Source organism: Phalangium opilio, unplaced genomic scaffold (assembly GCF_054372755.1).
Source record: "Phalangium opilio isolate 3A_F unplaced genomic scaffold, DU_Popi_V2 ptg000093l_1, whole genome shotgun sequence".
Classification (NCBI taxonomy): Eukaryota; Metazoa; Arthropoda; class Arachnida; order Opiliones; family Phalangiidae; genus Phalangium; species Phalangium opilio.
The window spans coordinates 1,356,112-1,417,059 of NW_028324198.1; the positions used below are offsets into that span (position 1 = coordinate 1,356,112).

Sequence of the window (60,948 nt, forward strand, 5' to 3'; positions counted from 1 at the left end):
TCATTCCCTTTAAAGATCAATAAAAACACATTAAAAAGTTAAAGCTGCGAACTGTTTTAAAACTCTTTGAAAAATCTTATGGTAACGTTAATCAATTGCGCCCGAACGTATCGTTGGCTTTTAATCCATTGTCATCGATAGGGTTAACATGCACGCCGTGATCGGATAGGGTTACGAGAAAAATCTGGCCTCACAATGGCGAGGCTTACACCAAAGGTTTACGTAATTGCGGTTTCTCTTATCAATTATTGTTAACTGGCCACATTAGGAAACACTGGGGAAATTTGAAGCGATTTATGAAGTGAAGAGGGTTTGTTATAGATTGTAAGCATTTGACAAACTTACCGTTTGATTTTATTTGACGTTACCTAACTTAACCCGCAGAATTGATCCGAGAGCTCTAGCAAATCTTTCATGTTTCACCGACGGGTACGGGATACGTGATAATCTGCTACTTTGCTCGAGAGCGTCTGTTTAAAATTTTCGAAAGACCTTCATCTAACGCTTTAATTTCGCTAAAAGGCAAAACTTCAAACATTTGTACTAATGCATTTAGCATCGATTTCTTACGCCTATTGGTTATAAGCTAAGTGTTAAACGAAAACATTTCATATTTTAAGCGATTTTAATCAAGATAAATATTTAATTAAATTTAGGAGAAAAACAGTTTCGCGTGTTATAAATTTATGCCGGCTTCAGGCCACTCGTTTTCATTTCGGTAAATGATCCATTTTTCCAATTCGGGTTAAGTTTTCTCAAGACGAAAGTCATTTAGTATATTAAAAAGGCTAATACAACTTTTGGGAAAATAAACTATATTTTCAAAATATTTGAAGCGTATGAAATGCAAAGTACATTTATAATCTCTGTCTCTCTTGGAAATGCCAAGTAGATTAGAAGTTGATTATTAGAATTTTATTCTACAGGGCCGGTAGGCCCTTGTAGATATGACTTGATACCGTTTTGTAACGTTAAAGTAATATTCACCCGCTTTTGCTAATTTCCTATGGAGATTAACATGGGTTTTTCGTGATTTTTCCCCACCGATAACTTAAAAACTACAGCGAAACAATTAAGTATTCAGGGTGTGCTATCAGCCAGTTTGATCAAAACAATAAAGTCTAAGTATGTCTACTAGGCTTCGACACTAGTACAAAATCTAACAATTTATACACAAATGTCCCCAGATATAAGGTTGAAAGACGGTTTAGGTCCCCACTTGTAATCCTGAAATTAGCTCAAAACTTGAGTGTTAAGCTAGAAATAGGACTGATTACTTAAATTTCATTCTGATAATCAATATTTTAACTATAAAATTATAATATACATGAAATTTGAAAATGTGTGTTTAAAAGACCCCACTTGTCAGTTGAAATGACGGTGAAGGTCCCCACTTGTAAATTTGTCGAGTGTGAAAAATCAAATTGAAAAACTTGATGGAACCATATAGGCTTCGACACTAATTCAAAATCTAATAATTTATACACAAATGTCCCCAGATATAAGGTAGGAAGACGGTTCAGGTCCCCACTTGTAAACCTGAAATTAGCTCAAAACTTAAGTGTTAAGCTAGAAATAGGACTGATTACTTAAATTTCATTCTGATAATCAATATTTTAACTATAAAATTATAATATACATGAAATTAGAAAATGTGTGTTTAAAAGACCCCACTTGTCAGTTGAAATGACGGTGAAGGTCCCCACTTGTAAATTTGTCGAGTGTGAAAAATGAAATTGAAAAACTTGATGGAACCATATAGGCTTCGACACTAATTCAAAATCTAATAATTTATACACAAATGTCCCCAGATATAAGGTTGGAAGACGGTTTAGGTCCCCACTTGTAAACCTGAAATCAGCTCAAAACTTAAGTGTTAAGCCTTTAAAAGGTCCGATTACCTAAATTTCATTCTGATAATCAATATTTAAACTATAAAATTAAAATATACATGAAATTAGAAAATGTGTGTTTAAAAGACCCCACTTGTCTGTTGAAATGACGGTGAAGGTCCCCACTTGTAAACCTGAAATTAGCTCAAAACTTAAGTGTTAAGCTAGAAATAGGACTGATTACTTAAATTTCATTCTGATAATCAATATTTTAACTATAAAATTATAATATAAATGAAATTTGAAAATGTGTGTTTAAAAGACCCCATTTGTCAGTTGAAATGACGGTGAAGGTCCCCACTTGTAAATTTATCGAGTGTGAAAAATGAAATTGAAAAACTTGATGGAACCATATAGGCTTCGACACTAATTCAAAATCTAATAATTTATACACAAATGTCCCCAGATATAAGGTAGGAAGACGGTTTAGGTCCCCACTTGTAAACCTGAAATTAGCTCAAAACCTAAGTGTTAAGCTAGAAATAGGACTGATTACTTAAATTTCATTCTGATAGTCAATATTTTAACTATAAAATTATAATATACATGAAATTTGAAAATGTGTGTTTAAAAGACCCCACTTGTCAGTTGAAATGACGGTGAAGGTCCCCACTTGTAAATTTATCGAGTGTGAAAAATGAAATTGAAAAACTTGATGGAACCATATAGGCTTCGACACTAGTACAAAATCTAATAATTTATACACAAATGTCCCCAGATATAAGGTAGGAAGACGGTTTAGGTCCCCACTTGTAAACCTGAAATTAGCTCAAAACTTAAGTGTTAAGCCTTTAAAAGGTCTTATTACCTAAATTTCATTATAATAATCAATATTAAAACTATAAAATTAAAATATACCTGAAATTAGAAAATGTGTGTTTTAAAGACCCCACTTGTATGTTGAAATGACTGTGAAGGTCCCCACTTGTAAATTTATCGAGTGTGAAAAATGAAATTGAAATACTTGATTGAACCATATAGGCTTTGACACTAATTCAAAATCTAATAATTTATACAAAAATGTCCCCAGATATAAGGTTGGAAGACGGTTTAGGTCCCCACTTGTAAACCTGAAATCAGCTCAAAACTTAAGTGTTAAGCCTTTAAAAGGTCCGATTACCTAAATTTCATTATAATAATCAATATTTAAAATATAAAATTAAAATAATGATTACAATTTTCCTTAATTTAGTAGGAATAAGATTTATTACGCTTGTCAGTTATCGATGTAAAAAATAATCTACGAGAAGGCTTCGAAAATATCGTTGAAATCTTTCAGATTCCTGAAGATAATCAGTTTATGTAATATGGAAAGCTCTTGGAAAAAAACAATCTTGGCAAAACATGCAAATCCAAGACTGCCTGCAGATATTAGCATTGAATCTTAAGCTTGACATATGCAACCGTTAAAGTTATTCTTTAACGCCACCAAGAATTATTCATATGTTTTATTTATTTGTTGTTTGCTACATAAAGTCAGAGTTTACCGCCTTGTACTAGAAATGGTTATAATTTTCACAGTAATTGTATATAAGAGTAATAAATGCATATATATATATATATAAAAAAATACAGTTGGTTATAGTTATCACAGTTAAATATATATAAAATTAATAATTCATCGGTGGTAATAAAGTGCAATCTGATGTTAAGGTATTGGTTTTCTTTAGGTAGAAATAAAATTGTTTGATTCATTTAAACAGACAAATATAACTACTTGAATATAAGCATTATTTGGTATGTTGAACATAAAAGAATACTTATTTGAACCTTTAAAACATTTTGGTAAGTAAAATAAGGGTCTAGTTCGTCAAATTTGAGGAAATTTAAATTAAATATGAAGAATATTTGAAGTGGAAATGCTATAGTTTTCAATCTTCATTTAAAGCAACGGAGAGAGAAAAGTCTTAAGTATATGCTATAATTAAAGGATAAAGATTATGAATGTAATTATTATGTTCTTTAAACTGTTAAAAATAAGGTAAATCAGCTTCAGTTACAGGTGATCCATCCTCAGTTCAAATAGTTTCCAGTAAAATGTTTTAATAATGGCGTTGTTTTAGGTTGCGGTGTTGCTTTTAAGAAAGTCAATTTTCCATTTAGGGGAGAAACAATTAGTGGACCCTCATTAACACTATCCTGAAGCACCGAAATATCAGGGCAATTAAGAGAAAAAAGTATGTCCGAGTTAAGGTCAGTTTTTGCCCCAAGTCAAAAAAAATGATGAAACGTTAGTTAATTTAATATCTAAAATATTTTGCTGAATTCCAAACCGAGAATTCTTGAGATACCGCTCAAACTCTGAGTATAGTTGCTAAACATAGATTTTACTCGGGGGAAAGAGATACAAGAAATCCGAGCTGTGCTTATTAATTAGTTAGCTCATTAAAATTAAAACTAATTGGCATTTTCACTACTTGAAAATGAAAATAGATAATTTGGAAATAATTATAATAAATTAGTATGCATCGGAAAGAAATTTATCTATTGAAAAATTAATTGGGTTTTGTTTTGGCTAATTAGCCGATTGGATTTTCAATTAATCTCTTTCGACGATTTTAAGTAAAAAAATCGAGTTTTATCTACACGAGAGAGAATGCATCCCACTACTAGTACAGGAAAAATAGGTTTTAACCCGCAACAAATTGAAACAAAGCTGAAAATTTCAGATCTTATAGATTTTTGGGCGCTCTTTAACGTGGTGTGGTCTCCCACACTCTCCCATTGGAGGAATTTCCGCCATATTGGAAAATGGCGGACAAAATCGATAAAACGTTTAATAACTCCGGTTCTACTTAACCGATTAACACGTAATTAGGCTTCAATTGTAGATCACTTTCAAACACATAATTCATCTCCTAAGATATTTTGCCCTACAACTAACCGAAAGTTCACAATCTGACCCTGAAGATTAGCCTCATATAAAAAATGGGGATTTAAAGCATTTATGCCATTTTATGGTTTCTATTTTCAGAATACGTTTCAAAAATTAAACATACAGTTCCTATTACTGACAAATTTTGCTTCTTTTCTTACAAGAGCTATAATGTATAGTACGGGAGAGGGTAAAACTGCCTTTGTACCATCATAAAACTTAATGTTTTAATATATACCATTGTTCGCCCACACTTGCCAATACGGCTAAAGTTGAGTTAAAGCGTGTGAAACAAAGTTGACAAAACCAAGTGTATACTTTAAATGAAGATCATGGAATTGAGCTTTTGAATTAGCTTCTCTTCCACCAACAAGTGCGGCAGCAAAGCAGCATTCAAATAGAGTTTATCACCAAGTTCAAACGTGGCTTGGAAGCAGCCTAAATGCTAGAGAATGGGGTTGGAGACAGGTAGGATCTGAACTCAAACCAATCGTTACCACTCTACAACCTGCTCCAGCTGAGCTACTGCAGATGATCCCTCGTAAATGCAAGGAAGTCTGTGACTTGAAATGTGAATGCGGTAAAACTGGTCCAGTCTGTTCTTCAATTTGTAGACAATGCAAGGGAGTATCTTGTTCAAATAAACATAGAGATTTTGAGGCTCAACCTCAAGTAGAGGACTATGATTAAACTTAAGCTTAACCAATATTGATAAATATACTAATATACAAGTTGGTAAACCAAAATAAACCTCTCCGATACGAGACGCAATTAAGAGGTTATTCTTAAATAATTAAGAAAATATAATTGATATTAATTAATTTAATCGTCAGAAGTTTGCCGTAATTCTACTGAAGTCGTTTTAAGAAACTTAATTCCTAAAATAATATTAAACATAGCTATTGTTGACGTTTGAATTCTAGCGTAGGCCTCTTTAACAATTTTTGGAAATTTAGGGTATATAAGGCGATTGATTCACAATAAATGATAAGAAATCCGCAATTGCATGAACATTTGGTTGAATCCCTGCAATTGGGAGGCTAGACGTTTCTCGTTACCCTAGCCGATTGCCACGCACTTCTTGATCCTAACGTTGGGAGTAAAAGCCAAAAATTATACTGCGAACACGTTAGTTCCGATTTGCCAACTGCGAACGCGGTGACCGACACACAAAGACAGACAACCCCCCCCCCCCATTCATGTCCAGTATAATACCTCTCCGTGACGTTATCGTCACTTAAAGAGGTAAAAATATAATGGGAATAATATATTTTAGGTTTAAAACCCGCTTTGCTATTATTTCGCTTGAGACTGTTTCGAAATACTCAAAAATTAGATTTGCCTTACCTTCCGGGCAGGATTGTGAACTTCCGGTTAGTTGTAGGACAACATATTTTATAGGATGAATTATGTGTTTGAAAGTAATCTACAATTGAAGCCTAATAACTTGTTAATCGGGTTAGTAGAACCAGAGTTATTAAACTTTTTCTCGATTTTGGAAATGTATTCTGAATATAGAATCCATAAAATGCTTCAAATTCCCATTTTTATATGAGGCTAATCTTCAGAGTCAGATTGTGAACTTCCGGTTAGTTGTAGGGCAAAATATTTTAAGAGATGAATTATGTGGTCGAAGGTGATCTACAATTGAAGCCTAATTACGTGTTAATCGGTTAAGTAGAACCGGAGTTATTAAACGTTTTCTCGATTTTGTCAGCCATTTTCCAATATGGCGGAAATTCCTCCAATGGGAGAGTGTGGGAGACCACACCACGTTAAAGAGCGCCCAAAAATCTATAAGATCTTAAATTTCCAGCTTTGTTTCAATTTGTTGCGGGTTCCCTCTATTTTTGGGCTAAAATGACTGTACTATACCAGTAGTGAGGGGGGAACTAAATTGTTATCCCGTCCAATGTTTCCTTTCTTTCTCTCACAGTGAAGTCTATGACTCTTTCGTGAATCGTAACTCCCATATTTCGATGTTTCCATGATTTTCCCTTCTTGAATTAATAGTAGTGGACCGGCTAGTGCCCATAGATTTACAAATCCGGAGTCCGATTTAGGAGCAGTGGCAAGAAAAATTCTGAAATGAAACAAAATTTAGCATGACGGAAGTTTCGAAGCTTGGCTCACTTCTCGAGAATAATACATTTTAGGCTTCCATACCCCTTTATCGAAAACATTAAATGCATTACCAAAGGCGGAATAGGAAGTCTATGGGCACTTTTAAGGCGTTATTTGTTACTTGCAGTTTTTTTGACCTTAATTATACAGGTAAATAATTAGAAATTTGAAATTGTAATTTATTACTTGAAAAATAGATGACTAATTTATCATTGAATTTAACTATTTTATGTCTAATTGCTAATTAATTAGTTCAAAACCATTTTTCTAATTGCTATTTATAATTATTTAGTTGCCAGTTAATTAGCACAGCTCAGCAAGAAATTAACATATTAAAGGTATTCATGTTTTTTTTGAGATTTTGAAAGATACAAACAATTTTCACTAGCGCGATTATTCTAAAAATCTTCCTACTATTGAAGCTTTTCATTATTACAGGCTAATAAGAGAAACCTTAATTAATTCTGTGATGCTAGAACATATCAATTTAAGACTAGAGATTTTAAAGAAGCTAAATACGAATGATATTGCAAAAAACTTCGAGAAGAATTGGTTCGGCATTGTATTTTATTAACGTTGTTTTACTTATTTATAACAAATTTCTTTACAACGGTGTTTTCATTCCCAAATTTATCGACATTTCAAAATAAAAAATGGCTTGAAAAGAAAATTATTTGTAACCACTAAATATTTTGCTTTAAAATTGCCTTAGTTCCTTTAATTTACCTCCCTTGTAATTTGAACAATTACTTAAAAAGAAGCCTATTAAATATTTAACCCACAGTTTCTAAATACGATTGAAACAAAGTGTTTCTACCCTTTTTGTCTATTCATACATCTAGATTTTCCAGAGTGAAAATATAGTAGAAAATAAAGGTAGGATCCTCAATTATTCATAATAGATAAATCGCGCCGGCATTTATTACAATACTTTTAAATCCTACGACTCATACCGTTCGAAGATCTCTGTTTGAACTTTCCATCTGTAGGCACTGATTGCGATTGAGTCTCAAGTAATTAATTATGGCTTTAAAAACTATTTAAACGCTTCAATTTTCCTAATTTATTATGAATACGAATTATTACTAATTAATATTTTCAATCCACCATAAGGTCATAAGATATGTTCCATAAGTTTGTCACTGGTTACTGAGAGCTTGTGTTGAAGTGACGTTGACAAAGGCTTAACACAGACTAAATAGAAAGATGGACTGGAAAACCGAGTGTACTCAATTCTAGCGTCCATCTCGATAGCTCTCAGTAAGTCTCTAGCATAAGTTTCATACTTACGGAAAATAACTTATTAACTTATGATCCACCTTATTCCCTATCGCCAGAAAATAGGCTTATCTTGTGATTCGTGGAGGAGAGGCACGGGAAGAAATTCGTCTGTCGGCTGCTACTGTAACATACCACAGACGAATTTCTTAATTTTCTTCCAGTTAATCCCCTCCAAGAATCCCGAGATAGCCCCAACTTAAGACGATTGGGATTAAGGTGGATTAGCTGTCATAACCGAGACAAAATAACTTCCCCACTGTTTTCATCTAAAAGTAATTAATCTAACCTTGATATCTCACAAATGTCTGCGGTAATTCAAATTACGCTTGGAACCAGTTTCCATTTAAACGACACTTTAATTAGGATTATTTTAAATTTGTGTAATTAGTCCAAAATTAACATGTTGTGAAGGAATTGCAAAATAAATGCGAACAAACCAGAAGCCTTCCAGAAGCTATATCAAACCCATAATAGGGACTTGGCAGTACTACATCATGCAACGTCAGTCTACCTTCAGTAGTGCTAAAAAACCTACCAGGAGGAGGGGCTTATATAGCTTTCATTCTGTTAAAAAACATACCATAATGGCGCTGGGGGCGGAGTTAAGCCCGAATTGACAAGTTCCTATTCTTCCAATTAGTTGCAACAATTAATTCTCCTTTTCAACAGAGATTAACGCCGATAACGATGAAGACACTTGTACGCGACTCTTAAGTCACATAACACAAGCCTGCAGTGTACCACATGACCACGTCCACGTTTTTAGTTATTCGTAAACCTTCGGTATAGTAACCCATAATGTACCCAAAGAGAAACGAAGAGTGAAATTTTCTTGTCCACTTTTAAAAATATATTTAGCCCAAGTCCCAAAGGCCCCACGTCAAGTGATGCTATCTGTCTCTGTTATCCGATCTATTTTATCCCTTTCATGCATTATCATTATATATAAATCCGCCTACAATTCGTCACGTAGATTTTCTTGTCAGAAGTAAATGAACTTAAAGCTACAACTCTATGTTAAATTTAATTTTAATTTCAACAAGCCGTTAATATAATTTTAAACATATTTAGCCTTATCAAACACAATTAGAAACTCTCCCAGATAATAATAAATACATTTCAACCATAAGATTTCTGGAAATTAGAGCCGAAATTCAAAAATAAAGTTTTCGCGCCATGGTAATCTACTTCTGTCTCCTTTTTACCAGTCTTTGAACAACACTCCTACCCCGAACCCGATTTTCATCTGTTTCTTTCATGTACATGTAAAGAACCAACAGTAGTTGGCAGAACAAAACAGAAGGTGTATAATTCTCCCCTACATTCTCTGCACTGTCATAATGGATGGCAACCAGACGAGATTCTCCTCTCCTCTCGTTTTGTTGTGAAATCATAAACGCGCGAGGAAATTTTTTTCTCGCTATAGGATAGGCGACTCCGAGGGGTCGGTCATTCACGAAATCCAACTTAAGAAATAAGAAATCAATAACAAAATCAGAAATCCGGAATGAAATCAAACTTATTTCGCTGATTTCGAAATTTTACAAAAATCCGAAATCAGTAACGAAATAACGAAATCAGAAAATCAGTAAAGAAAAAACAAAATAAAAAAATCTTTAAAAAAATCACAAAATCAGTAAAGACATCGCGAAATTCATTAAAACAATCACAAAATCCAAGAAAAAATCTCAGAATCCAACGAAATCAACAGAAAAATCTGAAAATACGAGGAAATCACAGGAAATACCTCAAAATCCGTGGAAATATAATCCGACGAAATCCGTGGGAATTTATCGAATCTTGAAATGAATCAAAATCCGACGAAATCAAACGATACACGAAGAAATCAAATTGGATTTCGAAATCCCCTACATTTTATCCAAAATATCCAACCCCTCGCTCTACTCCTTACCTCCGACGGCAGCTGACGCGATATATACACTGTTCCAGCTTCGGTGGTCAGTTCGAGCAATGCTAGGTCTCTATGGGAGGTAGGTTTTTGCGTACTGCCAACAGAAGAAAGCAATACTGATATTTAGGATTTTAAAACGCGATATTCTGTATAATGAAACAAAATATTTGTTCGTCGTTACATAGAGACCTATTTTTGCTTGTGCTGAAAGCCACTGCTGATAACCAATACTGGAACAAAGTATATAAGTCTATAAATCCACAGGAAAAAAACAACAAAATAAATCCTCCTCTCACAAAGACTTTAATAACTCACTCTAATACAAGAAACTTTTTCTGTTATAGTTAAAATATTGATTATTAGAATGAAATTTAAGTAATCAGTCCTATTTCTAGCTTAACACTTAAGTTTTGAGCTAATTTCAGGTTTACAAGTGGGGACCTAAACCGTCTTCCTACCTTATATCTGGGGACATTTGTGTATAAACTATTAGATTTTGAATTAGTTTCAAAGCCTATATGATTCCATCAAGTATTTCATTTTTCACACTCGATAAATTTACAAGTGGGGACCTTCACAGTCATTTCAACAGACAAGTGGGGTCTTTTAAACACACATTTTCTAATTTCATGTATATTTTAATTTTATAGTTTAAATATATATTATTATAATGAAACTTAGGTAATCGGACCTTTTAAAGGCTTAACACGTAAGTTTTGAGCTGATTTCAGGTTTACAAGTGGGGACCTAAACAGTCTTCCAACCTTATATCTGGGGACATTTGTGTACAAATTATTAGATTTTGTACTAATGTCGAAGCCTATATGGTTCCACCAGGTATTTCAATTTCATTTTTCACACTCGATAAATTTACAAGTGGGGACCTTCACAGTCATTTCAACTGACAAGTGGGGTCTTTTAAACACACATTTTCAAATTTCATGTATATTATAACTTTATAGTTAAAATATTGATTATCAGAATGAAATTTAAGTAATCAGTCCTATTTCTAGCTTAACACTCAAGTTTTGAGCTAATTTCAGGATTACAAGTGGGGACCTAAACCGTCTTTCAACCTTATATCTGGGGACATTTGTGTATAAATTGTTAGATTTTGTACTAGTGTCGAAGCCTATATGGTTCCATCAGGTATTTCAATTTCATTTTTCACACTCGATAAATTTACAAGTGGGGACCTTCACCGTCATTTCAACAGACAAGTGGGGTCTTTTAAACACACATTTTCTAATTTCAGGTATATTTTAATTTTATAGTTTTAATATTGATTATTATAATGAAATTTAGGTAATAAGACCTTTTAAAGGCTTAACACTTAAGTTTTGAGCTGATTTCAGGTTTACAAGTGGGGATCTAAACAGTCTTCCAACCTTATATCTGGGGACATTTGTGTATAAATTATTATGTTTTAAATTAGTGTCAAAGCCTATATGGTTCAATCAAGTATTTCAATTTCATTTTTCACACTCGATAAATTTACAAGTGGGGACCTTCACCGTCATTTCAACATACAAGTGGGGTCTTTTAAACACACATTTTCTAATTTCAGGTATATTTTAATTTTATAGTTTTAATATTGATTATTATAATGAAATTTAGGTAATAAGACCTTTTAAAGGCTTAACACTTAAGTATTCAGCTGATTTCAGGTTTACAAGTGGGGACCTAAACAGTCTTCCAACCTTATATCTGGAGACGTTTGTGTATAAATTATTATGTTTTATATTAGTGTCAAAGCCTATATCGTTCAATCAAGTATTTCAATTTCATTTTTCACACTCGATAAATTTACAAGTGGGGACCTTCACCGTCATTTCAACAGACAAGTGGGGTCTTTTAAACACACATTTTCTAATTTCATGTATATTTTAATTTTATAGTTTAAATATTGATTATTATAATGAAATTTAGGTAATCGGACCTTTTAAAGGCTTAACACTTAAGTTTTGAGCTGATTTCAGGTTTACAAGTGGGGACCTAAACAGTCTTCCAACCTTATATCTGGGGACATTTGTGTATAAATTATTATGTTTTAAATTAGTGTCAAAGCCTATATGGTTCAATCAAGTATTTCAATTTCATTTTTCACACTCGATAAATTTACAAGTGGGGACCTTCACCGTCATTTCAACAGACAAGTGGGGTCTTTTAAACACACATTTTCTAATTTCATGTATATTTTAATTTTATAGTTTAAATATTGATTATTATAATGAAATTTAGGTAATCGGACCTTTTAAAGGCTTAACACTTAAGTTTTGAGCTGATTTCAGGTTTACAAGTGGGGACCTAAACAGTCTTCCAACCTTATATCTGGGGACATTTGTGTATAAATTATTATGTTTTATATTAGTGTCAAAGCCTATATGGTTCAATCAAGCATTTCAATTTCATTTTTCACACTCGATAAATTTACAAGTGGGGACCTTCACAGTCATTTCAACATACAAGTGGGGTCTTTAAAACACACATTTTCTAATTTCAGGTATATTTTAATTTTATAGTTTTAATATTGATTATTATAATGAAATTTAGGTAATAAGACCTTTTAAAGGCTTAACACTTAAGTTTTGAGCTAATTTCAGGTTTACAAGTGGGGACCTAAACCGTCTTCCTACCTTATATCTGGGGACATTTGTGTATAAATTATTAGATTTTGTACTAGTGTCGAAGCCTATATGGTTCCATCAGGTATTTCAATTTCATTTTTCACACTCGATAAATTTACAAGTGGGGACCTTCACCGTCATTTCAACAGACAAGTGGGGTCTTTTAAACACACATTTTCTAATTTCAGGTATATTTTAATTTTATAGTTTTAATATTGATTATTATAATGAAATTTAGGTAATAAGACCTTTTAAAGGCTTAACACTTAAGTTTTCAGCTGATTTCAGGTTTACAAGTGGGGACCTAAACAGTCTTCCAACCTTATATCTGGGGACATTTGTGTATAAATTATTAGGTTTTAAATTAGTGTCAAAGCCTATATGGTTCAATCAAGTATTTCAATTTCATTTTTCACACTCGATAAATTTACAAGTGGGGACCTTCACCGTCATTTCAACAGACAAGTGGGGTCTTTTAAACACACATTTTCTAATTTCATGTATATTTTAATTTTATAGTTTAAATATTGATTATTATAATGAAATTTAAGTAATCAGTCCTATTTCTAGCTTAACACTTAAGTTTTGAGCTAATTTCAGGTTTGCAAGTGGGGACCTAAACCGTCTTCCTACCTTATATCTGGGGACATTTGTGTATAAGTTATTAGATTTTGAATTAGTGTCAAAGCCTATATGGTTCCATCAAGTATTTCAATTTCATTTTTCACACTCGATAAATTTACAAGTGGGGACCTTCACCGTCATTTCAACAGACAAGTGGGGTCTTTTAAACACACATTTTCTAATTTCATGTATATTTTAATATTAGAGTTTAAATATTGATTATTATAATGAAATTTAGGTAATCGGACCTTTGAAAGGCTTAACACTTAAGTTTTGAGCTAATTTCAGGTTTACAAGTGGGGACCTAAACCGTCTTCCTACCTTATATCTGGGGACATTTGTGTATAAATTAAGAGATTTTGAATTAGTTTCAAAGCCTATATGATTCCATCAAGTATTTCATTTTTCACACCCGATACATTTACAAGTGGGGACCTTCACTGTCATTTCAACTGACAAGTGGGGTCTTTTAAACACACATTTTCAAATTTCATGTATATTATAATTTTATAGTTAAAATATTGATTATCAGAATGAAATTTATGTAATCAGTCCTATTTCTAGCTTAACTTTTAAGTTTTGAGCCAATTTCAGGTTTACAAGTGGGGACCTAAACCATCTTCCTACCATATATCTGGGGACATTTGTGTATAAATTTTTAGATTTTGAATTATTGTCAAAGCCTATATGGTTACATCAAGTATTTCAAGATAATTTTTCACACTCGATAAATTTACAAGTGGGGACCTTGGCTGTCATTTCAACAGACAAGTGGGGTCTTTTATACACACATTTTCTAAATACATGTATATTATACTTTTGTAATTAAAATGTAGATTATTATGATGAAATTTTAGAAATAGGATTTTTACGGTTCCTTCAAATATTTGAAGATATTTTTTTAAACTAGATAATTTTACAAGTGGGGACCTTCGCTGTCATTTCAACGGACAAGTGGGGTCGTTAATATACATGTTTTCAAAATTCATTTTAATTCACTTTTTTTAATTAAAATATTGATAATTATGATGAAAATTACATTATATGTAACGTTAGTCCCATTTTAAAATGTGGGGGACTTGGCCATCTTTTTAATGTACATCTGGGGACATACAGTTTTTTAAATCGAGTTAATGTTTTAAACGAAGTTAATTTAATGACGCCTAAAGAATTAGGAAAAGTAGTTTTCGTACGTCAAGTGTAATTAAATTATGAAAAAATCACCGTTCGGTCTGTGAGATACAAGATTTTATATTGTTATCGCTGAATAATGTATATTTTGTATTTCTAAAGTAGCGACATCTATCTGTGCTTATTTTAATGAAAACCCATTTTTGAGCCCCCACATGTACGCCGAAGAGACCATATGGTCCTCATTTCGTACAACTGGGTACCCGGGTGTGTGAAAACCTCTGGCGACATCTCTCGGATATGTGTTAATTTCCATGGTCCCCACTTGTAATGTGAAAAGACCAAGTACCTTACAAGTGGGGACTTTTTTAAAAAAATTAATTTGGGCTCTAATTAGTCTAATTATATCCTTTATCTAATTACTTACATGTGAGGACTTTAAAATGTCCCCACATGTAAGTCGGGTCCCCACTATGTGGGTGAAAAGATTGTCAGAATCCCCACATGTCAATCGTATACAGACGCCAACACACCCCCACACACACACACACACACACCCCTAGCCGAGCCGACTTTGTTATTCTTTGTGTCTAAGTTGACAAACAAGATTATATTAATATTTAATTAATATTATACATTTTCTTTGATAGTTATTCAGCTTATTGAGCGTTTCATCGTTTTAAAAATAACTATTGAACATTCTTGAGGGACTAGACTAATACTAATGTTTCGCCTTACTCACATATGTAGTATATAAAGGTTTCAAATCTTAGCTATGGATCAGAACAGCGCAATTGCGTGGACTTTTGTGGAAGCCCCACCGTTGGGAGGCTAGAAGTTTCTCGTAACCCTAGCCGATCGCCGCGTATGTCTTAACCTTAACGAAGATGATGGAGATAGATGCCAGAATGTAACACATTTAATATGTATTGGATTGCTAACTAATTTTACACTCAATTGCAATTAAATTATCAATGAGTTCGTGATTACCACCTATAAGTTAAAGGGAACATTAAAAGTTAAGTAAAATGGAGCAATTATGTTCGTGCCCTTGATTTAAGTGGAAAACATATGGTGGATAATAGAAAAATTCGATTTCATTTCGTCACTTATAAAATTTCTTACGTCTAACCAAAGGGGTTGAAGATCATTTCGGTAATGACCACGGCTACTGTTCCGGACAACAGCGTGAGAATTAAGTAGAAAGGAGCACTAACGCTACCCAGGTCCAAATCAGCAGCGCTTTTCATCGGTCTCTTCCAAGTAACCTCTCCAAATAAATGATGCACCTCGAGATCCAGATAGTCCAACGCTTGCGTTTCGAATAATGGTTCCAAGCTGTAATAGAACATTCCTCAAGCTCATTAATGATTTTATTATATAATTCATACCGACATCAGTTGGGCGAGCTCGTGCACGATGGGGCTGCTTTTCATCCAAGAGGTGTTGTACATGACATGTAAGTAGTCGAAGGCAAGTTCTTGTTGCGAAAAATAAAGTCCTCCGTTGCTCAGAAAGAATTCTTTATTTTCATAATCTGATAGCAAAAATTGTCCCAAGAACCAAATAAGAAAAGTGTCTCTCGAGATAAGAGCTTTTTCTCCAGAAAGTAGAGGAATGTATCCATCGAGAGATAGATATTCCACAGGGTTGGTGAAAATATTGTCCATGTCGAGTTTGTCTAGCCACCCCTTAACAATTGGGTCTTGCGCTGCCTACATATACGCAAAAATGGTCTTTGTAGAATATCATAACTTAACACGGAAATGCTTATCTACCAATATTTTCAGATAGTCGAGAGTTCCAGATTCTTCGAACATTGTAGGTGGAATTCCCGATTTGATCAAGTCCGAGAGAGTATCGATGCAATTGTAACTTTCCGTCGTGAACTCCGTACTCAAGAAACAACCCAAGAAAAACAGAATGAAAGTCACTCCGATTAGCCACGACGAAGCGAGCAGACGACAAGTAATGTGTGGCAAAATGAAGGGAATTGCTATGGAATGTTATTGTGTTTGATTGAAACGCTATCCACTTTTCGTAAGGGGAACATAATCTGTGCATCGTTCAATTCTCCATACGGAGCGGTTTTGTGCTACAATCTCACATATTGAGGAATTCTTTTTAAATAAAAGTCATCACTTACGTTCGGCGCACAAAAGCGATGCGTTGTCCCAGACATTTTCTATGGTTTCTTGCGCGATTTTCTTGATAACTTTCTTGGTAGTCATTGACTTGTACTTGTTGGTTACGATGGAGTGAATGGCGAGCAAAAGCGACAGAAGCACCAATGTAAATCCAATAAAAATCACCACCTAATTAAGCGAATAATGTAAGTATTTAAATGAATTGGATTGTTATTCAGCCATGTGTACATTCTTGTCCATATTTAAGAAGGACAAGGACGTGGACAAGACTCTTTTCGGGGCGGCTGACACTATAATAATCCTGGCAGTTTCGAACACCGGAGACGGAGTGAAATTTTCTTGTCGGCCATAGAAAATCGACAGTGGAAAGGGAATCATGATAATATTTGATTTCTTAAACCAGAGTTAAGAAGCATCATTAAAACCTTGTTTACTTTCGGTCTGATTTCTTTCCGTTTCACTTACATTGAAAGCATCAGGCTCATCGTATATTGTGGTAATGTCCGAAAAGTCAACTTTATGCTCATCGAAAGAGACCCTATAATAAATTATCGACAGTATAGAGTATACTGATATATAAAAATAAGTCCATAAGTTAGCTAATATTCCATTATGAGACGTGGTTAACAATAGAAAGTATACAAGAGACTATTTTGTTAATTGCGCGATTAATAGTTTTTGACTGCGATTTAAAAAGTAGTTGAAATCCGACTTGATTTCTCGAATTTCTAACGTACAAACGCTTCTCGATTAATAGTTTAAATTTCCAAATTAATCGTGTCGAACAAGGCAAAGAATTTATTGACATTCTCGAACATTCGCGCACTCATTTGACCGAACGTGCGAGCGAGGACTATCGCGCAATACTATCTCGTTCGGCCCAATTTTTAATTCAAACCAGTATACTTAATGTTGTAGGATCGTTTTAGATATTCTGCTACGAATTTGTAAGTTGACCCCGCACGCTCTAAATCCGACGATTCCTGACAAGAAATAAACGTTTATTTCCATCAGAAAAAGCCATTCTCCGAGTCTCGATACCAATGTTGACATGAACTCACCGTAACTGTCGTCACGTTTATTCCAGTTTCCTGGGCGTACCTATGAAGAAAAGTTATTTTTGTAATCCCCACATCATCACGATCTGAAAATGCAGAAGATTACCTGTATTTAAAATATCGGTTATTTCCAAGAAATTTGAATGGGTTCAATGCCATTTTGGGTTCTACGTTAATACTTGCAAGAATTCAATGTGAAACTTTCGAAGTCATTAAAGAGTTGCTGATTATTTTACAATTATTAACAAATAAATACTATTAAAAAACAGGAGTGTTTAATAGTAGTAAAATAGAAAATAAGTGGAGGTAATAGCTCAGACCGAGGGGTTGGTCATTCACGAAATCCCGCAAGCAGCTCGCGAAATCCAACTTACGAAATCTGAAATCAGTAACAAAATCAGAAATCCGGAAGGAAATCAAAAACATTTTTCTTGCTCATTTCGAAAAATTCAAAAGCAATAAATAAATCACGAAATCCTTTAAACAATTCAAAAAATAAAAAGTAAAATGTAATTTTTGAAAAATTTCTATCCACATCCCAAAAAATTTTGTTTTTAGTAAGTAGGATAGGAATAAGTCCTTCACGTCAGTGACGCCCAGTTTACGCCTGACACTGAGTTGACACCTGACACCAAGATGGCGTCCTCAAAATTGACGTCAGATTTTTGGCGGGGGAAAAACCCGTCACCTCTTGGCACCATGTTGACTTTGTGACTTGCGTGGAAATTTGTAGGGAAAATGCCATGACGTGGATAGGGTAATACAAGAAGAAGTACATGGTTGGTAGGGACGTCATGTTGAAGGGAGTGCATTGTCAACTTAGCGCTATATTTTTTTGGACGACATGGTCGGTAGGGAAATTTAAAGAGGGAGGGAGAATATGTGTTAGGACTTTGTCAACGTGAAAGATTCTCTTATCAGTTCAAACACAAGAAGATAATCTAACATCAAGGTCATATCTCGGATTTTTACCGTAGCCTTTAGTTCTGAAAGTTGTGACGATGAGCTCGGCCAGGACCGAGAAAGAACTTTTGAAGCAGCGCTCCACAGCGGTGGAGAATGAAGTAACATAGGTGGGGCTAATTTTAGCCTGAGAATGGAGGGTTCATCCACGTTGACGGTTTTTACTATTTTACGGCGACGTTGTATTGTGTGGCGTGCTAATATTTTTTAAAGACGGTATTTAATTAAATATAATGGATAAATTCGTAGCCTTATCTCTAACGAGATTAAAGATAAAGCAAAATTCGTAATTTATATTAAAAAACTTTAAAGGAAGGGTGAAGTGGAAAATCAAGTGATTTTTTATCAATTCATCTTCTAATTATAAGACCAGTCTGCATAGTGAAACATTCATGAAACACTTCTGAATGATTTTAAAATTCAAATTAGTTTCAGATATTAAGGATAATTTCAAATTAGGACCTCTTACCAATCGCGTAACGCACTGTCTTTCTGTTAAAAAAATTCTCGTGGCACGCTCCATGCCGAATGAAAGTTAGCTGTAGATTTGAAAAAATTTGCGGGCAATGTGACAATCGTGGTGCGAGACATTGAGAGAATTTTGTCAACAAAAAGGCAGGGCGTTACGCGACTGGTCGGAGGTCCTTATTTCAAATTATCCTTAAAATCTGAAGCAAATTTGAATTTTAAAATCATTCAGAAGTGTTTCCTGAATGTTTTACTATGCAGACTGGCCTTATAATTAGAAGATGAATCAGCAAAAAATCACTTAAGTTTCCACTTCACCCTCCCTTTAAGAAATGAAAAGTTTTGACCGAGTAGCTCATCACGTGCGGAACAAACCTGCTTTCAAAAATATTGAATTTTCATCTCATTAAGGGAGGGGGGGGGTTGAATTCTTTCTATGGAGAATCAATTTTCAGTTTACGGACAAGGACTGCTACGCGGGTATAAGATAAGGGCGCCATGTTGATTTTGTCAACCTGGAGCAATATGGTTGAAAAATGCACCGGTCAATTTAAAATTAACCTTCAATTTGCTTAATTTCTTCTTCAGCAGCTATTAATCTAGTTAATTTTTCCGTCATCTGCGAAATTTTTATTTCATCTAGTTGATTTTCCCGTCATATGCTAAATTTGTAAATCATCTACTTAATTGTTCCTTCATCTGCTGAATTTTCCCATCATCTGCTTAGTTTTTCCCATAATCTGCTTAGTTTTTCCCATCATCTGCTTAGTTTTTCCCATCATCTGCTTAGTTTTTCCCATCATCTGCTTAGTTTTTCCCATCATCTGCTTAGTTTTTCCCATCATCTGCTTAGTTTTTGTTATTTTTCTTAGAGTTTTCTTATTTAGGTTCGAACTGTTGTAACTAGTGCTGAAAATTTTCATATTATTATTCCAACCTTCCTTATTATTCTTCAAAATTTCCTCATTTCCGTTCAAACATTTCTTAAATCTGTTCAATATTTACTTAATTCTGCTCAAATTTTTCTTAATTCTGTTCAAAGATTTCTTTTTTCAGTTCAGACATTTCTTATTTCAGTTCAAATATTTTTTATTTCAGTTCAAACTTTTCTTATTTCAGTTCAAAAAATTTCCTATTTCAGTTCAAAAAATTTCCTATTTCAGTTCAAACATTTCTTATTTCAGTTATTTTTTCTTATTTCAGTTCTAACATTTCTTTTTTTGTTTAAACAATTGTAATTTCGCTTCAAGCATTCCTTATTTCTGTTCAAACATTTCTTTTTTTGTTTAAACAATTGTAATTTCGCTTCAAGCATTCCTTATTTCTGTTCAAACATTCAATATCTCTGAGCAAACTTTCACTATTGCTGTTCAAATTTTCACTAGTTCTGTTCAAATGTTTACTAGTTCTGTTCAAACTTCCCCATTTCTGTTCAAACTTCCCCATTTCTGTTCACTTTTTCCCTAATTCTGTTGAAGCTTTCCCTAATTCTGTTGAAGCTTTCCCTATTTCTGATCAAACTTTCGCCATTTCTGTTCAATTCTTCTCTATACCTTTCAGACATTTCTGTTGACACCTTTGTTATTTCTGCTGAAACCTTTTTCAACCAATGTTCAAACTTTTCTTATTTTTGTTGAAAATTTTTTATTTTTCTAAGCTTTTCAGGTTTTTGTTCAAATTTTCATAATTTCTGTTCAAACTTTTCTATTTCGGTACAAACATTTCTCTTTTATGTTAAAAATTTTATTATTTCTGATTGAACCTCTTGGAACTCCTCCAATACAGCAAAAATATTCTACTAATATGTTGCCTGTTTCTTACCCTTATCACATGTTTTTTAGGTTCTGTATATATATATCAAATCTTAACTATGGAAAAGGACATTCGGTCTGATAGAGTTCTAAAAATAAAGTTGTTTTATTGTTTATCTCTTAAGTTTCTCTTCAAGAGCCGTTATAATAGTGGTGAGAGAGGTGGGATGTCGCATTAGGCGTCAACTGGGCGTCACTGACGTGAAAGACTCATTACTATCTTACTTTATTATATAAAGAAGCTAAGTTTAAAAAGGTTTTTGGGAGAAAGCCTAGTGTTGAAAAGAACTAGGAACGTTTGCCGAAAAACAAGGGTACGAGGAACCACAGCCGAATGCTTTTCCACCATCCCTCTCGCTTCAACCTAAGACCATTAATCACAGATGGACTTGAATGATAAACTAAAACCCCTATTTTAAACTTCAGGCAAGTGTTAGTATTTAGTAAAACGCTATGATTCGTGATTTAAGTTAGTGCCTAGAAAGAAATTGTAAGGGCGCTGTTTAGAGCTGTATTGTATTACTGTCAAGGGCAGCCAACGTTCTTTATTTGATGACGCCAATTAATTGTTCATAAATATAGCCCTTAAAGTTAAGGATAAAGTGAAATAAATGTAACAAACCTATAATCCGTAATATTTTGAGTTGAAAGAATGTTTTGCACTATTATTTAAGCACAGCTATGGCATCAAGTAATTCTTGACTCGTTCCTTGGAATTAACTCGCAGTTTTGGTGTAACGCGTCATTGCAAGCGCTTGAATCATTCCTGCTCTTAACGAATCAATCCTGCTTTCCAAACTCTAATGCTGTGCTTTAAACGAAGCGCGGAAAATGTTTTAGCGAAATCACGAGTCTAATTTAGACATTAAAGTTAAATTGGTTTATATTACTATTATTAAACGACGCTTTAAACAAGTAAATTTTATTTCTGAAAGTTTTATTAATCCGAGATTGGATAGAGGTGGACATAAAGAGGATCCGCTGCCAACGTGAATATTCACCCTTTCTAAGATTGAATTCAGTTAGAAGCAGGCCCGCATTACACGCCATTTAAATGATATTACGGTTGGATGACTTTTGAACAAAGTTTGTTAAAGACTTCGGGTAATTATACTCGTAATGAGAATAGTATAGAGTTTAACATAACGCTTCAAACCTTCGTTAAAATTTAATTTGAACTTTGAGGAAATTCGATATCTGAAAGCAAGACTTTCTTCGCTCGAGCTTTTCTATTTATGGTATTGTCAAAGCTTCCCGACGTTAAGTGTTAGGCCAAAGTTTCAGAGCACTTTTTAAAGGTAGGTGCGGGAGGGCAGTGCTATCCAACTTAATTATCGACATGATGAGTGGACTTTCGTGCGCGTATCTATAAAAAGAAAAGGTTATTGTTCAAATCGATCACATAATTACGATTTAAAACGCAAAAATTGCCTGTATTTAATATATCGATAACTTCCCATTAGTTAAATTTCATTTTGGGTGCCACGATATATAAGCCTTTACCTGCCTTTCTTCATTTGTTTTTATGGGGTGGGGTGGGGTGTTCGACGTCATACTAGAGGAGTGAAGATGCAAGACAAACACCTACCTCTTTTCACTTATGATTCAACCTCGCTAACGCTAGACAAGATGTTAGAATGCAGTCAGTTGTGGAGAGTTAAGGCCTTTTAACGGGAACGAGGGGCTTATAAAATTTCTGAATCAAAAGTGACCGCGTTTGATGGTATGTGTCAATCGAGAGTCAAAATAGATTCTAATCCAATTTTTAATATTCAACATAATATTCAATCTTGTTCATAAATTTTCACAAACTTTTATAGGGGTTAAAAAAAATTAAACAAAAATTAAGCTTATATCTAAGGGAGGTTTGCACTTTATAACCTCTTTTGAATGTCTCCTTTTAAGTTTCAAATTTAAATTTTAGGGGTGTTTAGGTTAAAATTGCGCAGTAATGCACTAAAATAATAATGTTCAAAAATAGAAAGTTAAGATTTTAAAAAATGAATCAATCCGTCAACCATAATCCAAGTTCTTTAACCATAGTTTCAAGCCAGTTTATCAATAGTTTCAAGTTTTTTAATTTCTTACGCCAAGTAGCTCCTCTTCCAGATTCATCTTAGGGGGTCAGGATCTTTTTTCTTCTTCTCAATTTAAGGGTTTTAATTCAGGATCTTTTTTCTTCTTTCTCGATTTAAGGGTTAATTATTTTCTTTTCTCGCGATTTAATAATAATTCGAGAACTCGCGCTCCTTCTCTTCTTCTAGGGGTAAAAATTAAATGTCTCCGAGTTTCTTTTACGAAAAATTAAGGATTCAAATTGACGAAAAATAAAGGTATCAAAATGAATAAAATAAAATCTCCGATATAAAATAATACTCCGGACTTCTAAGGGTTTCTTAAGGGTGAGCCGACAGGGTTTCGTTAAGGGGTTCAGATATCGACTGAGGGTGGGACAGAAGGGACTTCGTATATATATAACGTCTAGTTTCTTGCGAGGATTTCTGGGATAATGACGTTTGTTGATTGACTTCGGTTTGGCGAATAGTGGACCATATTTATGACGTAGCCGGGCGTATTCATGTTGTCAGCGAATAGGCAAAACTTTTTGTTTTGGGACCAAATACGGATTGGTCAGTTTAAGGGTTAAAAAAAATTGTTCTAGAAGTTTCTCGGGCCAGGTACGAGGATAGTGACTCAAGGTCTTGTTGCTTGGTGGTCTAAATAAGCGTAGTATTTCTCTGGTTTCTTGGAAATAGTTTTCGAAGCTAGGTGTTTCATTTTGCACTGTGGATACTGTGGTATAGGATAGTTCTAGAAAGTTCGCTGTCAATTTTGATTTCCTCTTTCATTGTAGTTATTTTTGGAAACCGTGAATTTCTTTTCAGTTTGTTTTAAAGGGGTAATATCAGGTTTATAGGGGTAATTTAAGGTATTTCGTTGTTAATTTAAAGATTATTTGTAAATTTAATTCGATTTTTGTGTTAAGATGGTTATAGTATGAACACGGTATCTACCGTGAGAAAGTTCCGTAATTTGGACTAAAATCCGAGATAATAATATGGGATGAAAACATAAAATACTGCGAGACTTCTCGATTTTATAAAATATTACACTAAGATTCTTAATATTCGTAAGGATTCGCGAAATACTTCGAATATTATCATTATACTCTTCATATTCTCAGTATATTGTTCGTATTACATGTTTTACACTTAATACACCATACTTTGCAATATTTCAATATTACGAATATACTGCACATTACTTTTCGGTATTTTTTTCATACTGCAAATATTACGAAACCAAATGTACACTTACTTCACGTAGTGGTTACCCCCTAGCCCTTATTTGTTTACTGTTTTTATAGGTTATGTGCAGTTGCGCTTGATATAAATTTGATAATTTTAAAGTTAGCGGCAGGGAACAAGATATGGTAGTCAATGCAGTATCTTTCTTTTTAAATTATATTCAACTGCCTTTATAAAATTGATTGGAGTATAAGAGTTTTGCTAATTAATGGTGGAAAACACTTAGGGAAGTTAATTAGAAAGTTAATTAGAAAGTTAATTAGAAAAGGTTATTTTTACTTTTTTGGCTGAGCCACTGGCTTGATCGTCAGAAATCTTCGATATAGTTTCATCACTTGTCCCAGTGTCTTTTTCTACGTACTGCTGAATTTTTCTAATTTGAATAGGGTTCAAAATTGATTTGTCGATATCATCTTGGTTGATAAGGTGAAATTCAACTCCTAGCGCTAATATACAATCGAGTACCTTGGCTAGACTAGTTTGATTTTTTGACAGTTGTGGAAATGCGAGTAACAAATGCTTTTCAATGAGAGTCATAGTTTCCTCTTCACCCGTTTCCATAGCTTCATTACTGGCCATCTGTAAATAAATTTATACTTCCTATACAAGTTTTAAAACTGTTAAATGTTCTAATTATCCTTTTTACATTGACTCTAATAGAAATTAAATAGTTTTCATTAAAAAAGACGTAAATTACACATTTAATGCATTTATTAAAATATTAAAACCGTTAAGAACGTTAGACGACTTGTTTTGCCATACTGCATTCAGAGGCATACTTAAAATCTATGTTATTTTAATTTAAATTGTTTCTTTATACACAAGTACCTAACCCTTATGATATTATTATTAAATATTATTGTAATTCCACAATACTTCATAAATGTCTGTCTTACATTTTACAACGAGACATCTCTAAGACTGTGATGTACTCGGTGCTTTAATAAGACGTGTTCTTTCCCATTAAATCGGTACCCTCGTAAATGGTAGAAGTCATTAGCATCTTTAATCGGTAATATGGTCGATTCATTCAGTTCAGACAATTCATAAACGAAGAGAGTGAGATTTAACACTGACGAGAATTTCCGCATTAGGAAAAATATCTCATTGTTCTTTACTATTAAAGTCTCAAGTTTCCCGAAATCAATGCCATTTTCGGTACTGCGAATGACAATGAAATGGCCTACTTCGTACTCTGTCCCCAAATAAGAGAGCTTGGGGATAGATATTCTGTTTATTTCATTTAGATGAAACCTTCCCGCTGCTTCTTTAACACACTCATCGTCGAAATATTTTCTTGAAAATTTTTGTACCCCCGTGAAAATTAAAATCCAAATTTGGGCCAAAATATGATCCGCTTGATAAATAGGCTTGGAGTTTTTGGTGCTTGACTGCGAGAGATTTCGTTGGATATTCTTTGTTTGCCTAGCGAATTTTTTAAAAATACCGTTTTTGCTTTCGAATCTTAGAGTGAAAACCCTTATTAACGGACCAAATTGCAATATTGACTCTGGATAATGTGCAAAGACGTAATGATGTTTAGGTTTAAGTCCACAGTTAGGAAAATACTCTAATAAGTCTGATTTGTATTGGTCTAGCAGCCCAATTAGAATAGATACATCGTCTTTCGATATTTTTGGGCCACAAATGAATTCAACAATTAACTTCAATTGTAAATAAAGAGACCACACTGGATCGGATGCATCTTTAACATAATCCCGGAAAATCATGGAAAGCATCCTAAGCATGCACCAATTTTGAGAGGCATTTCCTGTTAGCTTTGTAGATGTATCTATTTGGGGGCACGGCTTGCTCTTAGCGTCACTTCCAAGGTATTTAAAGTGGGTAATTAGAAAATTTAGGTGTGGTAATGTAATCCATTTTTTAACTTTAATCAAGTTATTTAGAAAAAGACGTAGATCGTAAGCCACGATTCCCTCAAAGAGGTCATGGGCTAAACAGGGTGGTAATCCGGGATTACAAACGTGAATGACTTTCAAAATATGAAATGGGGAATTGAATTTAATTCCTCTTACAGAGTCATTCTCACCCGTGTTTAACTCTAGTACAGCAGATTGGTAATTTTCAACAGATCTTTTTGGGGCTTCAACATCATTTTCAATATCTACATGGTCAATTTCACAAAAACGACAGATTTTCCCATTGGCAAACGCGAGTTGGAAACCCCCTACTTCGTGAGAACCAAGATTATCCCCTACTAGGCAGAAAAGCTTGACATTTGCAAGTTTTCCGTTAGACAACTCGATTCCATTTGTTTCGAGATCTTTAAGATCATCCACCAGCTTACTAAAGAATTTCGTCACACCCTTTTTTTTCATGTCCGATTCCTTGCAAAGAGATATTAATTGAATATGGTCGATATTGGACCTCTTTTCTGGGGGAAGATTTAAGAACGTATAATACACCCCAATTAGTTTATTTTTGGTTTTTGCTGAGCCAAGTGGATTAACTATCTGAAACCCATCTTGAAACACTATTAAGTAGATTGTATTTAATTCCGAAGACCCAAAAATATCGCTATAAACTTTACCATCTGTTACGTCTTTTAGAACATAATTGGAGCCCTTTTCGTAAGTGGGCTTTGGAAATTGAAGAGTTTTTGCTACTTCGGGGTTAGATATGAATGTTTTAAGCGAAGATTTAATAGGGACATAGTGGTAAAATAGTTTTTTCCCTTCGTGGTACCCAAGTGAAACGCTAACTGGAGATACAAAGTTCAGATGTGATTCGTTAAATGCGTCACGGCGATATGCAGTTTTAAAATTGTAGTCATTTGTTGTTTTTAGTAAATCGCTTTCTTTTACTGCTCTCAAAATTTCCGAAACAACGTTTTCGTCAAGTGCCAAATCATTAAGTTTAACTCTTAATTTTTTTTCATTGTAATCATTTTCAATATCTCTTAAAAATTGAAACTCTTCGATTATGGTCTGTATGGTTGATACCGGAATTAGCCTTTTCGTTTCAAGTTTTAAATAAAAAAGCCCTAAATTTCTAGCAAAGTGGGTTTCAGGATCAGTACAGTCGGTTTCTTCATTATAATTTATTTTTGAAACATTATTATCACTGTTGTCGAAATTAAACTCAGTGGAGTTTTGGGCAATTTTTTCCGGGGAAGATAAAGATCTTTTTGTGAGATCACGCTTTTCGGGGGGTTCTATTTCCCCTTTGTGATATCGTGATATATGTGCCGTAAAGGAAGATATTATTGTGAAGTATTTTAGTTCTTTGCATTTGTAAGGACAGGCCACGCCAATGCCTTGCATTATGTGAGATTTGAGATGTCTCATTAGACCCTTAAAATTCATAAAACCTTCACTGCAATCCCCAACATAACACTGGATAGAATGCGCTAAATTTGTGCCAGGTATATTTCTTGTGTCGTTTTCAACGTGTGGTCTTTTTCTATGCTGTCTTTGACAATGGCTTTTTAGAGAGTTATAATTTGAAAATGTTTGCTCGCATGAATCAAAGCCGCAAGGATATTGAACATTGGGCACATTCTGGTGGAGTTTGTAATGTTTCATGTAATTTTCGATTGTCTCGAAAGATGAAAAGCAAACAGCGCAGTTTCTCGTGGGCTTCATTTTATCAGAAACCTTTTAAAACTGGGCGGTGGGAGGGGTGGAAGTCTATAGAAAATAAGAGATGTAAAATTTCTATCTAAATATTTTGCTATGGTTGAAGTATACTACTTATAGATTTATCAGTTATAAATATGATACTTTAAAATCCGAGGGGCCAGTCACTTAGAGTAATCGGTGTACACACTGTACCTGTGACTGGTGATTACGCGTAATCTTTAAAATCCCTGCATTTCACAGTGCTAAAATTATTACGAGTAATCCGAAATTGGTGTACAGGGAATCCGAGAGTGATTAGCCCCTCGACGAAATCTAATGTGAAAGAAATAGGTACGTTGCACTAGTTGTAAATTCCCATATAGGCATGGAGAAGAAGCGCGAGGGGCTAATCACTCTCAAATTACCTGTACACCGATTACGGATTACGCGTAATTATTTTAGCACTGTTAAGGGCGGGACGTTTAAAGATTACGAGTAATCGATTTAGTACAGTCAAAGGTACATGCTTCTACACCGATTACGCTGAGTGACTGGCCCCTCGGAGAAGCGTCAAACAACAAGATTCAGTCGAAGCTTTCACAAAGCGAAAAAGCTAGAATAGATAGTTTTCACACATGGAGGATTCATACCATTTACACCAGGAAGCCGGGCTATCTGGAGGACAAAAGCAGACGGGTTTTTGTCCGCCAGATAGCCCGGCCTCCTGGTGTAAATGGTATGAATCCTCCATGTGTGAAAACTATCTATAATTAATCTATTTGGTAATGATTTCGATGGATGGAGAACTTGGTTCTACACTATACTAGGATCCGTCCTTGAAAGGGTAAAAATTATGATGTAAAAATCCCAACTTATTTTTGCCCGAGAGAAAGGCTCGCCTTTTCAGGTAGAGGCAGCGTGAATAGGTGGGTTTCCAAATTCTTCAATCTTCAGTGAAGTATTGAGATAGGCTAAAAGGGGTTAAGAAGACGGGTTTAATGCTAAAACATCTCGCGAGTTGGTCCCAAGGAGCGGTTCTATGGAAATTTTACATTGCTATTGTACAGCCACCTGCAGGGAAATTTTGGCGATCTATTTGTCTTCTTTGCACCTGCGAGTTCAGCTCTTACGTAGTGAATTTGGAAACCCACATATAGCGCCAAAGAATATAAATATAAAGAATTCGTGACGTCACTTTGGGCATGGTGAATTATCCTCCAGGTGTCGAGAGGAACATAATAATTTCGTACCCCCGTTTTCTACCCCTTCCCGCTAGATTAGAGTTATGTTAGCATAGGCGACCTCTTCCTCTCCCTGCTTTTGTAGGAACAGAGAGGAGAGAAAGAGGGAGAGAGAATCAGTATAGGCAGCCGTGATCCATGCGTGGTGAAAACGGGGGTAAATCTAGGGAACACCGCGGTGCCTATGCGCTGCTTTCTTGCCCACAGTTGAGGTAGGGGATGACAGAGATAAGACGAGGAGGTCAATGCCCCATGCGAAAAGGACTAAAACTAAACGACGAAATGTACCGAAAATTGTTTTTACTACCCCCCCCCCCTATTTCCCGTTTTTCAGCGGATTTTATAAAGCTCTGGTAGGAATTCCATTCCATAACTTTGTTTTCTGTGAAGATAGCTATTTTGGGTGAATGAATGGAACTGGTTCTCCCGAGGGGCCAGTCACTCAGCGTAATTCGTAATTGGTGTACAAAGAATCTGAGAGTGATTAGACCTTCGGGTTCTCCCTCCATCTATGTATTCACATTAATATTAAGGATTTTTAACTTTTTTCTCAATAATTATAATTCCCTTACTTTTACTACTTTCCGTTTTTTATGAATTTACTAGAGCAGCTATGAATAATTGCATTTTTTTCGGGAAAAATAAGTTTAGGGAACATACATAACGAGCTAGAGTTAAGCCTAAAGTTTCTATTAATTTTCGTTTCCCTGTTCAAACAACGTACGCAGCACAAAAGTGAACCTTTATGGACCATTTACCTAAAGCGTTTAACCATGAGAGCCTAAATGTTGAAAGAATCATGCACTCTTACAAATGATTACAAAAATCAAACTTACACTTAATGTTTCACCTCCAAATGTGCAGACGTTCCACACTTCCTATTTCAATGTCAAAACTTCGCAAGTCCAATTAAATCGAGCGTAATCGGTAATCACGATTTAAAAAACCAAAAAATTGCGGCCTCCCGATAACCGCGATTGCAAAAAAAAAGTAAACTGATCGAATTCGAGTGACCGTACTGACGAGTGACGAAGGAACTCAATAGAGGTTAGGCCCCAGGTAGAAGTTTTGAAGCAGGAACGTTTAGGGGGCGCGGGAGAGAGGGAGAGGCTGCCTAATGCAAACAAAGAAGTTAAAAGCAAGCAATGGAAACTTTCCATTCCTTACATTTAAATTCTTTGGCGCTATTCACGCTGCCTCTCCCTGACGAAAGCGAAACTCTCTATTTCAAAAATATGTTGGGAATTTTTGCAAATTCAGTAAATTTGATAATAAAACGACTATGAATCTACTTAAAACATTACGATAGACTTACCACTTTAGTTCAGTTAGTAACGTTCAACAGTTGTAATGCTGGAACCTCAATTTATAGTGATTAGTGACGTCTTACATAATAACCGTTCTCGAACTCATCAGTTTCTACATGCATTTCGAATGAGCAGTTAAACATCTAAAATATTAAATCTTGTTTTATATCAGCGTAAAAGACAATAATTTGTAAACTATCGTTACCATCCTTAGTTTAAAATATTTAATATATACATATAGTTTTACCGTAACTTTATTATTATTATGATAACGTTGATATTCGATACTAAATAGTATCGTACTTAGTATTGAAGCACAACAAATCTTTTTAGTACTAAGATCCGAGGGGATATCCACTCTCATATTCCCTGTACACAGCCCTTCTTCCTCCATGCTGTACACCGATTACGGATTACGCGTAATCATTTTAGAACTCTCAAAGGCAGGGCCTTTAAAGTTTACGCGTAATCAATTTAGTACAATCAAGGGTACAAGCGTGTACAACAATTACGCTGAGTGACTGGCCCCTCGCTAAGATCTTTAAAAATACGAAAATTTAAAGCTCGTTTTCTCTAAAGTAAATTTAAACAAAGGTAACGAAACAATATATTATAGGGATAAAAGACGGCAACCTTATCCCCCGTTAAAGCAAAGCTAACAGAACCAAACCTAAACTATATAGCGTAACAAAATCTAACACACCATGAGTACTATGTGGGTCAGGTTGCCTTCTCATCCCCTAATATATGTACCTAATACACCAATATAAAAAGGATGATCTCACATATCTTTTGTCATCAAAGTTTTTAGTTTCGTCAATTCTTAAATCTTCCAAGAATGTAGTGTAAGTACTATCTTTAATTTTATCCCCTTTTTTGTCCAAGCGCAGTAGTAAAACATAACCGCCCAAATTCATAATTTAAAAGTAGATGAAACGGTAAACATACCTAACAAATACGGGCACACGTTATATAATACGACCTGAAAAAACTTGTTCATTAGGTCACGTTACTCGAAAGGGAATTTGACAAGGGGCTAATCACTCTCAAATTACACCGATTACGGATTTTTGACAGTGCAAGCCAACGCGGTAACAACTCTATTGCGTCAGGTTGCACTTGGAAACAATAGGCGATTTTAAAAATGACGTTTCATAGATGCGCGCGCAGAAATTAGGGAGGGAAAAATGCCTTCCATCTCTGCTTTTTCTCCCGGCTACATATTTTGTATAGGGGACTTTTTGAAAAGGCCTATTAAGGGAAAGAGTTTTATTCTGAAACGAATAAAATAACTGCTAAATGTTTTCTTGTGCGACTGTATTGTCACGTTGACGGTATGGTTAGATGTTTATTTCACAGCTAATGCTGTTTAGAAATAAAACAACTATGTGTGGTTCATTTTACATTTTCCTGCTGTTAAACACCACAAAATGTATATTACTGTTTTTTTACGGTAGTAAATTAAAATAACGGCAAATTACGCTGTATTTTTACAGCATGGGCTGTAAACTAATAAAAAACAGCAAACTATTGTAAATTCTACAGTGTTGAGCTGTTTATCATAATTACGGCAACTTTCTGTATAAAAAATTGTGAACGTACGGTTAGATTTACAGTTAGTTTTGAGTGTGTACCTTAAATTCTTCACTCAAACGAGTAACTCCGCACGGCTAAAGAAAGCTCCTCCAACCTAGACAGAAAACTACGGAAACGGACAAACGGTCGTTTTCAAAATCTCTTACGTCACGACGTGACGTAAAAGCTGTAGTTAATCGCGCCTCTAGCGGTAGAGACTGGCGAAATAAAAATCCACTTTTGGAATTTTTTTGGGACGGCGAACGGCATTGGATTTAATATAGGAGGCGGTGCTCTGAGAGAGCGGTTGTTAATGTTGTACATTAAAACTGTCAAGTGTACGGATCAGTTGGGTTAATCCCTTTTCTATTAATAAAATTTTAGAAGACTTGTTCCTTGTATTTTTGGATTCAAAACGTAAGTTGTCTTTAATTCTTTTTATGGCCCTCGGGAGAATCTCCCTTCGTTAGATTATTCTATAGAGGGTTACATAAATGGCGCCCGAAAAGGGACTCGATAAGACTAGGCCTTAGTCAGTCCCGTAAGAAAAATCTGTTTATCATCGTTGGTATATCCGCCCTCCCACGTGACGGTAAGCCTTGACTTCCACGTTGGGAAATAATTAAAGATAATTAATTTAATCTTCATTAATCATAATTAAATTAAATAATAAATTAAAAATAAAATTATCTTTGTATTTAATTTATTGAATTAAGATAACTTCCTTGTTTATTTTGTATAAACTTAACTGGTTTATCATTTTTGATTATTGTAAAACTTAACTTAAATAAATAATGGCCTACTCGGATAATAAACAACAATGGAGATCACCTCGAACATCTGAGAATGAGGAGGATTCTACATTACAGATAAGGGAAGACCATTCAAAGGAACATCTATTTGCCTCTGCGGGGGATGACGGCGACACGCTAGCACCGCCTGAGATTGAAGATCCGTTGGAGGATTTTAACCAGATTCTTCGCTTTGAAGAAGAGAAGGAAGAAGAAGATTCTGATACGAGAAAGGGGACTGCAGCCTCTTCAGTATTGGGATTTTGTCCCTTTCAACTATTCGCTCATAAGAGCATTCCCGCTCCCCAGGTAAGTTCAACTCCCTGAAATTTCCCTCCTCAAACTGGGATTGATACCCTTGTTCTCCCAAATCAGCGTCAAAAAACGTTAGGCCTAAAGTTAGTTTTACAAACACCTTACCTAATCCTAGAGTTAAAACAACCGGAACTCAAATGTCTCCGTCTCGACAAGTCCCTCAATTTGGACCAGACACTACTGACGAGGAATTAAGATCCTTTATATACCTTTACTCCAAACTTTGGCAGATAATTCTACCACACAGGCTAACAGAAACAGATGATCCTTTGGAGGATTTTAACCAGATTCTTCGCTTTGAAGAAGAGAAGGAAGAAGAAGATTCTGATACGAGAAAGAGGACTGCAGCCTCTTCAGTTTCGGGATTTTCTCCCTATCAATTATTCCCGCATAAGAGCATTCCTTCCCCTAAGGGAAGCTCTACTCCCTCAAATTTCCCTCCTCAAACTGGGATTGATTCCCTTGTTCCTCCTAAATCAAAATCCAAAAGTGATAAGCCTAAAGTTAGTTTTACAACCACATTACCTAATCCTAAAGTTAAAACAACCGGAACTCAAATGTCTCCGTCTCGAAGAATCCCTCAATTAGGACCAGATACTACTGATGAGGAATTAAGATCCTTTATGTTACCCTTACTCTAAACCTTGGCTGATAATTCAACCACACAGGCTAACGCCGTAGCTCAGAATGTAGCAATAAATAAAGCTATAGCTACTAGCTTGGATAAGTTAGTGAGGGATCTACCCTCCTAAATAAATAGAAGTACTATTCCTCAGACGGAAAAAGTCCCTATTGAACCGCCAGAAAGGTTAGCCTTTATGGGATCTTCGAGTGATAATGCCTCAGAGTTCTTAGCCGCTTTGAGGAATATGCTAAATTCCACAAGCTATCAAATGAAGATAGGTTAGCTGCATTGCCTCTCCTTTTACGAGGGCATGCTTTGTATTGGTACAGGGATTTAATCCGTCAGTATGACGATATTTGTAATTCAAACCCTGCCCATCCTCATTTAGCTTGGAAGACATTTAAAAGACATTTTAAGGCTCAGTTTAGAGACTCTGAAGCTGATTCTAAGCTTAAGATGGAGATTTCCCAAAGGAGTCAGAAAGATAAGGAGTCGGTAGAGGATTTCTTCGGGGATGTAATGAAGTTAAATTTAGGGATGACCCATCCTCTTTCCGAAATGGAGTTAGTTCCTATAATTAAAAGCAATTTGAAAGATGAACTTAGAACTCCCCTCCTTTTCTTACAATTTACTACAATGGAACAATTAAGAAATTCCTGTAAAACAATTGAAAAGGATATTGAAGTTAGGAAAAAGAATGCCGAAAAAAGGAAAAAGAGGAGATCACCCCCTAAACCTAAGGTTACAGCCGAGTCCTCTTGCCCAGATAATAAGGGCTCCGCCCATAGTCAGTGTTCCCCCGGGCATTGTCAAAGCCCTTGTAATCCTCCTATTTCTCCTAAATGGGAATATCCCCTACAACCTTGGCGATCCGGTAGCAGACGAAGTGGGTGTTGGCGATCCGGTGGCCGGCGTGGTGGGTGCTGGCGATCCGGTGAATTGTGAATTGCGTTCTGACTATCCGGTGGCAGGCGAAAAGGGTGCTGGCTATCCGATGACAGGCGAAATAGGTGCTGGCGAATGGATGCTGGCGACCCGGTGGCAGGGGAAATGGGTGCTGGCGATCCGGTGAATTGTGAAGTGCGTGCTGACTATCCGGTGGCAGAAGTGGGTGCTGACTATCCGTTGGCAGAAGTGGGTGCTGGCGATCCGATTGCAGGCGAAATGGATGCTGGCGATCCGGTGGCAGGCGAAATGGATGCTGGCGATCCGGTTGCAGGCGAAATGGATGCTGACGATCCGGTTGCAGGCGAATTGTTTTGATTATAATCTGCACCGTATTTGGAATACACAACAGAGTGGAAATTTCGAAAAATTATCCAGGATTAACATTAAGTAATTTAGCATCCTGGATAAGGAACAGGGAAGAGCCTACTTTTTTTTGGTGTAAGATAAATTTAAGGATTTCGGGAATTGGGAAGCGGGGGATTTTTTATGCGATTTGGACTAGGTAAAATGTTTTTGTTTTATATCAGTTATGTTATTTATTAATATTGTTTTGTTTTAAAGGTTTTTTTTTGTAAAATTATATCAGGGAAGTATAAAATGCCTATATTTTATGTTGGCAGGGTAAGTTTTATACATATATATTGTAACATGGCTGCCAGATTCCTGGAGTTTCTACTCCTTGGATCTGGCAAGGGTGTTATGCCTTCATGTTACATGCTCCTCCTCCTATCCTAATCTCTGTGATTTTTCTGTTAAAGCAGTCACTAGTTAGCTCTCGGACAGAGCGGTTGTTTTTACCTCTCCGAGTGACGTATGTCACGGAGAGGTATTACACCGGCCGTGTCTGTCTGTCAGACCCCACGTGACCGCGTTCGCAGTTTACAAACCGGAGCAAACAAATACCCGATTTCCGGAACACGTTCGCGGTTCACGGAAATTTGGCTATTCATCTACCAACACCAGTTTTTACTAACTGGCTTCTAAGGACCACAATCTGCTAGTCTTTGTCCATCCCACATGGACACTAGTCTGTACTTGCTAGCTTCCAAGCACAACCATCTTCTGTTCTACGTCAATTTCACCTTGACACCAGCTTCTATGCACCACCATCTTCTGTTCTTTGTCAATTTCACCTTGACACCAGCTTCTATGCACCACCATCTTCTGTTCTTTGTCAATTCCACATTGACACCAGCTTCTATGCACCACCATCATCTGTTCTTCGTCAATTCCACATTGACACCAGCTTCTATGCACCACCATCTTCAGGTCCATTCTGGCTTCTTTTCCTTCGTCATCGTTTGGTTTTAAGATATACGGGGCGATCGGCTAGGGTTACGAGAAACGTCTAGCCTCCCAATGGCAGGGCTTCCACCATCGGTTCACGCGAATGCGTTTTTATCTATTATTGGTTTCAAGATATACGCGGCGATCGGCTAGGGTTACGAGAAACGTCTAGCCTCCCAATGGCAGGGCTTCCACCATCGGTTCACGCGAATGCGTTTTTATCTATTATTATAATGGAAACGAATCTTATATATACCCCAAAATTTGAAAAAAGCGGGCAAGAGGGGTACCCTTCACTTTAAACGTCAATATTAGCAAAGTTTCGAAAGATTATAGGAACAACTTTATTTTAAACGATTTAACTATTTTTTAAAGTTATTTACTGGCGATTAAAATAATTAAAAATAATTATATTTATTTTAATATTAAAGATAAACCCAAGTACCGAAGTCGTTAAATCATTGCCTCCTATATCTATCAAGGCCCGTGCATTGCGTTATATTTCCTACATTGCCTCCTGTATTTATCAAGGCCCAGGCATTGTGATATATTTCCTTCATTGCCTCCTATATCCAACAAGGCCCGTGCGTTGTGATATATTTCCTTCATTGCCTCCTATATCTATCGAGGCCCGTGCATTGCGATATATTTTTGAGAACAACAACCAAAATGGGAAGCTCCTCTCAGAACCATAATAATTTGTTTTCTCTGTTATGTGAAATGAAAATATGGATAATATTTTCGGCAATTCGATTTGAATGGCTCTTTCTGATGTATCATTCTCTCAGCACTGTTCATAATGGACAGGAACGTAGAGATTCGAGACACTAGGAATTACGATGGTGTTTCAAATCCTCTGTAATGAGGGCTTAAAGGCTTGGAGTGAGTCGAAAGATAAATACACATCCTATTTTTTAGTTGTACCATGCGTAATACAATGTTGCCAGGCGTTTATTGAAGGATGCTTGGGTACTAGTACAGACTGTTACGTGTACCAAGTTTCCTAGCATCCAACAATAAATAGGATTCATAAAAGCCAGTGTTACGCGCATGTCATGGGTCAAGTCGTTAAATATATCGACGCAGTTAAATAGCTGATGGCATTATTTTATCCACTTTCTCATTGCGTTTTGAGAGGAAGTTCAACTTTGGCACGGACGACAGATGGCGCTCTTAACCTTTCACCCCCAAAAATCGCTGTTGTGTGCTCGTTTTCCCCTTCCGCGTTTTTTCGTTATAAACTTAACTGTTAAGATAAAATTTCATATTTCCTAAGACAGATAAGCTTCTACTCCTTTCATCTTACTCCCAGTTAGATTTAACCTTGTTAAAACATAATCAGATGAATTTGACTTACAATGTCGTAAAATCCTGTGCATACAGTTACCTAGGAGTTATAGAGACATTTTTCACGATGCCTAGAGATGATTTACTTAAGCGAAATTGTTTTACGTTCGAATAAAAATAACGCTTCCAGTTGTGGGTTTATAGTACTCCTTGTTTGTGTAAGATTAGTGAAGCTGTAGAGCGTAATCATGGTAAACGCTTAAAAATATATATTTTCAATAAAAACACCGCTTCCACTAGTGGATTTATACTCCTTGTGTTTGTGTAAGATTGGTGTAGGTGTAGAGAGTAATCATTATATACGCTTAAAAATATATTTTCAAAAATGAAGAATATAGAACATTTATTTTGTATCAAAAAATATTTTGTTGCTAAGATTGCTTTAGAAAAATCCAAACGGCTAGGTATTGGTAAAAAAGACATGTGTAAGCTATTTGTAAATGAGATAATGTTTTAAATGTTTTAAATGAGGCTAAAACTTCCACTATTGTGTCTAAAAAGTGTTGGCAATGTATATTTTTTAAATATGACGGAATTGCGGTTGATATGATAGCGCCCTATTTGCGAAAAAAAACCTTTTTTTAAACAGTTGAATCACTCTTTGATAGAATTTCAAGAGAATAAGTTAAGCGTTAAATTTGCTCGATTAATTTTGTTCGGAAAATAATATATTTAAGCGCTACGTATTACTGAAGGAGATTGATTTTTCCAATCTTTGTGAGTATTTAACTGTTTAATAATTATTTTGGTTAAGTGGGAGCCAAGCTTATGTGTGATTGGGTTGTGGCTTCCATGTTTTGGGGACATTTGCTTTTTGTGTGGCGAGATATGATTCAGCTTTGATATGGACAAATGTTACAAATCATACTGGTAGACTAAGAATACGGTTGAGGTATAGCGAGAGAGTAGAGTTTCCACAGCAATTGAGAGATATTGAAAAGGCTTGAACAATTGACTTTTTTAAAATTGAATTCCTGCACTTGCAAAGAATTAAAAAAAGCGATAGATGCATATATTTAGGTTGTTTAAGGGGTAGTGATAGTCATCTCCACTCGGAGAGGTAATATTTTGGCTTTCCCAACTTGTTTGTTATAGAAACTGTCAAGTGTACAGTCTAGTTGGGTTTATCCCTTTTTCTTTATATTAATAAAGTATTAGAAGACTCTTCTTCTATTTTTCGATTATTTAAGTAAGTTGTCTTTATGGCCCTCGGGAGATTCTCCCTTAGTTAATTTCTATGGAGGGTTACATAAAATGGCGCCCGAACAGGGACTCGACTAGATAAGACTAGGCCTTAAGCATCGGTCAGTCCCGTAAAAAACAGTTTATCATTGCCGGTATATCCGCCCCCCTTGTGGTGTTAAGCCTTGGCTTCCACGTTGGACAATGATTAGATTAAATCTTAATTAATCATAATTAATTTAAATGATAAATTAAAAATAAAATTATCTTTGTAATTAATATACTGAATTTTGATAACTTACATGATTATTTGTATAAACTTACTGAATTTAGATAACTTACATGATTATTTGTATAAACATAATTTATTTGAATATTTTGACCATTGTAAACTTAACTAAATTAAATAAATAATGGCCTACTCGGACAATAACACATGGAGGCCGTCTCGAACATCTGAGGATGAGGAGGATGATTCTATTTTACGAAAAGGGGAAGATAAATCAAGGGAAGATCTGTTTGCCTCTGCGGGGGACGATGGCGACACGCTAGCACCGCCAGAAACAGATGATCCTTTGGAGGATTTTAACCAGATTCTTCGCTTTGAAGAAGAGAAGGAAGAAGAAGATTTTGATACGAGAAAGAGGACTGCAGCCTCTTCAGTTTCGGGATTTTCTCCCTATCAATTATTCCCGCATAAGAGCATTCCTGCCCCTAAGGGAAGCTCTACTCCCTCAAATTTCCCTCCTCAAACTGGGATTGATTCCCTTGTTCCTCCTAAATCAGAATCCAAAAGTGATAAGCCTAAAGTTAGTTTTACAACCACATTACCTAATCCTAAAGTTAAAACAACCGGAACTCAAATGTCTCCGTCTCGAAGAATCCCTCAATTAGGACCAGATACTACTGATGAGGAATTAAGATCCTTTATGTTACCCTTACTCCAAACCTTGGCTGATAATTCAACCACACAGGCTAACGCCGTAGCTCAGAATGTAGCAATAAATAAAGCTATAGCTACTAGCTTGGATAAGTTAGTGAGGGATCTACCCTCCTAAATAAATAGAAGTACTATTCCTCAGACGGAAAAAGTCCCTATCGAACCGCCAGAAAGGTTAGCCTTTATGGGATCTTCGAGTGATAATGCCTCAGAGTTCTTAGCCGCTTTGAGGAATATGCTAAATTCCACAAGCTATCAAATGAAGATAGGTTAGCTGCATTGCCTCTCCTTTTACGAGGGCATGCTTTGTATTGGTACAGGGATTTAATCCGTCAGTATGACGATATTTGTAATTCAAACCCTGCCCATCCTCATTTAGCTTGGAAGACATTTAAAAGACATTTTAAGGCTCAGTTGAAGTTAGGAAAAAGAATGCCGAAAAAAGGGAAAAGAGGAGATCACCCCCTAAACCTAAGGTTACAGCCGAGTCCTCTTGCCCAGATAATAAGGGCTCCGCCCATAGTCAGTGTTCCCCCGGGCATTGTCAAAGCCCTTGTAATCCTCCTACTTCTCCTAAATGGAAATATCCCTTACAACCTAGAGCCAAAGCTAAGGCTAACAACTCCAATAGAGGTCAAAGATCTTATAATAGATATAATAACCAGAGATCTAAGTCCCCTGGTCGTCAATTGGCCTTGTCCTACCCCTCTACACGTACTATCACATGTTATAATTGCCGAAAACTAGGTCATCTTGCACCCGACTGTCAAAAAAAAAAAAGATTAGCAAGTCGGGGGAAGCCCAGACGGGAGAGGTCCCTCGTGGTCCCTCTCCCGGTGCCCAATAAATTCCCCTACCAAAAAGCTTGTCGCGTTTCCCTTGAGGATTGAATCCGTCAGGAAAGGTTCAGTTTATAAAAGGGTTACCATTCCCGTTACTTTTGAACACGCGACAGTTCACGCTAAGTTAGATAGTGGGGCCGATGCCTCTTTTGTCAGTTTAGATCAGTGGCAAAAATTTGTAAATATAGAAATGCTTCAGAATTACCTGAAGATGAACAATTAGATTGTGTAGTTTGGGGCGACGGCCGCTATACTTTTACAAAAGGTTCTCACGAACTAGAGTTTACTCTTAAGTCAAACGAAAGTGAGAAACAATTTAAATTTCAATTCTACATAGTTCCTTCCTCAATAGTGACTTTATATTGGGTCAAGATTTCCTTGAAAAAAACAGGGTCAATTTAGATTTTGAATCATCTCAATGTTTAGTGGGTAACCTAAAGATCCCTTTTTCAATTCCATCTGAAAAGGATCCTATAGATAAGGAGATTGTGAATAGTATTAGGGACGCAGTTTCCGCAGCCCCTATCTCTGATGAACAACGTCATCAATTAGAATCCCTTTAATTGAAATTTCCTGAGCTGTTTTCGGATAAAGTAGGAAGAACAGGACAAATCTTCCATGAGATTCATACGGGAAATAGTCCGCCCATAAAATCTCAGCCTTATCGTGTTAATGACCAGAAAAAGAAAATAATAGAACAACATGTAAGGGAAATGTTAGATGACGGGATAATCAGACCCTCCGTATCTCCTTGGGCTTCGCCCGTAGTTTTAGTTGATGAAACAAAACGGGGTAAACCGTATCGGTTTTGTATTGATTATAGAAAACTAAATCAGGTTACCATTAAGGACCCTTATCCCTTGCCTAATATAGAAGACATGCTAGCAAGAGTAGGAAGACCAAAATTCGTAACGACCCTTGACCACAATTTTGTCTTGTAATCGCCTCAATTTTTATTATTATTATTATTATTATTATTATTATTATTATTATTATTATTATTGAAAGAGGGGGGCTCCCGCCCTAGCACCGGTGCCAGAGGCATATTGTGCACCCTCATAATCAGGTCTTGAAGAGACCCGTAGCCGCGGCGAAGCGGAAAATTCGCTCCACCGTGATAGAGGAGACTCGCAAGGGTTCCACAGTGTGTGAATCGGAGTATTCTAGTCTGAGCGAGGCAAAGCAGTTTCACTCGAGAGGAAGTTTATTCTTTCTCCCGGCACGACCTGCAGAAAGGGTCGTCAGCAAGGCCCATCAGATGGAGATGCCTATTGAGCCGACAGTGCCCGGTCAGAAGACCGATTGCCAGCCTAATATCCCATCTGCTGAGCGTAAAAAGGTCTCTAGCGCGAGACCTACAGGGGCCATTGACAAACAGCTTTGTCTGTCTCTGGCCTCAATTGTTAAACCAAGGAGTATAAATGTCAGTCGAGAATTTGCAAGTCCATACGTAACTTGTAAACGCAATAGTTATCGGTGAACCTTTGATGTCCGCGCTTTTCAACAAAGGTTCTAAGGCCATTTCAATCTTTCCCTCATCCACTTTTGGTTTCCCTTGGGACTGCACCTTAAGTTGTTCCCTGAGGGGCTATGTGTAAAACCATCGCTTCCAGTCTTCTACGCGAACTATTTGGTTTCAATTACTTCGGCAGCTCCTGAACAATTTGAAAGTCAACCCTCTGACAGCTTTTCAATAGTATCGATGTTCTATCTGAATCTTGAGTTAGATCCAAAACTTTGTCCCAAGCTTTTTGTTATTTGCGAGTGCGTTTGATTTTCACAAGTGAATTTTAATTTTGTCTAAAATACAAGCAAGATTACCTTTTTACCCAAATTAATTCCAGCACTATTCCCAAAACTTCATTTCACCCAATAACTGATTGCTCATTTCCGATTCACCCAATTAAACATCTCCTAATTGAGCTACATCATTTTATTCTTCGTTTTAGCTCTTATTCTTAATTGGCTTTAATAGAACCAAGCCTTTCTAACCAATCCTGCTGGTCAGCTGAACATACGCTAACCTTCCCTCTCTTAACCCATAACCCCAAAATAGGGTATTCATATACACACTTATAACAAATACCAGTGTCTCTTTCCGGACAGATGACAATTGGGTGAATGAAAGTGGATGAAATGCTACCTTAGTCACCGTTATGTAACGTTGTCTGCCCCTTCGTCTGGCAAGTTGGAATGGGCTCGGATTGTAATTTTTGAGAACTCCTGCACATTTAGCAGAAATGTTCTTCCTATGTACTTTCAAGGTATGTTAGAAACTTAGAAGGCGCTTTAGATCCTATTTTCGTTTTCGTAAAACCACAACAAATTTGATAATTCCCGTCTTCTGTTTAAACCAAACACTAAGCTCACAAAACTCCTGGCCATTCGCTAAGCCTTGGTTAATTTCATCAAATTCGCTTACAAAATTATGAGGATAGTAGACATGATTGGCTTTAGAAAGAATAAGCGAACACTTTTCACCCTTACAGATGTACTCCAAATTCACTAAGTACCTTCTTAATTGCTATTACAAAAAAATCCCGAATAATTTCCGGACCCTCGCTTTTAGACGGCTCCATTTTGAACCCCTGTGAAGACGCTTATCTGTACAAAGCAAGAGGGGTCGTAGCCATAGCGACAGAGGTAAACAGGGATTACGTATTTTTGGCCCTCCTTGTCAGCAACGTCACCAATACGTAGTTTTAGTGAGCCAATAAGATAATTTAATTTTTTGGTTACGTGTTGAAGGAAGGAGCTTCATACTCGGCTATGAGTCGAACTGAAGTAAAGGCCAAACGTTGTCATTTCCGTCTTAAAAAAATAAATCTATCCCTGGTTTTACAAATCAAAATTTTTGCTAATTACAGAAAAATTAAATATTTAACACCTATTCCCTCCATTTTTTAGTAGTTTGACATGCTTGGCGCAATATTTCCTACCTTTAACCCGATTAAACTTAGAAGTGATATTAAAAGTTCGTCAGATTGTCTTAAAAAGCACTATAAATGTTGCATAAATGCTTAATTTGGCAATAATATTTGTAAGTAGCGTGAATTGAATATCAGGGTTGGCAAAATTCCGCATTTTTCTGGAAAAGATCACTGGTATGTTTTTTTGCTGGTTTAAACCGGATTTTATTGGGGCCTTTTTTAAAAGAAGAAAATTATTCTCTTGTGCATAAATTGGGCACATTTCCTTAACTTTTATTGCGACAGTTCTCTTCTGCTAGGCTGTCTGATTGAGAATCATTTTGAATGCACATTTTGTAAAATATAATCGAATGTTTGACATAATCCCCCGGAAAATATCCCCTTCAGAGTAAAAAAGTACGTAATCCTCTGGAATATGCGACAAAATCCAGACCCTAATGCACGGTATAAAATCGATATGAAGGTTTATAAGGAAAGAAAACATAAAAACATAACATGTTTTATAAGAGAATAATAAGCACTCCCCTTCTTCATCAATAAAAACAAAATTATTACAGATGCTACAATTTTACTAACCCAATCAAATTTAGTTTCTGACTAAACTACACCACGGAGAGTTCCAAAATAGTAGTGAACTAGTTGGGAAACCAAAATAAACCTCTCCGAGTCGAGACGAGGGCTAACATTTTCAGTAAAAAAATACTTTTAAAACAAAAGTCAATCGGCCAATGAGAAAAACCGGAAATAAATATCATAAATCACATATTGCCAAGTGCATTTGTATAGGTTGAAGTGTCAAATATTTTACAACATAACCACAATAATCCCTTTGTAGGACATAATATCTATCACTTAATTGTGTATTTAACATTCGGCTCACTCTATACCGTTAAGGCCTCCTAAAAATGACATGAAAGAAGGCCAAATTCATAGACCAAATCGTAACATCACTTATTTAATTAAAGATACAGTATTAACATCCATGTTTTCAGTGGAGTCTAAATTTACGTTTACACTATATATAAATGTAGTAAAGTTGAATTAAAAAGTAATCACCAAATTTGAAATATTAATATTAAAAGATGGTCCTGGAATATTGAGATGAGATAGAGCTTTATAGCTACACAACTACTTAAAGAATCGTAAGGCAGAAACATATTAAAAATATTTTCATTTAGAATTCTGCAAAATCAAATTGTTATCGTTTTGTAAGAGATCTTTTCATCGTACTCGCTTTATATTAACTTTGATACGCTTATGGTGTTAGATTCAGATGCAATCGTCATTACTCGTTCTATATTAACTTTGATATGCCTTTAGTGTTTCACATTTCAGGTGCAATCTCCATTACTCGTTCTATATAAACTCTCACTTGTGTCATTACATAGAAAGAAGTTTATCTTAAATAATTAAATAAATATAACTGATATTAATTATTTTAATCGTCAGTATTTTACATTAACTATAGATAAGTCTATTTAAGAAACTTTATTCCTAAATTAATTTTAAACATAGTTATTGTTAGCGAACACCTATTTCCGAACTTTTGTAAATTTAGGGTATATATGGCGATTGATTCACGTTAAAGAATAAGAAAATGCGCAATAGACCCAACCAACAAATCCTTTGAATTTTTATAACGGCTCAGGGGCCGTATTCTGCAGAAAAGGTATGCTCCTCCCCCAGACTTAAGCTTGCGGATTGGTCGGTCAGGATCGAACTTAGGGCTGTTGGTTGGATATCATGCTGACGACGCCATTTTGATATAGGGCTGTTGATTGGATGTCCGTATGGGCAGGGCCTGAACATTCTGGCTCAGTACAGTTCTTTATGTAATCGTAACTATATTTCGGTGCAAAGCCAGTTAACACAACTTGAAAGTGCATTTAACTCTCAAAGGTCAGTGCAAGAGACCTTTGACCTTACTGTTCGGTGTATCGTGCCATCTAGCGCCTAAACCGTTAAACAGACTTAACTAATTCACAAACTTTCATTTCTTTCAACTCTACTGCACGTGTAACGTACAGCCGAACTGCGAAGAGAAGGTAATGTAATAATGATGATTTTACGATAATATTTAAAATGTGACTTTTAATTTTCAACAACCATTTGTTTTAATCGTTTTGTCTTCCCTTGTCATGGTTGCATTTACGTTTAATGAGTAATTTGTAAAATACAAAAATAAATGAAATTGTGAAATAGAAAAATAAATGTGACTGTTCATTTATCAACGTTGATACATTTTACTCCAATTTGGCAGATGCATTTTGATAAATTCTAGATTTGCTAACATTTGTTTCTAATTAGTAAGCCATATAGCTTAAGAAATGGCACCAAAACTTAGGAAGGGGACTTATTCTGATGATGAAATGGAATGTCTTGTCTCCCAACTTGAGGCAGTGCCCTCCCTGCTGAATAATCAGTACGGGAAATCTCAGGAGGAGAGGCGAAAAATGTGGCAAACGATTGCTGATCGTTTGAACCACATCAGTGGGCAAAAGCGCACTGGTGAGGAAGTTAGAAAGAAGTGGGCGGCTCTAAAGAGTGCACTTAAAAATAAAGTGGCTACAAGAGCCATGTAAACAAAAAAGACTGGTGGAGGAATTAATTGTGCTAGCGAACTGACACCGATTGAGTCTCGTTTAGCCGCATTGATTCCAAGGGCCTCCATTTTTGGGATAGCCGGAGGGTACGAACTTTCCAATGTGCCCTTTAGTGCATCTCTTCCAGGACCTTCATCAGCGCCACAATTTCCTGAAACGTAAGTGACTTTCTGCAATCCAACAATATATGGTAAGGATAGTAAACACATTGCGTAGGTCCATATTTGGTACAAGTATACATTAAGATACTTCTTGAACTTCTTGCAAATGATCGTGAGTTAAAATGGTTTCACTAACCCATAAATGAGATCATTTACATTTCGAAAAACCTCTTTCAGAATTGTCCACATCCTATTGTTATTGTTTGTACAAACAGTCCCATCCAATGACAGGTGTCACCTAACGTGTTATTTACGTATTTTTATCTCTGTTAAACTAACTATTCCAATTAATTTCCCTATTTCAAGAGCATCATAAGTAATCAGTGTGAAGTGGTCTTTTCCGCGGTTATTCGTACAATTTCCCTATTAGATATTGTTGTTAATGGTACCTATTGCGTAATTGTATCTATTTGTAAATCAAGGCCCTAAAGTGTAATGCTTGCGACATAAGTATTTCAAGCCCGACATTCCGGTGCATTTTACCTAAATGACTAGAGCCTAAACTGCAAGAATTGCTCTGTCCATGAACATTGACTTCACAATATTAGTGTACTCCTTCTTGGCAGTAATAGCTATTGCATCTTTAAAGTTAAGTGTCCGCTCTAAAAGATGGATTTACATCAAAATTCGGCCTGAAATCATATAATTTGTTTTACCTGTTTACTACAAGGCCAACTGGCTCTCAGACGTAAAAGCAAGCACCTTGAGGAATTATGCAATGTTGTTTGTGACCTAACCCTTCTTCGGAGGGTTCCAGGACATTTGTAGAAAGTTACTTGTTGGTCTAGTAACTACAAACAGAGTTATTTTTACATTTACAGCAAAACGTCTTGCGGCTCTTCCTCTGAACCTGTACCTTGCGAAGTCGTGTAAGTAACCTACACATACTGTAGCAAATGGCCCAGTTGTGAAATACTTACCTTACCTACATTCACTGATAGTTTCATAAACAATCCTGAAAATGCCAATATTTGTGACTTCGTCTCCCATTGTAATACACTTTACTAGTAATTTCTTGTCATATAAACATAATAGTCATATGCTTTCAAAGATTTCCCAGTAGAAATGCAACTCTGCGACCGGGTAGTTTACCTGTACTTGCCAAATGTCCAGTTGAATGCAATATGTTGCTTATTTTCAATTGACGCTTTACGAACATTAAGGCCATACGCTTCGTGTGGATATCCCTTCATAGGCAAAAGCTTTGATCCTTATTATACAATACAATACAACATTATCAACTAGACACATAAAAACCGGTTTTAAGTAATCTCAAAAGGTCTAAATGTAACATTGTTATGGCAATTGTTGAGATAATTCATGACCAAATGACATTTTTGTTTCGAACAATGTATTAGACATTTCAAAAAGGCCCAAACCAGCTACTTATTGTATAGTGTTTGTATATACAAATTCTCTCCTACATGTCCTATAACACGTTTCAATATTTGGCTGCCATTTGGCTCCCTCTCATGTTTCAATTACCACGTCAATGTTTAACTCCTACACATATTACGTTACTAACACGATTCAATACATAAAAATATGACCAAGTTCTTTGTTTTTCCGTTAAATAGTCGCCACGACGTCTTGGATGTCAGTTGCGCCGAGGGATTTGGAAGCGTGAATGATTCCAGTATGTCTGAAAGCTTTCCGTCTATATTAATATCATGGAAATTTGTTTCAAGAGACGAAAGAAATACTGATTTTCAGGATCTAAAATCTCGAGATTTCAGATGCTGAAAATCAGTATTTCTTCGTCTCTTGTCAGCACGCACAACGCTTTGTCACATAGAGACCTAGGTATGTGCGTGGTGACAACCTAAGCTGGAACAGAGTATGTATGGATTAAGCTGCTGTTTAGCGTGAAAACAAATTTCCTCTCGCTCATTGTTCATGCGAATTTTATTTCTTTTAACAAGCGCTCAAATTAATATTTTTATTACCTTTCAAGATCAATCCGACTCTTTCGCAAGATGTGTCAACCTTTTTTACCAGCTTTGGTAAGATGACATATTACACAGATGGTGAATAATATTAATTAATTCCTTATTATCCAAGATCCCGAGGCAAGTTGCTCAACAACTGTTAGCGGAACCACCAGTGATGGCCAACCGCCACTGTCTGATACCAATTGTAAGTCGGATACTATACAATACGGATGTCTATCAGTGTTCTATGAATTGGGTAATTTACTCCCGTGGCTAGGCGTTTATCATAACGTTACCTGTTAATAGTAATTTCCTCATATGTTTGGTACCGTCTGCTGTGGTATCGAACATAATCCTCGACACAGTTATCTATGAAATGGGGAAATAATGACCTTGTTTTGTTCTTAAACATTTGAACCTCACAAGATGACATTAACTTTTGTCGCAACATTCGTTGTTATCTTGCGAGAATTTACTTGTAAAAGACATTGCTCTGCAAATGAAATAGTTTCATTAGCACAACAGCGGATAAATGACGTACATCGTACACTTACAGTGTGTTCGTCCGCTGCTTAGTATTTGGTATCATAACTGAACACAATTCTTTTACAGCAGAATTGCCTAACAGGAACAGTCGCAAGAGACCTTTAACCTTCAAAGAAGAGCTTCTTGTATCTGCCAATGAAGCTAATGCGCGTGAAAAACACCTTCACTCCGTAATGGGAGTTCTGGCAGAAAATGAACGGGTGAGGTTGGAACAAGAAGGGGCCAGGCTGGAATATAGGAAACTTGAGATGGAAAGAAAAGCCGAAAATGAGAAGCACAAACATGAAACAGAAAGGTTGAAGGCTGAGGCACCTATAATTCAAGCCGAGGCAGCTATAATTCAAGCCGAGGCAGCTATAATTCAAGCCGAGGCAGCTATAATTCAAGCCGAGGCTGCTAAGCTTCAGGCTGAGGCTGCAATGGTCCAGGCTGAAGCGTTGAAAACCTTAGTTGCACGCATGTTTCCGTGAAGTCCTCTTTTTTTGGTTCTTTTTTTATTTATTTATTGCATGCAAAACTTGATATGCAAATTGTTTTCTATAATTTATTTCGTGCTTAATTTAAGACGCACCTTTTTCTATTTTGTTTCTTATTTTCATTGTCTATTTTCATTGTACCTTTAAATTGCACATTTTCATTGTACATTTTCATTACTGTATTGCTTATTTTTATTACTGTATTGCTTAATTTCATGTATTATTTATTTCGCGCTTAATTTGGCATGCGCTTTTCTCAATCATCATTTGTTTCATTTCATTTATTATTTATAACACGCAAAATTTGGCGTGCGCTTTTATCTTAATTTAATTTTTTACATGCTTAGTCTGGCATGCGCTTTTATTGTAATTTAATGTTTCACATGCTTTGTCTGGCGTGCGCTTTTATCTTAATTTAATGTTTTACATGCTTAGTCTGGCATGCGCTTTTATTGTAATTTAGTTTAATGTTTTACATGCTTAGCCTGGCATGCGCTTTTATTGTAATTTCATTTAATCTAGGCTCGTTTTCAATCAAGCTTTTCTCAGTAAAAAAGCGCGCTTTTGCTTTAAAAATTCAAGCAAAACGCTTAAGGGGGAAGACTACTGAAGACTAATCAAAATAGCCCGTTTTAGTTCGAGTCCAGTCCCCAAAATAATAGCCCTATACGGATAAAATTTTACTGACTTATAGTTCAAACCTTCTTCTAACGATTAAAATATTTTTCATTATTTTTAACTAAATATTTAAGTCAGAATATTTTTTCCCGCCGGTGAAGTTTTGGATGTAGTTATTCGAGTCCAACTCTTACAATTCAATACCTAATGTTTTGTCCAATATGTCATTCGAAAGACAATTTTGAGCTGTATCGATTAAAATAATTTTCAATTAAATCCGTCCACTAATAAAAGAGCTGCACCCGAAAAACTTCAAATTTAGACAGCTTCAATACTTAATTCCTAGAGGGCACCCTATCTGGGTATAGGCTAAACTCTGAACTTCTCATACTATGTAGAATTTTTCCTTCTATGCTGGCATAAAGACTGGCGGAACGAAAGGCAAAGGTAAAACTGGTCGTCTGGCCCCCGCTGCGAGATTTTGAAGTTCTTTTGTTGTACAGAACTACCGAGGGGAGGGGTTAATACGGGAGACTATGAATGCGATTTAAAAAGGCTTCATTCGCTTCGTCAAAGAATTTTGCTGCTCGTGGATTTCGGGGCTATTCCCGCTTATCACCAACAAAATTCTAGTTTATCCTTCTTGAAATTAGGCCTCACTGACCCTCTCCCGGAAGTTCAAATAAAATTTACTTTACTAAATGATTTTTAATAATTAAAGGGAGTCAGAAATACAACCAGTTTTAATCGATTTAGATTAATTTAAAGTAATTTTTATGTTATTTTATTGTTCTAAATATAGATAGCTTCCACTAAAAGGGCTAGAGATATTTTTCCCCCTCTCAGCTTTAACTGCAGTGCAGTGTTGTCAGGCCCTCTGAAATTAGCCGAGTTAGTCAAGTAACGAGTGAAACCAAAGAGAGTATAGGGGAGGAGTGGAAAATGGGGCAAAACTTGTCTCGCTTTTTCAACGCGCAGTACCGAGGCATTTCCGTTTGAGGCATTAAATGGTATGTAGGTGGCGCTACTGTGCCGGAAACTCCCTCGTACCGCTAGTATAATTTAGGCGAGACTAGAGGTCGGCAATCCGTCAACCGTTATCCATGGATACATTTTGAAAGCTTCATCCACGGATAATTGTTTTGATAATATGTTTTCAACCTGAATTATTCAAACAATTATCCATGTCATTCATGCTGTAATCAATGTTATTAGAAATCGACTAAACTTTTTTTATTTCACAATAAACGCCCTTCGTAGACTTTGTCCACCTTGCACCTTCTTTATAAAAAACATTTGCTTTATTTTCCATTAGATATTTTATTTATGCGAGGATACATCTGTTTAAGCCTATTTTTGCTTCCAAAAAAAATATAATTTTTTACGTTATTTTCCCACCGTATGTATCTTAAAAGAACCAAGTTTTCGAGTTCGTAGCTTTGATAATCAAATTAATTCGTAGTTGCCGGGCTGCGCGATAAGACTTCAACAGTAGTTATTAGAGTATAAAGTATGGCGGATGAAATTTGTGAGCCTGAAAAAAAGCGAAATTTACGAAGTCCTGTATGGAACTATTTTGACATATCTGGCGGAATGGCAATATGCAAATATTGTGAGAAGTAAGTTTTGCGTTTTACATATTATATGTTTGAATAAGTCTTTTCGATTCGGTTAAAGTCATTAAGCATAGTGCCTAAACGAGACCCTTACGATAATGCAGCGTTAGACATAAGAACCATTCTAAAGAGATATATTATACAAGTTAGCAACGTAGCTTTGTAAGTACCCATAAGGTTGCAGAATACTCTAATAAACAGATATAATCGATCGACGGTTTGGTGTGAAATAACAATCATATACAAGGTATTTACTATTTATACCAGAAGTCCATTAAATTAGCCTACGAAGTGAACAATTACAACAGCTGGTATAGCGTACGTCTCTGCTGGGTTAAAACTCCTTCTAGCTACATGGATAGGGGGTTAAATTTTTCCCCTGTTAGAAATCTCGAGCTCCTCTCTAGGAAGTATTTCTTGACGTGAGTGAGGCGTGACTTCTTCAGTCCATGAACGCTGTATCTCTTAAGGGTAGATTGTTTGCTTTAAAAAAAGGAACGGCCACGGTCGTTAAATAGTTTTTCTTTTCAATAGGTTTATGAAGAGTCATAAAAAACTGAATGACCTTGAATATTCCAAAATTCACACCCCCATCCCTTCTCCTGATTCTATGCTAAAGAGGGCTCGGTATTACAGTGGAAGGGGGCGTTTTCCGGTCCCTTTAGAGAGACAGTGTTCATTTTCAGCTAATAGTTTTTACTCTGTCAATGGGGCAAATTTTGGCGTACGAGTCGCACCTAAAAAGGAGATCTGAGAAAAATTACCGCGAGGTGGCGAATGTCAGTATTGCTACACAAGAGAGGGGAATCCAAAACCCCGCTTTGGGTTACTTCCTAGGCTAATTTAATGGACTTCTGTTCATACTAAATTCATACCTGGCATAACACTTGGATCCGTCCAAAATAGGGATTCAAAGGTTTGGGCATGGTCAATGTCGGTGGGGTTTGTTCTCTCTAACGGACGTTTTGGTATTGATAGGGTTGCAGCGAAGTTTAAATTGAATGTATAAAAGCCGTTGACGTTCGATAGTTTACGGGTTGGCATATCTGCACTGAAATAAAAATGCTTTTTATTGTATAATTTGAAGAAAGATTAAGATTGGTTAGAATTGTGTGTTACCAGCGTCGAGATGTTCAGCGCACTGTAAGCAACGGCATTTTACGCGCCCTGCATACCGAAAGGTCTTTAACCGAAACGTCCTAAACAACTAAGCGCGCGCGTTAGAGATGGGTCCTCAACAAGAGATACTTTCCTTAATGTCCTATAACATAAATTAAAAGCACATTCACAAAATACAGTTTAGTTGAAAGAAGTAGGGATGTAGTTAGCCTTCCTAGCCTTCCTAGTCTTAGATCTATGTATACCATGAATGGCTGAACTGCTGAATGTGGTCTAAGTCACAATTTGGCACTTTGCTTGTAAGTTTTGCAAGCAGGAAAACGTTGATACTTATTCTCATGTTTAGCGGAAAATATAAAATCCAGGATAATATAAAGCACCAAGGTACAAGCCACCTTAAGTATCATTTAGACAAAAAGCATCCAGATGTGGTGGGTGAATGGAGTACTTTCATGGTAGGAGCAATTCTTCTGGTGAAAATACGTTTAATTACACTAATACTTATGACATTACAGCCGAGTAAAGCTGTCATTGACCATGCAAATGATTGCTTAAATCATTGGGTGGTGGAAAATGATCAACCCTTTACCGTCGTTGAACACCCACAATTTAAAAGCCTTCTTCGATCTATGAATCCCAAGAATACAAGAATTGCTGAAAGTGTCCCTCAATCCGCTAAGGTTTTGAGAGAAAACCTAATGGCTTGTTATGAAAATGAATTGCAAAATATGCTAGTTTCATTTAAAGTATGTTATAAAAGGGATAAATAGTAGTTTTTACTAAAGAGATCGAAGACTTAAGACACCGGAAACAGAGATGGTTGATTAAAGAACCGCAAACGCAATGCTGGGAAACACATTTTATTGGAAGGGGGTCAATTGCGGGGCTGTATATCAATATTGAATATGCTTTTAGAAAATGCATCTAACCAAGGCTTAAGTTGGGACCTGTGAAGCATTATTTGATATATTTCAACTGGTTTTCTGCACATATCTTAATAACCCAGCAAATTTCCTATAAGTTTGCTTAAACAATATTGTTTTAATGATCTTTTCTGAGAGAAATATAATTGTGTATTCTTAACCTGCAGCTTAAACTATGTCATTAAGTAAGCCAGACAATGATCCAATTATAATTTATACTAAAATCTTGGTTGACCTTGATATTAATTCTGCTAAAGTAGTTTAATTGGTATTTTTTTATTACGTAAGGAACTGCGTTTTCGAATCAATACCGCTCCTACCGATTTAGTTGTGAAGAATACGGTTTAGCGTGCCCATAGTGTGTGTAACAATCCAGTTAAACGGATGATGAAGAGGAAAATCAAGCAATTTTTTTATAGATTCTTCCACAATTTATAAGACCAGTCTGCATAGTGAAACATTCAGGAAATACCTCCGAATAATTTTAAAATTCAAATTAGGTTCAGATTTTAAGGATAATTTGAAATACCAGTAACGCAGACTGGTCTTATATGTTGAAGAATCAATAAAAAATTGCTTGATTTTAATTTTTCAATTCACCCTCCCTTTAAGGCCATTGTATATCTCTTGTTTACGAATGTGATATAAGTAGAGCTCGGCATTATCTATCCGTTACCCACGTTCTTTTATCTTTATCCATACTCGAAAATTATCCACAGAACTTGCTTGTTAAATCGTATTATATCCACAACTTTGTTTATAAATAATCGGTTATCCACTAATTTGTGGATAATGGATAGAAAATGCCGAGCTCTAGATATAAACGTAATATTCAACCACCTTGTTAATTGGGTATAGTAATTTTGTACATCTTATATTCAACTATTGCTATTAATAGAAGTTAATGTGATTTTCCGGGGGGCATGCATATAGGTGGATTAACTTAAAACACTGTCTTCATTGATAATGTAGTCTGCTACTGGACAAGTGTCATTCACACTTGATGGATGGACCTCTACTAACCGAATTCCATTTTTGGGCGTCACTGGACATTGGATCGACGGAAACTTCAATCTTCATAACAAGTTAATGGGGTTTATTCATTTCCCGGTTCGACATACAGGGAAAAATATTTGTGACGCCTTTGTAGCTCTGATACAAAGGTTCGATTTAAATGTTAGTATATCGTCATTATGTCATACAGTTATAACTGTAACGTTGACTTGGACATTTGGAGTATACCTTCTGTGTCTGTTAACTCCCTTAAACCTGATGTCTTCGTAGGTGCTTGCCATTACCATGGACAACGCCTCTAATAATAATACATTCAGCGAAGAGCTTGAGAAAATGAGTGAAGAATTGGGAATTCGGTTTACTTCACAAAATAGAGTTCATTGCTTTGCACACGTTCTGAACTTGTCAGTACAAGAACTGTTGAAACGCCTTAAATCCCAACCAACGTTTGACTCTCTAGAAGAATATTTAGAAGGTAGATTAGATGAGACTGTTAATACGGACAGCAACGTTGGAAATGCTGTGTCTAAGGTTGTTTAAAAAGGTTTTGAATATCATTGCTTCCGGCGGGGCTCCATTTATTTATACATGATTCATGACTTAACAGATAAGAACAGTAGTTGCAAAAATCCGACTCTCAGGTTTGCGTGAGGATCAACTAGCTCAACTTAATCTGTCTTTCGGCATTAAAAATGTTAAAGTGGTACTCGATGTCAAAACACGATGGAATTCTACCTATGCAATGCTCACGCGAGCAATGCATTTAAAGCAGGTCCATTACATAACTGATGATAATATATACGCCTTTTACATAAAATTGGTTTTAAATACTTTGTGTCATCTGCTACTAGTCTTTGCAGTCGTTGATACAAACGGACAAAGACCTTCGAAAGTTTGCTTTAACCGAAACCGAATGGGAAACATTGAATGGGCTACTAAATTTGCTTAAGGTCAATGGCGTAGTGATCACATTGTCATCTTTGTTGCTAAAGGAATAGAATGTTTAGATTCTTTTTGTATAATGAAGGGGTTTTTCTGTATTGTGAATAGTGCTTTTAATCTATGAACTTTCATCCTAGAATGATATGTTTCTTTGTAATGTGGTTTAGGCTTTCGACTTGGCTACAAATTTAATATCCTCTGCAAAATATCCCACTATTTCCATGGTAATACCGGCCTACCACTGGCTCCTTGAAAAATTAAACAATCCCACACTGGACGCAGTTTTCGAGGAAGCTTGTACTATTGCAAGGGGAAAGCTTCAGACATACCAGGAGGCATCAAATAGGGATGTATTTTGGATTGCTATTGGTACAGAACAATATTTATTTCACCTTTGTACAATCCTGTGTATATTCGAAGCTTAAAACTTACATGTTGGTTCATTTGTGAAAAACTTACGTCCATGTGCTCTGAATTTAATTGCAATGATAGTTATGTGTTAATTATTCTATTATACAATGTGCGCTATAGTTGCATGAACTATAATAATTTAATCGAAATTGTGAACTGTTTATAACCCCTAACAACAATTAGCTTTGGACCCTACATTGAAAATGGATTTCATTCAAGCAAACTATGGCAAACCTCAAGTTAAGATAATCAAATCACTGGTCCTAAATGTCTTCAATACGTATTACGAAAATAGTCCTATTCCATCTACGTCAACATTAGCTAATTGCGAAGACAGCGCCGGAATATACGCGTTTTACCCCAAGCGTCCCGTAAAACTAGCAAGAGGGTCTGAACTGTTAAAATTCTTCAAGGATGATCTTCAGGCTCCAACGACGAATATCCTCAACTGGTGGAAGGTTTGTATTAGCGTTATGCCTAACTTCGTAAACGAAGAACAATGTAGACTGTCTCTTATATAACAAGTGAAGAACAAAATAAGTTAAAAATTATATGGCAATTGCAGACAAATGAAATCAACTATCCATCAGTGGCTAAAATGGCAAGAGATTACTTGGCAATATCAGGAACCTCAGTTCCTGCAGAACGAGCATTTTCCGCCGGAACGGATCTAATACAGCCTAAAAGGGGAGGATTGCAAGCGGATACGATAACGGCCATGATGTCCCTAAAATTGTGGTGGAAAAATGACGATGTTAAAACGACATTATGTATGTCTAAAGACAACAATACGGATATCTAATAACATCAATGCGTGTATAATAAAAAATAAAATTATTATATTAGCAATCTTAAAATTATTCGTTATGTTAGATAACGTACATGCATGAGTGTAATTTGGGAGAAAATTCTCTAAAATAAAGCAAATGGTCAGTGTCTTTTACTTGTCTTATTTATAACCTTTATTCGCTTCGGCATATTCCGTTTAAAACAACTTTATAGACACCTGTTGGATAAAATTATACTTCTTAACTGTGACCAGAGATAAATTAACACAATATAACAGTCTCAGCGATATTATTCAGAAGACATTTTTTGATAAATGTGTCGAACTTATCCATATGGATAATATTATCTGATCATTGAAATTAACCATAAATAACCGCAAAATGTGTGGATAACGGTTAGATAATGCCGACCTCTAGGCGAGACATAACTATTTACGCTTGTGGAGCGGGGGAGGTTCCACTCCTCCCCTATATTCTCTTTGGTGAAACTGAACTGCTAGCCTTCCTCTCTACATTTTGTTTGGCTCACAAACGGTCTGGCGTCGAAAAGAGACGTGGTCGTTGTCTGATACTGGGTATTGCCGTAATATTTCTTCCTATAATGTCGATGGCGCTTTTTGCGACTAAGAACTTTACTTGGTGGTCTTTTTCTTTTCGATTAACTTGATTTTATCTTAGGGGTGATTAAGGAAGACTTAACTCTGTTGCCATATACATTTTAATTTCGAAGTTGGTTAGCGATATAAAGTCTTAGGAAAAGTTTTGCTAAATTATAAACTGATCTCGTTGTAACAAAATTGACTACTATAGTGGCGGTAGAGAGGGGCGTAGACTGTGTATCCCTCCATCTGGGCTCGCTCTTGTAAGAGGGGATACTGTACGCGCCCAGTAGGGGGGTGACACTGAGCTAAGAGAGAAGAGTATGGTAGGGGGGTGACACTGAGCTAAGAGAGAAGAGTATGACTTTTGCATACGCAGCACTGCCATTACTGTATTAAAATGATGCAAAGGTTCACTCACTAACCGTAAACTATGTGTACATTTTAGGAGCAAGACGCACACCTTATCTGACTCTCAAATTATCCCTTCTTTCGAATAGCGCCACATTTATTGTGCATTAGGCCTAGTCCAGACCCTCTTAAATGTCACCATGTTTCAGATGAATACTTCAGTGCCTTCAAAGCTATACTAAATGTACTTTCAATAGGGAAGAGAAGTACAGCTCTAGTTTTTTAGGTATTGTAGTTTCAAGAAAAAAAACTTTACAGATATTACAAGCGTTTCTATTGAAAAGGGGGCAACGGTGTCACGCGAGGGGCAAACCACCCGCTTAATGGTGGTCAATGTAAGAATTTGTGCTATCCAAAGATAAAATTCCCGTATCATTCTCAGGTGTTCACAGGTCAGGTGGACGGATTTAATTGAAAATTATTTTAATCGATACAGCATGACATATTGGGCAAAAAATTTGGTATTGAATTGTAAGAGCTGGTCTTGAATAACTACAACCAAAACTTCACCAGCGGGAAAAAATATTCTGACTTAAATATTGAGTTAAAAATAATGAAAACAATTTTAATCGCTAGGAGAGAGGGTTTAAACTATAAGTGAGTAAAATTTTAACCATATGGGGCTATTATTTTGAACACTGGACTCGAACTATTTTGGGTTGTCTTCAGTGGTCTTCCCCCTTAATGAAAAATGTCGAGGTGAACATCCCCTCTGGTTCAGGTCGCTATCTATCCCTGATCAGTAACGCACGCCCTTTCCCTTTCACTGGTAATCTTAACCACGCTTGGAAAAAAAAAAATCCCCATTTTCAAAGATACGAGATCAGGTTCGTCTCACCTACTGTTCAATACATTAAAGCCTTCATGACAGTTATTTCTATCGGCGTTAGTATAGCGTTAAATAATAATAAATAGTTAACTGAATTCCGGTACAGGGATGGTTTATAGAAGGAAAACTTCTAAACATCCACTATAATACCTACTACACGGGCGATAGAATTGTGTCATTCCCCGCAGATCTGAGCGCCATCGTTTGAAAAAGATTCGAAATTTAGGTCGGTCGTCCTCCCCCTTAAGCGAAAATGGTACCCGTTTTCATTCTCGCTCTTGCGTGAGCGTGAAGCTTCCTACACCACGCTTTTGCGTCAATATTCGTTAAAGCTCATATCTATTTAGGATAGATATTTGCTTGAGCTTTGCGCGATCGGAGCTACAAATGTTCTGACGTCACTACTAGGCCTCCAATCGCAGTTGGGTTTAGGACGACGAGGGTGAAAATCTCCGATTGACAGCGGTTTATAAAAGGATTTTAGATATTTTATTTTGATATCAAACAGTAATGGCACCAAACAAAAAAGAGTTGAAAGAACTTCTAAAATTAGAAAAAGAATGCGAGAAAATGAAGGAAGCGGAAGTGAAAGAGGCGCTGATTTCATTAGTACAAAACCATCCAAATATATGAACCGAGGCTTAGTTGAGTATAAAGATAGGGACTTAACAGAAAACTCTTGGAAGGAAATTTCCATGGAACTGGGGTTGTCAAGTGAGTACACACATTAATTGCCTATTAAACGATAAGTTTTAAGTAATGTTACTTAATTTATTCATTAGAGTATCTATGCAAAAAGAAATGGAAGTCTTGTTTCGACACATTTCGAAATCATTACCACCTTACGACAACCTCCAAGAGTGGGCAAGAAGCCGACGATTCACTTTTAGATTCCATTACCTGGCCTTATTTTAAAATGTTGATGTTTCTAAAAGACATAGTTAAAAGGAGACCGTATGTATAATATTTAGTAGCCTAGAACTTTCCACACTTTCACCGTTGTCCTTTCAAACACAAACTATTCTAACCAGAACCAAACCCTGTTATATATTTGTGAGGTTTTTAATAATAGTACTATCGTATATTATTGTTAGCACCATCTCCAATTTCTCCACTGCCAAATTAAATGTGGAAGATAACTCGACCAAGAGTACGGAGGAAGAAATTTCCTCGGCATTGCCCAAGGCTGCGGGTGGAGATTCTGGGACATTCACTTGCTCATTCATGGGTAAAGAATTCATTGTGAACGAAGAAATCTCGGATAACGAAGACGATAATGAGATTCAGGACCTCAATAACCCAACCCCTGGATCGTCAAAAATAAACTCAGGGGAATCAAAAGAGTTCGGAAGAAGCCAGTACTGAGAAAATTAGCGAGGCCAAAAGGAAACAGATGTATGACAGAGCTGCAGAAAAATCGAAAAAAAAAGAAGGTACATCATTCCATTCCACCTTCTTCAGTTTTATTAGCCTTGGCGGAATGTAATAAGTAAGTATTTAAAATAATTATCAGCAAATATTCTGCAGAAAATTATGAAACACATTTTCCATAATTTTCAAACAAAACACTTTTGGAGAAGACTGACGTGTATGCATTTATCTCTAAAAATAGGCTTATATTTTGAAAGCCATTCTCACTGAATTTTATGAATGAACCGAAACTTTTTCTGAGAAAATAATTAGTTTTTCTTGAGTTTTGATTTAATATATTTGCTCTTATCTTATAATTAATATATGTTTAAATTCAGACAATTGAATAAGCCTGATGATTCAGCAACAGCATTCGCTGATTATGCGGCAAGTTTATTGAGAGATGTTGATCCCAGGAAACAACGCCGATGGGAAAGAGATGTAATTGACATCATAATAAATAATATTGAAGACAACAATTAAGTTTAGCAAATATTTTAATAAAATTTAATGATCTCATTCATCAGTCGGTTTTTTTACACCCTTCAAATCCCATTGCCAGTCTACGCTGCCTGCTCCTTCAAAATATTTCGCATAATTATTCCTAATCTCGGCCACTTTCCTGCTGTAATTTCTTGCTGATTTAGCCTTTGGTATTTTAAATGCTTTCGCTGGGTCAGCTCTCAGTTTATCATGCCATTTGCCCTTAACAATTTTTCCTGTTTTATCAACAACATTGGCAAAGTCATTTGGATAATACAGTTTTTGTTGCAACTTTTCTTCTTCGATTAGCAAAAATTGTGTAAAACTACACAGGCTCGAATAACTTTTTCAACATTTGTTGGTTTCAAATGAAGGGGTCTTCGGAAGACCCTCCAACGTGTAGTTAGTATGCCAAATGCATTTTCACTGTACCTCCTGAAAATGTGGACATATTTAATGCAAAACTAAAATATTTAAATATTAATATAATATATAACTAGCTCTTCTTAACCGATAGTTGAAAATTATTTGCGAATTTGAAAGACGACCATCTAGAGATAGGGTTTCATGAAATTGGGTAATAATTGGAATGCATCACCTCCGACAAGTACGTGAGGAGAAATTATGTTGGTGTTTGGCAAAATGACTGGCGGTGGAAATTCAGCTTCGTTATTCTCAACAGCTTGTCCAAAAGAGGACGATTTAAATATGCCACCATCAGAATGGGACCCATATCCACCAAAATCGACAACGAGGAACCTGTTTTTATCATCTACGATTGCTATCAAAAATATGGAGTTGAAACTCTGATCAAAAGAATAACAATAATTATACAAAACTTACTTTATAATTATAATACAAGGTTCCACTGTTTGACGGTTGTTGAATCATTACATGCTTGCCGTCAACGGCACCGCAACATGTAGCTTAATTTCA

General features: G+C 35.9%; 4 protein-coding genes across 6 annotated transcripts; 3 read left to right on the top strand and 1 right to left on the bottom strand.

The window, feature by feature from the left end:
* Positions 1-45,469: 45,469 nt before the first annotated feature.
* On the bottom strand, positions 45,470-46,396 carry LOC149640175 (uncharacterized). Of its 2 annotated transcripts, XM_089850620.1 has the most exons (3): positions 46,380-46,396; positions 46,033-46,134; positions 45,470-45,886 (listed from the first exon to the last, which is right to left on the bottom strand). In XM_089850620.1, exons 2-3 carry the CDS (start codon positions 46,046-46,048, stop codon positions 45,567-45,569), a joined length of 336 nt encoding a protein of 111 aa, XP_089706746.1. In that variant the 5' UTR covers positions 46,049-46,134; positions 46,380-46,396; the 3' UTR covers positions 45,470-45,566. The 2 variants fall into 2 exon arrangements, with proteins under 2 accessions (XP_089706746.1, XP_089706745.1); XM_089850619.1 differs by lacking the exon at positions 46,380-46,396 and having other exon boundaries at positions 46,033-46,144.
* A 4,555-nt stretch (positions 46,397-50,951) lies between these two features.
* On the top strand, positions 50,952-53,942 carry LOC149640176 (uncharacterized). Its single transcript, XM_089850621.1, has 3 exons — positions 50,952-51,086; positions 52,549-52,657; positions 52,718-53,942. Exons 1-3 carry the CDS (start codon positions 50,980-50,982, stop codon positions 52,970-52,972), a joined length of 471 nt encoding a protein of 156 aa, XP_089706747.1. The 5' UTR covers positions 50,952-50,979; the 3' UTR covers positions 52,973-53,942.
* A 75-nt stretch (positions 53,943-54,017) lies between these two features.
* On the top strand, positions 54,018-55,720 carry LOC149640177 (uncharacterized). Of its 2 annotated transcripts, XR_016372200.1 has the most exons (3): positions 54,018-54,301; positions 54,410-54,911; positions 54,991-55,720. XR_016372200.1 is itself a non-coding variant. In XM_089850622.1 (2 exons), exons 1-2 carry the CDS (start codon positions 54,215-54,217, stop codon positions 54,677-54,679), a joined length of 357 nt encoding a protein of 118 aa, XP_089706748.1. In that variant the 5' UTR covers positions 54,018-54,214; the 3' UTR covers positions 54,680-55,720. The 2 variants fall into 2 exon arrangements, 1 of the variants encoding a protein (XP_089706748.1); XM_089850622.1 differs by having other exon boundaries at positions 54,410-55,720.
* A 2,652-nt stretch (positions 55,721-58,372) lies between these two features.
* Positions 58,373-59,484, top strand: LOC149640178 (uncharacterized). The gene is made up of 4 exons (XM_089850624.1): positions 58,373-58,401; positions 58,628-58,833; positions 58,902-59,073; positions 59,214-59,484. The coding sequence occupies exons 1-4, from the start codon at positions 58,373-58,375 to the stop codon at positions 59,482-59,484; spliced, it is 678 nt and encodes a 225-aa protein (XP_089706750.1).
* Positions 59,485-60,948: the final 1,464 nt, after the last annotated feature.

What these genes read in the sequence shown, in the direction of transcription:
- LOC149640176 (XM_089850621.1), top strand. Translation starts at nt 50,980, where the DNA reads ATGGCGGATGAAATTTGTGAGCCTGAAAAAAAGCGAAATTTACGAAGT. An exon ending in ATATGCAAATATTGTGAGAA is followed by an intron (nt 51,087 to 52,548) that starts GTAAGTTTTGCG and finishes TCTCATGTTTAG; the next exon opens with CGGAAAATATAAAATCCAGG. An exon ending in GTGAATGGAGTACTTTCATG is followed by an intron (nt 52,658 to 52,717) that starts GTAGGAGCAATT and finishes ATGACATTACAG; the next exon opens with CCGAGTAAAGCTGTCATTGA.
- LOC149640177 (XM_089850622.1), top strand. Translation starts at nt 54,215, where the DNA reads ATGGGGTTTATTCATTTCCCGGTTCGACATACAGGGAAAAATATTTGT. An exon ending in TACAAAGGTTCGATTTAAAT is followed by an intron (nt 54,302 to 54,409) that starts GTTAGTATATCG and finishes ATGTCTTCGTAG; the next exon opens with GTGCTTGCCATTACCATGGA.
- LOC149640178 (XM_089850624.1), top strand. Translation starts at nt 58,373, where the DNA reads ATGGTACCCGTTTTCATTCTCGCTCTTGC. An exon ending in CATGGAACTGGGGTTGTCAA is followed by an intron (nt 58,834 to 58,901) that starts GTGAGTACACAC and finishes TTTATTCATTAG; the next exon opens with AGTATCTATGCAAAAAGAAA. An exon ending in GACATAGTTAAAAGGAGACC is followed by an intron (nt 59,074 to 59,213) that starts GTATGTATAATA and finishes TATTATTGTTAG; the next exon opens with CACCATCTCCAATTTCTCCA.